Here is a 72,089-nt window from a genome sequence, read left to right on the forward strand (position 1 = left end):
TAAGGGATCTATTGTATTTAGGTCTCCTCCCAGCAGTACTACACCCTCCTTGTATATCTCTAATAGGGACAGCATTTTCACCAACCAAGATACCTGATTAACATTGGGGGCATATACATTAGCAAAGGTGTATAGTTGGTTGCCAATAGTTCCTTTTATTAGGATGTATCTCCCCTCCACATCCTGAATGTGCGACACATATGTAGAAGAGAGTCCCCTCCGGAACCCGATGCTCACACCTCTAGATGCTGCCAAATCTGAACCACAGTGATACCATTGTGAAAATAGGGATCGGGAAAGGGTAGGATATTTATTAAATTTAAAATGTGTTTCCTGAAGCATCAGGACTGAACATTTTTCATTCTTCATGTGGGTAAAGATTTGGCTACGTTTGGCCGGGGCATGGAATCCCTTTACATTAAAGGAGGCTACACATAGTTCAGCCATCTATCAATGGAATGTCTGATTGCAGTATGCTTTGAGAAATCCTGTGTGGAAGAAATTTGAGGGTACTTAGCCTCCCTTGGCGGAGCATCCGAGTTCCAGAGAAGACACCCTCCACCACTGGAATGTATCCTAGATACTTGAGAATACCTGTCATCATAACAGAGAACATAGAACATAAATTAAAAACATGGTAACAAATGGTTGAGTTAACCTTGAAAATTAGAGCAATCATGCTCAAATGGTGTGAAGTGGGGGGGGGGGGGGAGTACACAACATATTGTGACATAGAATATCACCCTCAAAAGGATCTAAATCTTGGATCCCTGTTAGGTACAAGTACAGGTGGAGAGAACAGCATTACGTTTATGATATTAAGGAAAGATATTAAATCAGAAACAGTGTCCCAGGTTGGAATACTTAGTGGATAAATGAAAGTGCAAAAGGCACTAATACTTATGTTATGGATGTTCCTAGACGTATATATTAAGGAGTCCCTTAATCTTCAGTGAGAGGAAGGCGTCTTGGCGTGGAGGAATTGCGGCCTCTTCTTGATCTTTGAGTCTTGGCTGGGCAAGGTGTCTCCCATGGTACAATTGAAGGAAGATTGGCTGATGAAATATTTCCTTGGATAATGTCCCAGTTTTCAATGTTGAGGTGATTAATTTGCAGGATATCAAATACTTTGGTCAGGTCTTGGAATGTTGAAATGGAGAATCTCTGACCATTGAAGACGAAGGACAAACCAAAGGGGAATAGCCACTTATACATCACTTTATTATTACGTAGCCACTCAGTTAGTGGTTTTAGGTCATATTTTTTTGACGTACTGGAAACACGGATCACGGATGCGGATGACAAACGGTGCATTAGCCGAGTTTTTAACGGACCCATTGAAAGTCAATGGGTCCGCAGAAAATCACGGAAAACGGAACAACGGACACGGAACACAACAACGGTCGTGTGCATGAGGCCTTATGCTGTGTTAATCTCTTTTTTACCTCCTGTGTAGTAGCCCCTACATATATAAGTCCACAGGGACATTGGAGTATATAGATTACATAGGATGAATTACATGTATAAAACTGTCTAATCTCGTATCTTTTTCCTGTATGGGGATGCACAAAGGTTTTTCCTTTAATCATGCTATTACAGTGGCAACAGCCCAGGCATGGATAGCAACCCGTTTTTCTTTTTTGTTGCTGTATATCAGGGGGTCTATCAGCATGTAACAATCTATCCCTAACATTAGGGCCTCTCTTGTATGAAAACAGGGGAGGGTTTTGAAATTCTGGAGTATTAGGGAAAGCTTGGGCAAGGAGTTTCCAGTTTTTTCTAATAACTGTGGCAACCTGTTTACTCAACATTGTATATCGGGAGACAAATGAGATTCTACATTTCACTTTTGAGCTGTCCTTACTTTCCTTAAGCAATGATTGTCTTTTTGTCCTAAGGGCCCTATCCTGATGTTTCTTAGTCAGTCGTGGGGGGTAACCTCTATTGGTAAATTTTTTATTCATTTCTTGGAGTCTGGTTTCTACCCTCTCCTCATCACTAACAATTCTACATACCCGTAGAAACTGACTATATGGGAGTGATTTGATCATACCCTGTGGATGTGAACTGTTGTATTGTAAAATATTATTTTTGTCAGTTTTCTTTATATGAATGTCTGTGTCCAGTGTGTTGCCCTGTACATACACTAGTGTGTCCAGGAATTGTAATTGAGTCGTATAACTGACTCTAGTGAATTTAAGGGATGAGTGGATATTGTTTAAATACTCATTGAACTCCTGTAATTCTAGTTCAGAACCTGTCCATATAAAAAATATGTCATCTATGTATCTCATCCAGCCCCTTACAGTGTTGAAGAAGCTGGATGGATACACAAACAGGCTTTCAAAATATGACATATAGATATTGGCGTAGGACGTCGCGACGTTAGATCCCATCGCGGTCCCCCTGCTTTGTATAAAGAATTTGTCCTTAAACATAAAATAATTGCAGGTCAGTATGATCTCCAGTAACGCCAAAATAAAGTTCACTGTTTCCGGTGCAAACTCGGAATTGTGCAAGGTGTATCTAACTGCCTCTAAGCCCTTGTCGTAATCTATGCTAGTGTAGAGGCTGACAACATCAAAGGATACTAGTGTGTTTCCTGTCTGAAATGTTAGATCTTTCAATTTGAGTAAAAAGTGGGTGGTATCCCTCACATAGGAAGTGGCATTTGTTGAGTATTTCTGGAGGACGCCGTCCTGAAAGATTGCTGATCGTGAAAGGACAGAATTAATGCCGGACACAATAGGCGTCCAGGCGGATTATTACTGTCCTTGTGGATCTTGGGTAAGATGTATAATACCGGAGTGACGGGATGTGTCACAATTAAGTAATCATGTAGTGAATTATCAATGATATCTTCAGCATATGCATTGTCGACCAAAAGTTTAATTTTCCGAGAGATCTCAAATTTTGGATCATGGTTGATGTGGCGATATACTGAAGTATCATCAAGTTGCCTTCTAATCTTTGGTTCATATTTTACTGTGTCCATGATGACAATAGCTCCCCCTTTATCGGCAGGTTTGATTGTGATTTCACTCCTATTGCTTAATTTGGTTAATGTTTCCTTCCCTGTTCTAGTGAGGTTAGACTTAAACTTAATCTGGGAGTGCTCTTTAAGTCTGGACACAGTAAAATATGAACAGGAGATTAGGAGGCAACTTGATGATACTTCCGTATATCGCCACATTGACCATGATCCAAAGTTTGATCCCCATGCGACACACTCAGCTGTATGCAGCTCCACGTCCATATACTTAGCACGCTTCCCAAGAATTATATGGACGTGGAGTGAGGTTTCAGTGACACGATCTCCGCTTGTGAGGTATTTCTAAAATGATATCAGACCATATACTGCATTGAATGATTCACATATGTTTTAATACATTACACTGTTTTGGATTAGGTATAACCCCCTTTATGTATATGTGAAGATCTATGGGTGTATAGGTCCTGGTGTATCATCCCACCTGGGGGAGGGACATCCCCACCCACTTTTGCATTATTTAAGGCACTTGTTTGATAACTTGTTTCATTGCTTGAGAAAGACCGATGAAGGTCGAAACGTCGCTTGTACCATGCTGATTTGTGAATAAATCACCAGTTTGATTTTTCCACACTGGCGAGTGCTGCGGATTGTTTGTATTTTTTTTATAACAACTCTGAGCATGCTTCCACTAAGATGTCTCCATTCAGGTGTGGGGCCGGGTACTCCACTAACTCACTGGTGGTGGATCAATGGTTCGAGGATAGACGTCCTATCTGGTCATTGGCGCAACGGAATCTCTGCAGTACGTTGGCACAACAGAAGAAATTTGCTGAATGTCATCGCACTGTAGAGCAAAAGTTTAAGGTGGAAGATCAAGTTTGGGTCTCCACCCGGAACATTCCGCTGTGCCAGCCATCTTCCAAGTTGGGTCCTCGATTCATTAGTCCATACTCGGTGAGGCAGAAGATCAACCAAGTTACGTACAAGGTTGCTCTTCCACCGTCGATTTGAGGAGTGAACACCTTTCATGTATCACTTCTCAAATCGGCGGCTGAGTCTGCCCCCTTTGTTCAGGCTCCACCCCTGCTGGAAGTCCACGGGGTGCCGGAGTTCGAGGAAAACAGGATACTGGACTCTCGTTTTGTCAAGAGATCTCTCCAGTATTTGGTGGACTGGAAGGGCTTTGGTCCAGAGGAGAGGTGTTGGGTACCTGCTCACTATGTGCATGCGGAGGAGTTGGTGGCAGCTTTCTTCTGAGCCACCTCCTCGAGGAGGGGGTAATGTAAGATCCTCACCTGTCTCGCACTCCAGTGTGACCAAAAAGGTTCCTCGTGGAGTGGCGAGACAGGTTACGCGTGTCTCCACTGATACACCAGATCCGATCCCTTTGCGAACCGACGTGGGGATGCGTTCGCATGTGCGCCGGAGGGAAAGACCGCCGGGGTCTTGGGGACAGGTTGGATAGGCTAGTGACAGTACGCCACGGCTGGGCTTGTCTCAGGTACCTCTTGCGGATTCCACTTCGGTGTCCATGTCGACGTGCTCCCGTACTCTCGCTGAGCCTGTCGGGCCGCGCTTCTTATGCACTTCGCCGACCAGTGATGGGAATAGCACGTGGCCACAAATTCAAAGTAGATTAGGGGGCCGGCATTGGTCTAATTGGCCAATTAAAGGCCAAGGCCTTGTACACAGGTGTAGGGCAGTTTCATGACCTATGGGGAGTGGACACTTGGTGCCCTGGGATTTGTTAGAAGACATGTAAGGATCAGCCCCTAAAATACTGTTCTTTGCACAGATATCTACAAAATGGTGCTATATAGACTGTAATGACTTATTTCTGCCAATAGAGGCCACTGTGGCTCTGAGAATGAGGAAGCTGAACTGTTTCTGAGATGCACAAGAGGTAGGAGGAGCCAGAAGTTCCTGGGGTTTGAGTCCTGGCTAGGTGTGGGAGTGCCCTGAGAGCTGTGAGAGGATGGCTGCCAAGTTAGGAGCCAAGTAAAGGCTAGTGATGGGACATGGAGCCTGACTGATGGAGTCCTGAGAAGCTGGCTGTGCTGGAGACAGGCCAAGATAGACTCTGAACTGAAGTGCTGCAGCTGTGACCCAGAGAAAGAGACTGCACAGTGTGTTACAGAGGAGTGGGCTGCATCTGCTGTAACCAGAGAGAGAAAGACAGACAAGCAAGCAACCGGACCTGGAGCCAGACTGCATCTTATGGGATACAAGAGAATCTTCAGCACTGTTAGTGGCACCGGTGCTTATCTGTGATAGGTTATAGAGTCAGGGACTTAGTCAGTGCGCTGTAGAAGCGTCCCCTGGGTAGCAGGGCTAGATAGGAGTATATTAGCTGAGTGTAGCCTGGACTCTGATGTGTATACTGTGGAACGCATTTATTCTAACTCGTGTTCATGTAATCTGTGTAAACCTGTTTATACTGTTAATCCGATTTTCCGGCAGTTACATCTGGTTCTTTAATAAAGCCGGTTTTTGCTTCAGTCTCCTTGTCCACTGTACTGTACTTGAATCCTGCTTTGCGGTCTCTCCCTCCTCTGACCACTACAGACACATAAAATTTGGTCGGTCACTGCCCACTGTTATCCTTCCCTTTCCTTATACAGGTTATAATTACTTGTGCTAGCGACTGAAGGTTACCTGGACTCCATCCTTTCCAGTGGGACCCAGGATTCAGAATCCCTCATGATGCATCCCTACGTCTGGCAAGTGTGCACAGTGATTTAAGGCACGGATTGGAACTACACCTGGCTTCCCCTCGTTTTCGTATTCCTGTTTTTGTTACCAGTGAAGTTTGCCTGTTTATTTCTTTTTGAATAAACCCCTTGCTTCATCTACACTGGTCTGTTTCGTTGGTGCCTTGCATTACATATTTATATTTCTTTTATCATTATATTAATAGCTATGGATACCATTGAGGGCATTATTTTTACAAACCGGATTCCAAAAAGGTTTGGACACTATACAAATCGTGAATAAAAACTGAATGCAATGATGTGGAGGTGCCAACTTCTAATATTTTATTCAGAATAGAACATAAATCACGGAACAAAAGTTTAAACTGAAAAAATGTACCATTTTAAGGGAAAAATATGTTGAATCAGAATTTCATGGTGTCAACAAATCCCCAAAAAGGCCATTTTCACCACTGTGTGGCATCTCCCCTTCTTCTTACAACACTCAACAGACGTCTGGGGACCGAGGAGACCAGTTTCTCAAGTTTAGAAATAGGAATGCTCTCCCATTCTTGTCTAATACAGGCCTCTAACTGTTCAATCGTCTTGGGCCTTCTTTGTTGCACCTTCCTCTTTATGATGCGCCAAATGTTCTCTATAGGTGAAAGATCTGGACTGCAGACTGGCCATTTCCGTACCTGGATCCTTCTCCGCCATGATGTTGTGATTGATGCAGAATGTGGTCTGCATTATCTTGTTGAAAAATGCAGGCTCTTCCCTGAAAGAGATGACGTCTGGATGGGAGCATATGTTGTTCTAGAACCTGAATATATTTTTCTGCATTGATGGTGCCTTCCCAGACATGCAAGCTGCCCATGCCACACGCACTCATGCAACCCCATACCATCAGAGATGCAGGCTTCTGAACTGAGCGTTGATAACAACTTGGGTTGTCCTTGTCCTTTTTGGTTCGGATGACATGGCGTCCCAGATTTCCAAAAAGAACTTCGAATCGTGACTCGTCTGACCACAGAACAGTCTTCCATTTTGCCACACTCCATTTTAAATGATCCCTGGCCCAGTGAAAACGCCTGAGCTTGTGGATCTTGCTTAGAAATGGCTTCTTCTTTGCACTGTAGAGCTTCAGCTGGCAACGGCGGATGGCACGGTGGATTGTGTTCACTGACAATGGTTTCTGGAAGTATTCCGGAGCCCATTCTGTGATTTCCTTTACAGTAGCATTCCTGTTTGTGGTGCAGTGTCGTTTAAGGGCCCGGAGATCACGGGCATCCAGTATGGTTTTACGGCCTTGACCCTTACGCACAGAGATTATTCCAGATTCTCTGAATCTTCGGATGATGTTATGCACAGTTGATGATGATAGATTCAAAGTCTTTGCAATTTTTCGCTGGGTAACACCTTTCTGATATTGCTCCACTATCTTTCTGCACAACATTGTGGGAATTGGTGATCCTCTACCCATTTTGGCTTCTGAGAGACACTGCCACTCTGAGAAGCTCTTTTTATACCCAATCATGTTGCCAATTGACCTATTTAGTGTTAATTGGTCTTCCAGCTCTTCGTTATGCTCAAATTTACTTTTTCCAGCCTCTTATTGCTAGTTGCCCCAACTTTTTTGGGATTTGTTGACACAGTGAAATTTTGAATCAACGTATTTATCCTTTAAAATTATACATTTACTCGGATTAAACGTTTGATCTGACATCTACGTTCTATTACAAACAAAATATTGACATTTGCCATCTCCACATCATTGCATTCAGTTTTTATTCACAATTTGTTTAGTGTCCCAACTTTTTTGGAATCCGGTTTGTAATTATTGCATACTACTCATTTTGGTCTGAAAATATATATTTTTTTCAATTTATTATTGGATAGATAGGTATGTCCTATTAGCCGTCCTGCGTTGATTTTATTTTGTTTAACTTTTTATGGGGGTGTATTAATAGAAAAAAAAAAGAAAAAATATTTGTCATTCAGCGGTGAAGTTACATTGTACAACAGCTATTTACAGAATGTATTAACCCTTTAAGGACCAAGCCATTTTTCACCTTTCTGCACAGGCAATTTTTAGCAAATCTGACATGTGTCACTTTATGTGGTAATAACTTTAAAACACTTAAAAATTATTTTTATTTATAAAAAATACCAAATTTACCAAAAATCTGGAAAAATTTGCAAATATGCAAATTTCAATTTCTCTACTTTTATAATAGATAGTAAGAACTCCAAAAATAGTTACTACTTTACATTCCTCATATCGTTACTTCATATTAGGATCATTTTGTGAATGCCATTTTATTCCAAAACCCACTTTTTGAGGACCAGTTCAGGTCTGAAGTCACATTGTGAGGCTTACATAATAGAAACCACCCAAAAATGACCCATTTTAAACTACACCCCTCAAGATATTCAAAACGGATTTTTCAAACGTTGTTAACCCTTTAGTTGTTCCACAAGAATTAATGGAAAAAGCTGATTAAATTTCAGAATTTCACTTTTTTGGCAGATTTTTTATTTTAATATTTTTTTTTGCTACTAACAAAGCAAGGGTTAACAGCCAAACAAAACTCAATATTTATTGCACTGATTCTGTAGTTTACAGAAACACCCCATATGTGGTTGTAAACTGCTGTACGGGCACACAGCATTAAGCAGAAGGAAAGGAACGCCATATGGTTTTTGAAAAGCTTATTTCACTTAGATAATTTTAAGCCGCCATGTCACAATTGAAGACCCCCGGATGCACCCCTAGAGTAGAAACTCCCAAAAAGTTACCCCATTTTAGAAACTACACCCCTCAAGGTATCCAAAACTGATTTTACAAACTATGTTAACCCTTTAGGTGTTCCACAAGAGTTAATGGAAAATGGAGATGAAATTTTAGAATTTTACTTTTTTGGCAGGTTTTTCATTTTATTCATTTTTTTTCCCACTAACAAAGCAAGGGTTAACAGCCAAAAAAACCTCAGTATTTACTGCCCTGATTCTGTAGTTTGCAGAAACACCCTATATGTAATTGTAAACTGCTGTACGGGCACACGGCAGGGCACAGAAGGAAAGGAACGCCATGTGTTTTTTTGGAAGGCAGATTTCACAGGAATAATTTTAAGCTGCCATGTCACATTTGAAGCTGATGCACCCCTAGAGTAGAAACTCCAAAAAAATGAACACATTTTGGAAACTACGGGATAAGGTGGCAGTTTTGTTGGTACTATTTTAGGGTACATTTTTTGGTTGCTCTATATTACACTGTTTGTGAGGCAAGATAACAAAAGATAGCTGTTTTGGCACCGATTTTATTATTTTTATTTACAATGTTCATCTGACAGGTTAGATCATGCGGTATTTTTTTTAGAGCATGTTGTTACGGACGCGGTGATACCTAATATGTATACTTTTTTATTTATTTATGTTTTACACAATAACGGCATTTTTGAATAAAAAATAAAAATCAAGTTTCACCGTCTCCATATTCTGAGAGAGTTTTTATATTTTTTGGGCGATTGTCTTAGTCAGGATTTTATTTTTTTACGAGATGAGATGACGGTTTGATTGGTAAAATTTTGGGGTACATATGACTTTTTAACCCCTTAAGGACCGGGCTCATTTTCACCTTAAGGACCAGGCCATTTTTTGCAAATCTGACCAGTGTCACTTTAAGTGCTCATAACTTTAAAACGCTTTGACTTATCCAGGCCGTTCTGAGATTGTTTTTTCGTCACATATTGTACTTCATGACACTGGTAAAATGAAGTCAAAAAAATTATTTTTTTTGCACAAAAAAATACCTAATTTACCAAAAATTTGAAAAAATTTGAAAAATTTCAAAGTTTCAGTTTCTCTACTTCTGTAATACATAGTAATACCCCCAAAAATTGTGATGACTTTACATTCCCCATATGTCTACTTCATGTTTGAATTGTTTTGGGAATGATATTTTATTTTTTGGGGAAGTTATAAGGCTTAGAAGTTTAGAAGCAAATCTTGAAATTTTTCAGAAATTTACAAAAACTCAATTTTTAGGGACCACTACAGCTCTGAAGTCACTTTGCGAGGCTTACATAATAGAAACCACCCAAAAATTACCCCATCTAAGAAACTACACCCCTCAAGGTATTCAAAACTGATTTTGCATACATTGTTAACCCTTTAGGTGTTGCACAAGAGTTATTGGCAAATGGGGAGGAAATTTGAGAATTTCATTTTTTTGTCTAATTTTTCATTTTAACCCATTTTTTCCACTAACAAAGCAAGGGTTAACAGCCAAACAAGATTGTATCTTTATTGCCCTGACTCTGCCGTCTACAGAAACACCCAATATGTGGCCGTAAACTACTGTATGGCCACACAGCGGGGCGTAGAGTGAAAGGTGCGCCGTATGGTTTTTGGAAGGCTGATTTTTATGGACTGGTTTTTTGACACCATGTCCCATTTGAAGCCCCCTGATGCACCCCTAGAGGAGAAACTCCCTAAAAGTGACCCCATCTAAGAAACTACACCCCTCAAGGTATTCAAAACTGATTTTACATACGTCGTTAACCCTTTAGGTGTTGCACAAGAGTTATTGGCAAATGGGGATGAAATTTGAGAATTTCATTCTTTTGCCTAATTTTCAATTTTAACCCATTTTTTACACTAACAAAGCAAGGGTTAACAGCCAAACAAGACTGTATCTTTATTGCCCTGACTCTGCTGTTTACAGAAACACCCCATATGTGGCCGTAAACTACTGTACGGGCACACAGTAGGGCGTAGAGTGAAAGGTGCGCCGTTTGGTTTTTGGAAGGCTGATTTTGCTGGACTGTTTTTTTGACACCATGTCCCATTTGAAGCCCCCCTCATGCACCCCTAGAGTAGAAACTCCATAAAAGTGACCCCATCTAAGAAACTACACCCCTCAAGGTATTCAAAACTGATTTTACAAACGTTGTTAACCCTTTAGGTGTTGCACAAGATTTTATGGAAAATAGAGACACAATTTCAAAATTTCAAATTTTTGGCAGATTTTCCATTTTAATATTTTTTTTCCAGTTACAAAGCAAGGGTTAACAGCCAAACAAAACTCATTATTTATGGCCCTGATTCTGTAGTTTACAGAAACACCCCATATGTGGTCGTAAACCGCTGTACGGGCACACGGCAGGGCGCAGAAGGAAAGGAATGCCATATGGTTTTTGGAAGGCAGATTTTGCTGGACTGGTTTTTTTGACACCATGTCCCATTTGAAGCCCCCCTGATGCACCCCTAGAGTAGAAACTCCAAAAAAGTGACTCCATTTTAGAAACTACAGGATAGGGTGGCAGTATTGTTGGTACTAGTTTAGGGTACATATGATTTTTGGTTGCTCTATATTACACTTTTTGTGCAGCAAGGTAACAAGAAATAGCTTTTTTGGCACGTTTTTTTTTTTTGTTATTTACAACATTCATCTGACAGGTTAGATCATGTGGTAATTTTATAGAGCAGGTTGTCACGGACGCGGCGATACCTAATATGTATACATTTTTTTTTATTTATGTAAGTTTTATACAATAACTTCATTTTTAAAACCAAAAAAATGTTTTAGTGTCTCCATAGTCTAAGAGCCATAGTTTTTTCAGTTTTTGGGCGATTATCTTGAGTAGGGTCTCATTTTTTGCGGGATGAGATGACGGTTTGATTGGCACTATTTTGGGGTGCATATGACTTTTTGATCGCTTGCTATTACACTTTTTGTGACGTAAGATGGCAAAAATGGCTTTTTTTACACTGTTTTTATTTTTATTTTTTTTACGGTGGTCATCTGAGGGGTTAGGTCATGTGATATTTTTATAGAGCCGGTCGATACGGACGCGGTGATACCTAATATGTATACTTTTTTTATTTATGTAAGTTTTACACAATCATTTCATTTTTGAAACAAAAAAAAATCATGTTTTAGTGTTTCCATAGTCTAAGAGCCATAGTTTTTTCAGCTTTTGGGCGATTATCTTGAGTAGGGTCTCATTTTTTGCGGGATGAGATGACGGTTTGATTGGTACTATTTTGGCGTACATGCGACTTTTTTGATCACTTTTATTACCTTTTTTGGGAAGTAAGGTGGGCAAAATTTCAATTTTCTCATAGTTTTTATTTTTTTATTTTTATGGCGTTCACCGTGCGGGGAAAGTAACATGACCGTTTTATAGATCAGGTCGTTACGGACGCGGCGATACCTAATATGTGTAGTTTATTTTATTTTTTTAATTTTTATTCAGTGATAAATGGTTTTTTTTTTTATCTTAACTTTTTTCACTTCTTTTTACATTTTTTTGACCCAGACCCACTTGGTTCTTGAAGATCCAGTGGGTCTGATGTTTGTATAATACAGTACAGAACAATATATATTGTTCTGTACTGTATTTTACTTACACTGAACAGATCTGTGCTTTTAGCACAGATCTGTTCAGCACCATGGACAGCAGGACGCCTGAGCAGGCGTCCTGTTGCCATGGGAACCCTCCCCGTCTGCTCAGAACTTCGCAGACGGGGAAGGGTAAGCACGGGGCTGAGGGGGGCTCTCTGGGAGCTCTCTCCCTCTCCATCGGGGGGCTGCAAAGGCACAGCAGCCCCCCGATGGAGAGGGAGGGAGCTCCCTGACGATGACAGTTAACTTTTTCCATACAGCGGTCCGTACGGACCGCGGTATGGAAAGGGTTAAACGGCTGACATCTGCACAGATGTCAGCCGTTTGTACCAGGGTGCCAGCAATGTGCTGGCACCCTGGTATAACCACTAGACACCAACGATCATTCATGGGGAGGCGGGCGGGGGATCGCGATCCCGCCTGCCGCACCGCCCGCCTCCCGCAACGCCCCCACCGCATGCGACACCCCCCCTGCACCACCCGCCGGCATCAAATCATGCAGGGGTGCAGGGGGGGGTGAATAATAATGATTTTAGCCACTCTAAAGTTTCTGATCCCCGCGGTCAGGGACCGCAGGCATCAGAAACTGCAAAAAGCGCAGCAAACCGCAGGTCTGAATTGACCTGCGGTTTGCTGCGATCGCCGACACGGGGGGGTCACATGACCCCCCCTGGCGTTGTCACAGGATGCCGGCTGAAGGATTTCAGCCGAAATCCCGTTCCGTTTAACCCCTCGGGCGCCGGAATACAGATTTTAAGTCAGGACGTACCGGTACGTCCTGTGTCCTTAAGGACTCGGGAAATAGGGCGTACCGGTACGTCCTATGTCCTTAAGGGGTTAATCACTTGGTATTACACTTTGTGTGATTTAAGGTGACAGAAAATGGCTTTTTTGACACAGTTTTTATTTTCATTTTTTTTACGGTGTTCAACAGAGGGGTTAGATCATGATATATTTTTTATAGAGGAGGTTGTTAAGGATGTGGCAATACCTAATCATGTTTTTAGTGTCTCCATAGTCTGAGAACCATAGTTTTTTTCAGTTTTTGGGCGATTGTCTTAGGTAGGGTATCATTTTTGCGGGATGAGATGATGGTTTGAATGGCACTATTTTGGGGTGCATATGACTTTTTGATTGCTTGCTATTACACTTTTTGTGATGTAAGGTGACAAAAAATTGCTTTTTTGACACAGTTTTTATTTTTTTACGGTGTTCATCTGAGGAGTTAGATCATGTGATATTTTTATATAGCAGGTTGTTACAGACGTGGCAATACCTAATATGTATACTTATTTTTATTTATGTAAGTTTTACACAATGATATGATTTTTGAAACAAAAAAAAAATCATGTTTTAGTGTCTCCATAGTCTGAGAGCCATAATTTTTTCAGCTTTTGGGCAATTGTCTTAAATAGGGTATCATTTTTGTGGCATGAGATGCTAGTTTGATTGGCACTATTTTGGGGTGCATATGACTTTTTCATTGCTTGCTATTGCACTTTTTGTGATGTAAGGTGACAAAAAATAGCTTTTTTGACACAGTTTTTATTTTTTTACGGTGTTCACCTGAGGGGTTAGGTCATGTGATATTGTTATAGAGCCGGTTGATACGGATTCGGTAATACCTAATATGTCTACATTACTTTTTTTTTCCTATTTAAAAAAAAATTATATTTCACTTTATTTTGAGAAAAAGAAGCATTTTTTTTACTTGAAACTTTTTTTATTTATTTTTTATTTATTTTTAAACTTTTTTTCACTTGATTTTTTTGTCTTACTCTAGGACGAGCATCGCGATGTTCGGCACATTGCTTATTCAGCCGAATACCGCGTGTGCTCAAGCGCGATGCTTGAGTCTCCTCCCTGCACGTTTATTGGCTGCGTAGCAATACTGCCATTCACTGTAATACCGTAGCCATGTTGGCTGCTGGCATTATAGTGATTGGCTGTGCGGAACGCGTCATCGGGTGCTATATAGCACCCGATGACACATGTTTGGCTCAGTATTAGTCAGAGACTACAGGCTATCACCAAGGTAAGAGAGACTGTGCTTCATGAGATTCTTTTTGCTGACAATTGTGCCCTTAAAGGGGTATTTTCATCTTATCAATAAGGGTTATTTTAAATCTTTTCCCCCCATTGAACACTTCTTGCCATACATGTCATTAAAAATATCCTACCATTGCCATGAAAATTCATCCTTTCTCTTTCCAGTGTTTATTCGCGCTTCCCATGGAAACGGCCACATCTCGCCTGCCGCATCCATGGGCCGCGCCTGTGCACCACAGCGTCTGCGATCCTGCGGCCGGCCTGTGGAAGAAATCGTGAACGTGCACGTCGGCAGCTCTATCTATCGCGTCTGAGATAGAGCCGCGCATGCGCGGCTGTCCGAACAGTTCGGGCGAGGGGGCGGAGGGAGCGGAGAGACTATTTCCTAATAGGTAAGTATAATTTCTACATGCACCACCAAATCCACCAACGATTTCTGAATATGTGACAATAAAGGGGTTCCTTCTGAATTCAGGAGAAACTCCAGTAAGGAATGGGGACAGACAACACTACTTTGTTGAACAAAGGGGACACATTTATCTAATGCAGGGACACAGAGGGGCGGACAATTTGAATAGAAGGGGCACAGGGGTGATGCCAGAGTGATGAGTCATACAATCCTCATGAACGAGCACGCAAGGACTGAGCTCTCTGTGTGATGTCATAAGGAGGCGTGGCTGGCCTTCACTTGAACTGCCTAAGCCCGCCCAGCCTTAGAAGCTGGGAAGCAGGAAGTGAAATGCAGAACTGCTGAAGGTGAGGATGAAATAGCAAGATGAGAATACCCCTTTAATACGGAATTAGAGCAGGAAATGCAAGCCAGTTTAGACAAATTTGCAGCAGCATGTGACAACTTTGGCATCTTCATTAACGTAAGGAAAACCAAAGTGATGTACCAGCCAGCTCCAATAGCCCAATATTAGTGTTGAGCGAGCATGCTTGGCCGAATACCTGTTCGGCTCGAGCATCGCTATGCTTGGCACATGGCGGTACTCAGCCGAGTACCGCATGTGCTCGAGCGCCATGCACAAGTCTCCTCACACGTTTTGCGGCTGATAAGCAGCCAATAAACGTGCAGGTAAGTAATGCCATCACAGTAATGCCAGTAGCCATGTTGGCTACTGGCATTACAGTGATTGACTGGCCGGAACGCATCATCGGGTGCTATATAGCATCCGATGACGCGGGTTCAGCTCATTGTGAGTCAGGGAGAGCTGCGCTAAGGAAAAGACAGATAGTGTAGGGAGGTTGTGATCGCAATTTATTCAATTTTAAAATGTTTCAAAGACCCAAAACTCCTTTTAAGGACTATTGTGTGTGGTGGCAGCAATTTAATCTTGCAAAGTAGTCTTCGATTTTTTTCCCATACTTTGTGATTATTTTTCTATAGAGGGTGTCTGGAGTGACTTGTGACATCTGTTCAGCAATACCTTCTGTGTGTCAGGGGAAGAGATAGGAAGAATATTATTGAAAACAATTATATTTTATCCATTATTTATCCACATTTTTCCTATAAACGGTCCCTGAAGTGAATTGTCACATCTGTGCTGTAATAGCGTCTGTGTGTCAGGCCCAAATATTTGGGAAAATATTAGTGATAACAAATATATATTTTTTCCATAATTTATCCATAATTTTCCTATAAACGGTCCCTACAGTGAATTGTCTCATCTGTGCTGCAATAGCGTGTGTGTGTCAGGCCCAGATATTGGGAAAAATATTAGAAAAACAATTATATGTTTTTTCATAATTTATCCACATTTTTCCTATAAACGGTCCCTGTAGTGAATTGTCACATCTGTGCTGCAATAGCGTCAGTGTGTCAGGCCCAGATATTGGAAAAAATATTAGTGACAACAAATATATTTTTTCCATAATTTATCCACACTTTGCCTATAAATGGTGTCTGCAGTGAATTGTCACATCTGCGCTGCAATAGCATGTGTGTTAGGACAAGAGATAGTAAAAATATAAGTAAAATCTATTTTCCTTTTTCCATACCTTTTGGTACTTTTTCCATACACTGTGCTTGCTGTGAACTGTGACATCCGTGCCACATCTTGTGTGTCAAGCGTGCATATAAAATTTAATATGTAAAAGGCGAGCATTTAGGGACGGGGAAGTGGCCGTGATGCTGATGGTGCACGCAGAGGCCTTGGCCCTGGGTGCGTTGAAACTGTGCCAGCTGCCAGAGCACAAGAAAAACAATCATCCAAGATACCTAGCTTCATGTCCCAGTTTACAGGGCGGAGCAGGAAACCACTCTTAAAGTCAGACCAGTGCAAGCAGGTGGTCGGTTGGATTGCAGCAGATAATGCTTCCAGTTGGTTAAGCATGACCCTGTCTTCCACCAAGTCCAGTCTCAGTAGCCAGGAGTCTGGTCCACACAATCCTCACCCTGATCCTCCTTCCTCCCACTAATTACAGTCTGGCCAAACAAGTGATCCCACACTCGGATATTCCAAAGACCACTTTTTATCGCCATTAATTGATTTGGCCCTCTCGCCAAGCACGCTTGAAGAGGGACAAGAGATCTTGTGCCCCGATTCCCAACCTCTTGTACATCCAGAGTCACAAGAATATGACGCTGGGGAATGGCAATTAGTGTTTAATGGGGTAGATGATGATGAGACACAGTTGCCAATGACTGAGGTTGTGGTTAGGTCAACAAATCAGGAGGATGATTAGAGTGAGGAAGAGGAGGTGCTAGACGACTAGGTCACTGACCCTACCTGGGAAGGTGGCAACAAGCTGAGCGAGGAAAGCAGTACAAAGGGGGAGGGATCTGCAGCACTGCAAAAGGCTGGAAAAGACAGTGGGGTGGCAAAAGGTAGAAGCCGGGCACCACCGAACAGGCCCGCAACTGTTCACGGAGCACCCCCTTGCGTAAATCTCCCTTGCCAAGGGGTAAGTGTTCGGCAGTATGGCGCTTTTTTGAGGAAAGTGCGGACGACAAAAGAATAGTAGTTTGGAACCTGTCCCACACCGAAATAAGCCGGGGAGTGAGCACTAGCAACCTCACCACCACCAGCATGATCCGCCACATGGCATCAAAGCACCCTATTAGGTCGGCCGAACGCCTGGGTCCACAATCTGTGTCTGTTGGTCACACCACTGCCTTCTCTTCTCTTGTGTTACATGCTGGCCAATCACCTGTCCAAGACACAGGCCCGGATGCCTCCGGCCCTGGACCTTTGCAAGCACCATCAGCGACCACATCCACTTCCCTGTCCCAGCCCAGCATCCAAATGTCATTACCCCAGGCATTTGAACGTAAGTGCAAATACCCAGCCACCCACCCACAGGCCATAGCACTAAATGTGCAGTTTTCCAAATTACTGGCCCTGGAAATGTTGTAATTTAGTCTTGTGAACACTGAGGCCTTCCGCAGCCTTATGTCGGCGGCCGTCCCACGTTATGCAGTCCCCAGCCGCCACTATTTTTCAAGTTGTGCGTTCCAGCCTTACACCAACATGTGTCTCTTAACATCACACGTGCCCTGACCAACGCAATTACTGGGAAGGTCCACTTAACCACGGACACATGGACAAGTTCTTTCGGCCAGGGACGCTACATTTCCCTGACGGCACACTGGGTGTATGTTGTGGAGTCCAACCCCAACTTCTCCTCCTCCTCCTCCACTTCCACCTCCGAATTATCCGCGTGCAGCACCAGTCAGTCATCAGTCGGTAGCTGGAAGCAGTGTAGCACTGCAGTGGGGAAGCGGCAACAGGCCGTCTGAAGCTGATCTGCCTAGGTGACAGACAGCATACCGCCACAGACCTTTGGCAGGGGATAAAAGACCAGACTGAGCTGTGGCTCTCGCCATACAACCTAGAACCAGGCATGGTTGTGTCTGATAATGACCGTAACTTGGTGGCAGCTTTGGAGCTCGGCAACCTTAGACACATCTCATGCCTTGTCCATGTATTCAACCTTGTAATTCAGCGGTTTCTAAAAACATATTTGCCTGAGTGAAGGTGCGCCGCGTGTGTGCACATTTCTGCAAGTCACCAACAGCTTCAGCCGGTCTTTCAACGCTGCTGCAGCGCTTAAAATTTCCAGCTCACCGGCTGTTGTGCGATGTGAGCACGCGCTGGAACTCCACGTTCCACATGCTGGCAAGGCTTTGGGAGCAGCAGAGGGCAGTTGTGGAATACCAGCTGCAACATGGTCGTCGCCTTTCCAGTCAGCTTCTGCTATTCACAAGCGAAGAGTGGGCATGGATATCTGACCTCTGTGAGGTTTTACGCAACTTTGAGGAATCAACACAGACGGTGAGCGGCGATAACGCTATTATCAGGGTAACCATCCCACTTCTGTGTCTACTCAAACGTTCGCTGCTCACAATTAAGGCGGACGCTTTACATGTGGAAGAGGTGGAAATGGGGGAATTCAGTACACAGGGTGATAGCCAGACCACCCTCAGATCGTCTTCTCAGCGCAAATTGGATGATGAGGAAGAGGAGGAGGAGCAGTAGGCGGTTTCCTTCGCTACAGAGGGTAGTACCCATGGAAGTTTTATTCCATCTGTTCAGCGTGGATGGTTAGAAGCAGGGCCGTCCTTATTATTGATTGGACCCTGGGCAAGAATTTTCCAGGGCCCCCTGGATCACACCTTCCCACACCTTATCATGCAATCACACCCTCCACCGTGAATTACTGTAAATACTTAGGCCTCTTTCACATTGGCGTCGCGGGTGAGGGTCGGATGCAATGTTGGTACATTGTGGGAAACCCGCACGAGTTTGCACGCAATTTCAGTAAGTTTTGTCTGCAATTGCGTTGCGTTGTTCAGTGGTGAGCGCGATGATGTCATCAAAGGTCCTTTTGCAGGTCCTGCAAGAAGAAAGAAGAGGATCCCGGTTGCGCGATCAAGTGGATGAGGTGAGTATTTTTTTTTATTTTAACCCTCAATGGACTTTTACTTAGCATTCTGTATTATAGAATGCTTTTATTTTCCATTATAACCATGTTATAATGGAAAATAATAAAGTAAATGGTTAATCCTTATTTATGCAGCATAAAAAACACCAATCTAAATCTTTCAACCACTTGCTGTCTCTTTCTGTTCTCCTGCTACTAGCTGCAGGGGAAATTTCACCACATCCTGACCCTCCCTCTGTTGCTAACTTCTCCACCACACACAGAAACTCCAACAATCTTTTTAATGTTCACTGCATATCCTTTACAGTCTCTTTTAACTGCGCACTCTGGAACGCACGGTCGGTCCGTAACAAACTACCCACAATCCACAATTTCTTCCTCTCACGCTCTCCAAACTTGCTAGCCCTTACAGAAACCTGGCTTCAACTCTCTGACACTGCTTCCCTTGCTGCCCTATCCTATGGTGGACTCCACTTCTCCCATACCCCCAGACCTGATGACAGGCACGGTAAAGGAGTAGGCATATTACTTTCTGAACAGGGCACATTTCAGGTCATCCCCCCTGTATTCTCTCTCACATTTCCATCTTTTGAGGTTCACACCATTAGACTCTTCCATCCATTCTCCCTGAGAGTTGCAGTTGTCTATCGTCCCCCAGGCTCTCCCCACCAATTTCTGGATCACTTTGCAGCTTGGCTTCCTCACTTTCTATCTTCTAAATCACCAACTCTTATTATGGGTGATTTTAATATCCCTATTGATGATCCTATCTTCCCATCAGCCGCTCACTTTCTTTCTTTAACCTCCTCTCTTGGCCTATCACAATTTACTTCGTCTGCCACGCATGAACAGGGCAATATACTTGATCTAGTCTTCTGTCATTGCTCAGTCTCGAACTTTAGTAACTTATCCTTCCCACTTTCTGACCACAATCTTCTTTCATTTACCATAAAGACATCTCACTTTTCTCATGGCAATCCTACTTTTCACACTTACAGAAACCTACACACCATTAAAGGGGTTGTCCGGGTTCAGAGCTGAACCCGGACATACCCTTATTTTCGCCCTGGCAGCATCCCTGAGGCTAGCATTGGAGCATCTCATGCTCCGATGTGCTCCCTTACCCTGCGCTAGATCGTGCAGGGCACGGGCTCTTCTGTTTATCATAACACACTGCCAGGTGGAAATTTCAACCCGACAGTATGTTCGGTGACGTCACCGGCTCTGATGGACGGGCTTTAGCGCTGCCCTAGCCGTTTTACTGGCTAGGGCAGCGCTAAAGCCCGCCCATCAGTGTTGGTGATGTCCCGGGGCTTCCTGGCAGCCCCATGGAGAGCCCCGGTACGTCACCGGAACTACTAGAAATGCCTTTGCCCTACGCGATTTAGCGCAGGGCAAAGGAGAGCATCGGAGCATTAACTGCTCTGATGCTCAAGTCAGGGGGGCTGCCTGGGTAAAAATGGAGGTATGTCCGGGTTCAGCTCTGAACCCGGACAACCCCTTTACTTATCAAAACCCTACAAATAGCTCTTACCCCAATCACTTCCTTCCCCTGTCCAGTCTTGTATGCAGAACGCTTATGGGGAAAATCGCGAATATCAGCAGACTTCATCCATTATAAATTGATGCTCAAAACATATAATTCGGCTCTTAACATTGCCAACCAAAAAGTACTTCACCTCTCTCATCTCCTCACTCTCAAGTAACCCAAAATTACTCTTTGACACTTTTCATTCCCTTCTAAGCCCTAAAGTTTCAGAACCTATCACTGACCTCTGCGCTGATGGCATAGCCACTTACCGTATTTTTCGCCCTATAAGACGCACCTAGGTTTTTGGGGAGGAAAATAAGCAAAAAAATATTTTTAACCAAAAGGTGTGCTTTTGGTGGGTTTGGAACTAATGGTGGTCTGTGGATGGCACTATTATGGGGGATCTGTGAAGGACACTGTTATGGGGGGATCTGGGGATGGCACTGTTATGGGGGATCTGTGGATGACGCACTGTTATGGGGGGATCTGTGGATGACACACTGTTATGGGGGGATCTGTGGATGATGCACTGCTATGGGGGGATCTGTGGATGATGCACTGTTATGGGGGGATCTGTGACGGACACTGTTACAGGGGGATCTGTGGCTGACACTGTTACAGGGGGGATCTGTGGCTGACACTGTTACAGGGGGGATCTGTGGCTGACACTGTTATGGGAGATCTGTGGATGGCACTGTTATGGGGGATCTGTGGGTGGCACTGTTATGGGGGATCTGTGGGTGGCACTGTTATATATGTGCCATCCACAGACCCCCCACCCCAAAACAGTGCCATCCAAAGACCCCCCATCCCAAAACAGTGACATCCACAGACCCCCAGCCCTTAACAGTGCCTTCCACAGATGTTCCCCATAAAACTGTCATCCACAGATTCCCCTTCTTCCCCCCGCTCCAGTGCTGCAGTATACAAATATAAAATGTCTCATTCAATTAAAAGTGATTAAACATGCCCCCTCACTCCTAATATTACCGTACATCCTAACAGCTTCTGTGCAACGCAGGCAGGCCGGGCGGCTGGCCGGCGTGTCACTCACTGACGTCATGTGCCTGCGCCGCCTGCTTCATTCATAAAGTTGGCGGCGCAGGCACGTGACATCAGGGAGTTATGCTGCTGCCCGCCCGGCCTGCCTACCTGCATTCTACAGAAGCTGTTAGGGTGTACGGTAATATTAAAAGTGGTGGGGCATGTTTAATCACTTTTAATTGAATGAGACATTTTATATTTGTATAGTGTAGCACTGGAGCGGCGGGGCCGGAGTACAGTGACTGCACCGCCCCAGCGCAATTGCCGGCCCCCAGCTCCTCCTTCCAGTCCCTCCCCGCTCGCTCATACATTGCAGCCTGCGATGTAAAAAATGTCAGCATTCGCCCCATAAGACGCAGGGGCATTTTTCCCCCATTTCTCTCTTCTTCTTGACCCACAACCTGAAGGAGTGATCCTATTCCATCACACCTCCTCCAGTCCCTCTGCCCGGCTGTCATCACTCACCTAACTACAATTTTTAACATGTCTCTCTCTTCTGGTATCTTTCCCTCCTCTTTCAAACACTCTATTATAACCCCACTACTAAGAAAACCATCTCTTGACCCGACCTGTCCTGCTAACTGCAGACCTTTTTCTAACCTCCCCTTCATCTCTAAACTCCTTGAACGTCACTCTTGCTTAATAAGCTATCTCTCTGCAAACTCTCATCTTGACCCCTTACAATCTGCCTTTTGCACTCTTCACTCTACAGAAACTGCCCTTACTAAAGTGTCTACCGATCTCCTAACAGAAAAAAATAAATAAAAATGGTGACTATTTGCTACTGATTCTGCTGGATCTCTCTGCAGCGTTTGATACCGTAGACTATTAACTCCTCCTCACCATGCTTCACTCAATTGGCCTTAAGAACACTAGGTCCTCTACTCTTCTCCCTCTATACAGCCCCTAATAGACAGGCTATCAGTAGATTTGGCTTTCGATACCATCTCTATGCTGATGACACCCAACTATACACTTCATCCCCTAACATCATCCCTGCTTTACTCCAAAACACCAGTAATTGTCTGGCAGCTGTCTCTAACATCATGTCCTCTCTGTATCTAAAATTTAACCTCACCCATAATGTATAAGAGTGTCACCAGCAGGCCCTCACCCATAATATTTTTGAGGGTCACCAGCAGGTCCTCAACCATAATGTTTTAGAGGGTCAGCTCAGCAGCAGAACCTCACCCCTAATGTTTTAGATGGTCATATCAGCCTCATGCCCTCGCCCCTAATGTTTTAGAGGGTCACCAGCAGGCCATCAATCATAATTTTTCAAGGGTTTGTATGATGCCCTCCTTTATGTGGTATACAGGTTGAACCAGAGTGCCTCTTCCTTGTAATTTTTGCCAGCACTTGCACTTTATATACAAGTAAATATATAGGAAAGAATGTTTCCTAACAATTTATTTTCGGTTTTGTGCGTATTATTGTCAGTCTGTAAAAGTGGCTTACTACTCTGACAAAATTGTTCCCAGCAGCGACCTGGGAGTCCAAGATGCATCCAGACATCCTCCTCATGCTGTTCCCGAACCATTTCAGTGGTGTTTCCATCAATTTCTGACCTTTTCCTATGAACCAGACACCCTCCCCTCTTTAGAGCAGGGGGTGCCTGCTTTAATGCTCGGGTTCTCCCATTGACTTCCTTTGTGCTCGAGTGCTCGGTAGAGCACCCAAGCATCCCAAGTTGTTCTACTCAAGCACCCGAGTATTGCGATGCATTGGCTGTAAGTGTATTACAGACTGTAATATACTTACAGCCTTCTTGCCTGTGAGATCCAGGGGGCTAGATCTCATATGCTTTCCCGGAAGGCAGCCCCGATGCCTAAGGAAGGCATCGGGCTGCCTTCCTTGCCATCGGGTCCCCATCACAGCAGCATGGGGACCCGATGGCTGCTTCCTCCCTGCACGGACATCGCACGTGCCACGGTCAGTGCTGACCGCGGCAGTGCAGAGGTTAATGCACCGGCATCGGTGATGACCATACAGCAGGGGCCCGGCTGGCTATCAGTGACTGCCGGACCCCTGCCGCAGATTGGGCTGGCACAGCTCCTGCACCTGCCTGATCAGCTTGCCATACATGTACGGCGCTGGGCGTTAAGTCACGTCCAGTTGCAACGTACATGTACGGCGCTGGGCGCTAAAGGGTTAATAGGAAAGATACATACGTCTCAATAGCCGTCCTTCTTTGATTTGACATTGTTTAATTTTTTTTGGGGGGTATATTAATAGGAAAAAAAAGGAAAAATATATGTCATAATTGCCATTCAGCGGTGAAGCCACATTGTACTACAGCCCTTTACAGGTATTAACAGCATAGATATGTACGTCCTTTTAGCCGTTCTGCATTGATTTTACATTGTTTTACTTTTTTGGGTGGCTATATTAATAGGGAAAAAATATAAAAAATTTATAAGTTACATTGTATATTTTTTTTTGTGGTGTAGAAATAGGAAAAAAAAAGAGAAAATATATATCATATTTGGCATTCAGCGGTGAAGTTACATTGTACTACAGCCATTTATGTGGTGACTGATACCTTTTAACAATGAGATCCCTCTGATGCTTTGAAAGCTCTCTGTGGACTATGGCTTTTGCTGTGGGATGTGACTAAGAAAATTTCAGGAAAGACCAGCTAGAGTAGCTGAACTTTATTTGGGGTTAATCAGAGGCACTTTAACCACCTCCGGACCGCTGTACGCACAGACGCGTCCTGGAGGTGGTTGATTCATTCCGCCTGGACGCATATACGCGTCCTCTCGCGAGACGCGAGATTTCCTGTGAACGCGCGCACACAGGCGCGCGCGCTCACAGGAACGGAAGGTAAGAGAGTTGATCTCCAGCCTGCCAGCGGCGATCGTTCGCTGGCAGGCTGGAGATGTGTTTTTTTTAACCCCTAACAGGTATATTAGACGCTGTTTTGATAACAGCGTCTAATATACCTGCTACCTGGTCCTCTGGTGGTCCCCTTTGTTTGGATCGACCACCAGAGGACACAGGTAGCTCAGTAAAGTAGCACCAAGCACCACTACACTACACTACACCCCCCCCCCCCCCGTCACTTATTAACCCCTTATTAGCCCCTGATCACCCCATATAGACTCCCTGATCACCCCCCTGTCATTGATTACCCCCCTGTCATTGATCAACCCCCTGTAAAGCTCCATTCAGACGTCCGCATGATTTTTACGGATCCACTGATAGATGGATCGGATCCGCAAAACGCATCCGGACGTCTGAATGAAGCCTTACAGGGGCGTGATCAATGACTGTGGTGATCACCCCATATAGACTCCCTGATCACCCCCCTGTAAAGCTCCATTCAGATGTCCGCATGATTTTTACGGATGCACTGATAGATGGATCGGATCCGCAAAACGCATCCGGACGTCTGAATGAAGCCTTACAGGGGCATGATCAATGACTGTGGTTATCACCCCATATAGACTCCCTGATCACCCCCCTGTCATTGATTACACCCCTGTCATTGATCACCCCCCTGTAAAGCTCCATTCAGATGTCTGCATGATTTTTACGGATGCACTGATAGATGGATCGGATCCGCAAAACGCATCCGGACGTCTGAATGAAGCATTACAGAGGCGTGATCAATGACTGTGGTGATCACCCCATATAGACTCCCTGATCACCCCCCTGTCATTGATTACCCCCCCCTGTCATTGATTACCCCCCTGTAAAGCTCCATTCAGACGTCCGCATGATTTTTACGGATCCACTGATAGATGGATCGGATCCGCAAAACGCATACGGACGTCTGAATGAAGCCTTACAGGGGCGTGATCAATGACTGTGGTGATCACCCCATATAGACTCCCTGATCACCCCCCTGTCATTGATTACCCCCCTGTAAAGCTCCATTCAGACGTCCGCATGATTTTTACGGATCCACTGATAGATGGATCGGATCCGCAAACTGCATCCGGACGTCTGAATGAAGCCTTACAGGGGCATGATCAATGACTGTGGTGATCACCCCATATAGACTCCCTGATCACCCCCCTGTCATTGATTACCCCCCTGTAAAGCTCCATTCAGACGTCCGCATGATTTTTACGGATGCACTGATAGATGGATCGGATCCGCAAAACGCATCCGGACGTCTGAATGAAGCCTTACACGGGCGTGATCAATGACTGTGGTGATCACCCCATATAGACTCTCTGATCACCCCCCTGTCATTGATCACCCCCCCTGTCATTGATCACCCCCCCTGTCATTGATCACCCCTCTGTAAGGCTCCAGACATTTTTTTGGCCCAAGTTAGCGGAATTATTATTTTTTTTTTCTTACAAAGTCTCATATTCCACTAACTTGTGTCAAAAAATAAAATCTCACATGAACTCACCATACCCCTCACGGAATCCAAATGCGTAAAATTTTTTAGACATTTATATTCCAGACGACTTCTCACGCTTTAGGGCCCCTAGAATGCCAGGGCAGTATAAATACCCCACATGTGACCCCATTTCGGAAATAAGACACCCCCAGGTATTCCGTGAGGGGCATATTGAGTCCATGAAAGATTGAAATTTTTGTCCCAAGTTAGCGGAACGGGAGACTTTGTGAGAAAAAAATTAAAAATATCAATTTCCGCTAACTTGTGCCAAAAAAAAAAAATTTCTATGAACTCGCCATGCCCCTCATTGAATACCTTGGGGTGTCTTCTTTCCAAAATGGGGTCACATGTGGGGTATTTATACTGCCCTGGCATTCTAGGGGCCCCAAAGCGTGAGAAGAAGTCTAGTATCCAAATGTCTAAAAATGCCCTCCTAAAAGGAATTTGGGCACCTTTGCGCATCTAGGCTGCAAAAAAGTGTCACACATCTGGTATCGCCGTACTCAGGAGAAGTTGGGGAATGTGTTTTGGGGTGTCATTTTACATATACCCATGCTGGGTGAGAGAAATATCTTGGTCAAATGCCAACTTTGTATAAAAAAATGGGAAAAGTTGTCTTTTGTCAAGATATTTCTCTCACCCAGCAAGGGTATATGTAAAATGACACCCCAAAACACATTCCCCAACTTCTCCTGAATACGGCGATACCACATGTGTGACACTTTTTTGCAGCCTAGGTGGGCAAAGGGGCCCATATTCCAAAGAGCACCTTTAGGATTTCACAGATCATTTACCTACTTACCACACATTAGGGCCCCTGGAAAATGCCAGGGCAGTATAACTACCCCACAAGTGACCCCATTTTGGAAAGAAGACACCCCAAGGTATTCCGTGAGGGGCATGGCGAGTTCCTAGAATTTTTTATTTTTTGTCACAAGTTAGTGGAAAATGCTGATTTTTTTTTTTTTTTTTTTTTTCATACAAAGTCTCATATTCACAAACTAAGAAGACAGGTTGGCATTAGCAGGAGGTGCTTCAAACCCACATGCAGTTGTGCATATATATAGGGGAGCAGATCCTGCATTTGTGGCCCGTTGCTAATGGCAATCCCCAGCAAAATGCATACAATGGAGGATGCCCGCAGCGAACCACAAGTACCACAATAGACATCCTACACAAGGTAACAAGTGCGGATGTAATAATTAATATAACAATATAACAAAACAATAACGAACACAGGTGCACTCTGCAGTAATACTAAATCCTCAAACTGATTTTAAAATTGAGAGATTAGTCAACATGTCCCACGGTGTAGAACATGTCTTAAGCCCGGACACCGCGACAAGGTTTCTCAAGTAGCCCGGGTTACTTGAGAAACCTTGTCGCGGTGTCCGGGCTTAAGACATGTTCTACACCGTGGGACATGTTGACTAATCTCTCAATTTTAAAATCAGTTTGAGGATTTAGTATTACTGCAGAGTGCACCTGTGTTCGTTATTGTTTTGTTATATTGTTATATTAATTATTACATCCGCACTTGTTACCTTGTGTAGGATGTCTATTGTGGTACTTGTGGTTCGCTGCGGGCATCCTCCATTGTATGCATTTTGCTGGGGATTGCCATTAGCAACGGGCCACAAATGCAGGATCTGCTCCCCTATACATATGCACAACTGCATGTGGGTTTGAAGCACCTCCTGCTAATGCCAACCTGTCTTCTTAGTTTGTATATATAGATTTCTGGAGGTGTATAAACTCCTATTTAAATGTGCCTGTTTTCCATCTACAGGTCACATTAAGGTGCACCTGTGAGGCCTGGGACATATCAGCAAGTCTTGAGTGGGACTCACAGACTCCTCCCTCCTCCCATTGCAGGCATGGCCACATGCTGGAGGTAACTGGTGAGTTGTTTGTGAGTCGGCCCAATGCTCCTGTAATTTGCCCACTGGCTCCTGGTATTGCCCATATGGCTCAGGTTGGAGAGTGTAGGGTCCCGGGCTACTTGAGAAACCTTGTCGCGGTGTCCGGGCTTAAGACATGTTCTACACCGTGGGACATGTTGACTAATCTCTCAATTTTAAAATCAGTTTGAGGATTTAGTATTACTGCAGAGTGCACCTGTGTTCGTTATTGTTTTGTTATATTGTTATATTAATTATTACATCCGCACTTGTTACCTTGTGTAGGATGTCTATTGTGGTACTTGTGGTTCGCTGCGGGCATCCTCCATTGTATGCATTTTGCTGGGGATTGCCATTAGCAACGGGCCACAAATGCAGGATCTGCTCCCCTATATATATGCACAACTGCATGTGGGTTTGAAGCACCTCCTGCTAATGCCAACCTGTCTTCTTAGTTTGTATATATAGATTTCTGGAGGTGTATAAACTCCTATTTAAATGTGCCTGTTTTCCATCTACAGGTCACATTAAGGTGCACCTGTGAGGCCTGGGACATATCAGCAAGTCTTGAGTGGGACTCGCAGACTCCTCCCTCCTCCCATTGCAGGCATGGCCACATGCTGGAGGTAACTGGTGAGTTGTTTGTGAGTCGGCCCAATGCTCCTGTAATTTGCCCACTGGCTCCTGGTATTGCCCATATGGCTCAGGTTGGAGAGTGTAGGGTCCCGGGCTACTTGAGAAACCTTGTCGCGGTGTCCGGGCTTAAGACATGTTCTACACCGTGGGACATGTTGACTAATCTCTCAATTTTAAAATCAGTTTGAGGATTTAGTATTACTGCAGAGTGCACCTGTGTTCGTTATTGTTTTGTTATAAAGTCTCATATTCCACTGACTTGTGACAAAAAATAAAAACTTCCATGAACTCACTATGCCCATCAGCGAATACCTTGGGGTCTCTTCTTTCCAAAATGGGGTCACTTGTGGGGTAGTTATACTGCCCTGGCATTCTAGGGGCCCAAATGTGTGGTAAGGAGTTTGAAATCAAATTCTGTAAAAAATGACCTGTGAAATCCAAAAGGTGCTCTTTGGAATATGGGCCCCTTTGCCCACCTAGGCTGCAAAAAAGTGTCACACATCTGGTATCTCCGTACTCAGGAGAAGTTGGGGAATGTGTTTTGGGGTGTCATTTTACATATACCCATGCTGGGTGAGAGAAATATCTTGGCAAAAGACAACTTTTCCCATTTTTTTATACAAAGTTGGCATTTGACCAAGATATTTCTCTCACCCAGCATGGGTATATATAAAATGACACCCCAAAACACATTCCCCAACTTCTCCTGAGTACCGAGATACCAGATGTGTGACACTTTTTTGCAGCCTAGGTGGGCAAAGGGGCCCATATTCCAAAGAGCACCTTTTGGATTTCACTCGTCATTTTTTACAGAATTTGATTTCAAACTCCTTACCACACATTTGGGCCCCTAGAATGCCAGGGCAGTATAACCACCCCACAAGTGACCCCATTTTGGAAAGAAGAGACCCCAAGGTATTTCGTGATGGGCATAGTGAGTTCATAGAAGTTTTTATTTTTTGTCACAAGTTAGTGGAATATGAGACTTTGTAAAAAAAAAAAAAAAAAAAAAAAACATCATTTTCCGCTAACTTGTGACAAAAAATAAAAAGTTCTATGAACTCACTATGCCCATCAGCGAATACCTTAGGGTGTGTACTTTCCGAAATGGGGTCATTTGTGGGGTGTTTGTACTTTCTGGGCATTGTAGAACCTCAGGAAACATGACAGGTGCTCAGAAAGTCAGAGCTGCTTCAAAAAGCGGAAATTCACATTTTTGTACCATAGTTTGTAAACGCTATAACTTTTACCCAAACCATTTTTTTTTTTTACCCAAACATTTTTTTTTTATCAAAGACATGTAGAACAATAAATTTAGAGCAAAATTTATATATGGATGTCGTTTTTTTTTGCAAAATTTTACAACTGAAAGTGAAAAATGTCATTTTTTTGCAAAAAAATCGTTAAATTTCGATTAATAACAAAAAAAGTAAAAATGTCAGCAGCAATGAAATACCACCAAATGAAAGCTCTATTAGTGAGAAGAAAAGGAGGTAAAATTCATTTGGGTGGTAAGTTGCATGACCGAGCAATAAATGGTGAAAGTAGTGTAGGTCAGAAGTGTAAAAAGTGGCCTGGTCTTTCAGGGTGTTTAAGCACTGGGGGCTGAGGTGGTTAAATGATGGCAGGTGTATGCTGACTTCTATTTAACATTATTTTTAATGTGATTGCTTAATTCTGAACACAGCTACATCCCCAGTTATAAGAGGGTGTGCACACTTATGCAACCACAATATTTTATTTGTATACTTTTTCTTCCCGCTAACTAAAACATTTCAGTTTGTTTTTCAATTGAGTTGTACAGTATATCGGTCACATTAAAGGTGGAAAAAGTTCTGAAATTATTTATCTTTGTCTAATTTTTTTTACATCACAGAAACCTGACATTTTAAAAGCGGTGTGTAGACCTTTTATATCCACTGTATGTACAACAGAATGTGGGTCAGTACTTGAGCCTGTTGGTGTCTGCCAAAGTGCACTACAGCGCTGATGTGTGGAGCTTTAACTATAATCAAGGACAATATATGTCCTTTACCGCCCACTGGGTAAATGTGGTTCCTGACCAGCAACACCAGCACCACGCCATTGGTCCTGCGACAATGTCCGCCTCTGCCTCCTCATCCTCCACCGTGTCCTCAGCCTCCACTGCAGGGACAAATCACTTTGCCCCACCAGCAAACCACATGTGCAGGGCATGGCAGTGTCATGCTGTTCTGCTCCTAGTTTCCCTGGGCGAACAGAGTCACAGAGGGGAGGAACTGCTCTGTGTCCTTCATCAACAAATCAAATCTTGGCTTTCTCCTCGAAAACTCAAAATTGAAACCATGGTGACCGACAATTGAAAGAACATGGTGTCGGCGCTGCGTTAAGGAGGGCTGAGCCATGAGCCCTGCATGGCGCACGTATTCAATCTGGTTGTCAAGCGGTTCCTGAAGTCTTCTGCCCATCTGCAAGACATCCTGAAAATGCCCAGTAAACTTTGCATGCACTTCCGCCACTTGTACACCGCAAAGCACACATTCCTTGAGCTGCAGTGGCAGAACGGCATCCCCCAACATAGGCTGATATACGACATTTCCACCCATTGGAATTCCACCCTCCATATGTTGGACGGAATATATGAACAGAGAAAGGCCATAAACGATTTCTTGATGATATAGGTGGAAAGGAGTACTCCCCTGTGTAACTTCAATGTCAGCCAGTGGCAGCTCATGCGTGACACCTGCTGTTTGCTTGGGCCCTTTGAGGATGCCACTTTATTTGTCAGTCGCCAGGACTACAATGTCCTTCCACTGATTCATGTCCTGGAACAGATGCTGCTAAATCTGGCTGGCCAGGGGACAGGAGACGTGGTGACTACATCTCACAGCCACATGAGCCCTGTGGGGGCTGAACTAGAGGAGGAGGATATTCAAGCACAATGCAATGTGTAGAGAAATGGGTGGTTTTTCTACACAGGTAACAGGAGAGGAAGAGCAGGATCAGCCAGAGGAGCTACAGGGTGATGAGGAAGATGAGACAGAGGACCCAGACACACTGTGGCAGTATGCAATGGGAAAAGAGGCAGGGATTCCCTCCAAGTCATTTGTGCAAATGGCCTGATTCATGCTCACTTGCTTGCATAGTGACAGCCAAATTGTCACCATTCACCAGAAGGATGACTACTGGCTCTCCCCCATGTTAGACCCTCGCGACCAGTCCAAAATGGGGGCCTTTTCACACCTGCTAAGAGGGAGGACAAACTGAACTACTATGGAGAAATACTATCTAGTCAGGTGACCGCTGCCTATGTGCGTCATCACCCATCCTCACGCAGGTCTGACTGGGGGGGCCCTCTGCGCTTATGTTCCACTGCCATGGCTTCCGGGCAGGGGGCAAGAGCAGTACCAGCTCCATCAGCAGCAACTTAAGTTTATAGTCGCTGATGAGCAGTTTTCTTCACCCGCCTACTGAAGTAACTACTCACCAGCAGCAGCAGCAGCTAGACATAGAGCAGAACCTTAGCCAGCAGGTTGTGGCATACTTGGAGTGCACCCTGCCACCCCACATCAAAGATCCCCTGGACTACTGGGCAGCCAAACTCGATTCGTGGCTGCAACTGGCCAAGTTTGTCCTGGACAAGCTTTCCTGCCCGGCCAGCAGTGTGGCATCAGAACTGGTGTTCAGTGCAGCGGGGGCCATAGTTACATCAAGGAGAACTCACCTGTCCAACTAAAATCTAGAGAAACTGACCTTTGTGAAAATGAATCAGGCAATGATCAGCCAGGATTTTCAAACACCAAACATCAAGCAAAGATCATCCATGGTGCCACACCAACACTTTGACAAAATACACCTCTTTCTTCTGGCTACCTGCTTCAGCTACTATTCTGATACGGCCACCTGCCTGATACAACACCTCCTGCCAGGTGCCCCTACTGTCAGCCACCATCTTCAGCTGGTACTGGTATTGCCTCACCCAGACACCCACCCACTCTTTCACTGGGCCACTCTGTGGTCTCCTTATGCTGCTGCCACCTCACCACTCTGTGGTCTTCTCATACTGCTGCCACCTCTACACTATGTCTCTGGGCCACTCTGTGGTCTCCTCATGCTGCTGCCACATCACCATTATGTCACTGGGCCACTCTGTGGTCTCCACATGCTGCTGCCACCTTACCACTATGTCACTGGGCCACGTTGTGGTCTCCTCATGCTACTGCCACTTCACCACTCTGTGGTTTCCCAATGCTGCTGCCACCTCCACACTATGTCACCTTGCCACTCTGTGGTCTCCTCATGCTATATAGTTAAATAGTTAATACGGTTGAAAAAAGACAAACGTCCATCAAGTTCAACCAAGAGATAGGTGGGGACGCAAATCCCAGAAGGAAGTGAGACTCAGATTTCTACACGTTTTCATAAGCATTTGTGTTTTTTTTACTTTTAAGAATTTGTCTAAACCCTTTTTGAAACTGTCCACTGTTCCTGCTGTGACCACGTCCTAAGGAAGTCTATTCCACAGATTCACAGTTCTTACAGTAAAGAAGCTTTAAAGCTTCTGGAGAATGAACTTTTTCTTCTTCAGTTGGAGGAAGTGCCCCCTTAACTGCCACCTCACCACTCTATGGTTTCCTCATGCTGCTTCTACCTCACCACTATGTCACTGGGCCTCTTTGTGATCTCCTCATGCTGCTGCCACTTCACCACTCTGTGGTTTCCATATGCTGCTGCAACATCACCACCATGTCACTGGGCCACTCTGTGGTCTCCTCATGCTGCTGCCACCTCACCACTCTGTAGTCTCCTGATGCTACTGCCACCTCACCACTCTGTGGTTTCCTCATGCTGCTGCCACCTCACCACTACCGTATGTCACTGTGCCACTCGGTGGTCTCCTTATGATGCTGCCACTTCACCACTCTATGGTCTACTTATGCTGATTCCACCTCCACACTATGTCACTGTGCCACTCGGTGGTCTCCTCATGCTGCTGCCACTTCAGCACTCTGTGATCTCCTCATGCCGCTGCCACCTCCACACTCTGTCACCTTGGCACTCTGTGGTCTCCTCATGCTGCTGCCACTTCACCACTATGTCATTGGGCCACTCAGTGGACTTCTCATGCTGTTCCCACCCTCCCCACTTCATGACTGGGACACTATTTTGCCTTTTTGGTCTGGTTGACATTGGTTGATATCATTATTTATTTGACCCTTCTTCTGATCTGAAGGAAGGAAACATTAGACGCAAAATGGGTCCTGTCTATGTAGCAGCTGTAAGACATGTATGGTCCCATCAAAATTGGCTTATGATTTGGTAGGCAAAAGCAGGAGTGGGTACAAAACACAAAAGACATGCAAATATTCTATTCACGTGTCATATCAGTTTTTTTTTGGGCTTTAGCAGTACTGATGGATTGCTGACTAAATGCTGACCGAGTGAAGGCGGATGCTCAACAGGCAAGATCAGTTTTTTGGGGATAACTGTTCTGACGGATCAGAGGATGGGCAAAATAATCAGTGACGTCAACACAAACTTACTGCTGACACCCTCTCCACTCTGTCGGGGGGCTCTACTTGTATCAGCGTTTAATAGAACAGGTTCTGTAGATATCTATGTGGAATCAGCTGACGACGGTGTAAAAGGAGTGTACTTCTTCTTGACGCTAACATCGACCTGTTAGGCTGAGTTCACACTTGAGTTATTTGGTCAGTTTTGGCACCGTAACTGCCCAAATAAGTGAAGTGTGCAGTGATTCTAAGAGCGACGCCTGTCATGTACGTGTCATACTGACTCACAGTATTGTTTCACTACCACAGCAGACTCCCTATGCGTGTTACTGCGAGGCACAGTGTTCTACACCACTATACAGGCTCTCTGCTGCTTTTTAACACAATTTGCCATGAAAAAATTCGGATCAAATGTAATCTTTTCGGAAAATTTGGCGAACCTACAGTACCTACAGTACAGTCATTATATTATCACTTGCCCAAAAAATACTTTGTACCTCCACTTTTATGGATGCCATGGCAACTTGAGTATTGCTCAGTTAGTGCGGAATTTAGCAGACAGAGTCCAGCAGCAAGAACCCTATCAGACTACTCCACCTACTTCCACCACCCCTTCACCAGTAGAACTCAAGATTAAGCTCCCTGACCGCTTTTCATGTGGACCTAAGGGTTTTGCAATTTTTAGGGAAATTAGCAAACTGTATTTTCATTTTACCTAACTCCTCAGGGACTGAAGCACAGACAGTCGGTATTTTGATATCTCTGTTGCAAAATGACCCTCAGGAGTGGGAATTTGCACCTTCGCCTAATTCCCCAGAGCTGTACTCTGTAGATAGTTATTTTTTTCCCCTTCCCTTGGTCTTCCATTAGGAAGCCTAACAGGGCCGCTTATGCTTTGTGTCTAGGCAGGCGACCAGTAGGGGACTATTTTTCCGCGTTCCTCAGGTTGTGTACCATGGCTGGCTGAAATGAGCTGGCCCTTAGAGCACAGTTCAGACAGGGTCTTTCAAATACCCTAAAGGATCTGCTGGTTAGTCACCCAACTCCAGGATCGTTAGATAAGGCTATGTCTTTGCTATATGACTGATTCAACATCTTAGGGAAAGAAAACGTGAACGTTCTGTCTCTGTTGGTTCTTCTTCCTTCCCTTTTGTCTCTCAGTCTTCCATGGGTAAAGCACCAGTGGAGTCTGAATAGCCCATGCAAGTTGATTCATTGACTTCCCAGCACAAGAGGGATCTTCGCTTGCAAAATGGCCTTTGCTTCTACTGTGACAGTCCTGATTATCTACTGCAATCCTGTCTTACTAGGCTAAGAGCAGAAAACTTCAGCACCTGAGTAGATGTCTGGGAGGTCACTCGGATGTACAGGTATTTTCTTTTGCCTGTTAATCTCTCTTCACAAGGGATATCTGTTTCTGGCTTAGCTTTTATGGTTTCTGGGGCTGCAGCTAATTTTGTTAATTTTGATTTTGTGATTGCTTTGGGATTCAATTTAGGTATCTGAGGTGGACTCAACTCCTTTGGCTGGAGGATTTGTTGAGTATAGGACTCCTGATTTGGAAATGAAAGTCGGTTCCGATCATCCTGAAATGTGTGTCTAATATGTCATGACATCATCCTGGGATAACCCTGGTTGAGGGTCCATAGTTCTATCTTTAATTGGAGTTCTGGGGAATTGATAAGATGGTGTCCCCAGTGCTCAAATCATTGCATTTCTATCCAGCTTTCTAGTCTGGTTTTAAAGGTCCGTTACCTGAATTTATTAAGGATTTTCAGGATGTTTTTTTATAAAAAGGCATCCGAGTCCTTGCATTGTGATTATGACTGTGCTATCGAACTAATAGACAATGCTAATTTCACTAAGGGCAAGATTTATAATCTTTCTGGACCCAAAAGATAGGCCATGAAAGATTATATACATGAAAGTCTGAGGAAAGGACATATTCAGATATTCAGCTGTCTGTATCAAGAAAGACAGTGGCTTACGCCCTTGTATCTACAATAGGGCATTAAATAATATCACGGCCAGGAACCAATATCCCTTTCCCCTTATCCCTGATCTTTTTAATAAAATTGTGGGGGCTCAGTGATTTTTAAAGATTGACTTCAGTGGAGCTTATAACTTGTAAAAAATCAGGGAAGGGGACAAATGGAGGACAGCATTCAATAACCCTGAAGGGCATTTGAATACCTAGCAATGCATTTTGAACCGTGTAATGTCCCTGCAGTCTTCAAAATCCTTTTTTAATTATGTTTTTCTTGAATTCCTGAGTCTTTTTGTTGTGGTCTATCTTGAACATATTTATTTATTTTCTTCTGATTGGGCTTCACATGTTGTGCATGTAAGGAAGGTTTTACAAAAATTTAGAGAAAACCAACTGTTTGCAAAATTCTGTAAATTTATCTTCGGTGTTAAAGAAGTCTTGATCCTGGGCTATAATTTTTATATGGATCTCACCAAAGTACAAGACATTGTTGATTGGGCTAGACCCTCTTCCCTCAAGGCCCTTCAAAGGTTTCTAGGGTTTGCAAATTATTATTATGACCCAGCTTGTCTTTTGACCACTCTCTGTCTCACATTTTGGTATTGCATAGCACATTGGGTTATGATCCATTTCTGATTATTCTGGTATTGTGTTTGTGTCTCTTTGTTTGTTAGTCTGTCTCTGCAGTTATACAGGGTAGCGACCGTCAATCAGTTGCGGTCTAGCTATCTAGGGCTTCTACTGCAAGTATGTACAGAAAGCAGGCTGGGTACTAGCCTTAGGGCTCATTGTCCTTGTCTGTCTCTATCTACAGTCATTACAACCTGTCTTGGCATCTCAAACAGAACATGGATTTGCCATTATACACTGCTCAAAAAAATAAAGGGAACACAAAAATAACACATCCTAGATCTGAGTTAATTAAATATTCTTCTGAATTACTTTGTTCTTTACATAGTTGAATGTACTGACAACAAAATCACACAAAAATAAAAAAATGGAAATCAAATTTTTCAACCCATGGAGGTCTGGATTTGGAGTCACACTCAAAATTAAAGTGGAAAAACACACTACAAGCTGATCCAACTTTGATGTAATGTCCTTAAAACAAGTCAAAATGAGGCTCAGTAGTGTGTGTGGCCTCCACGTGCCTGTATGACCTCCCTACAACGCCTGTGCATGCTTCTGATGAGGTGGCAGACGGTCTCCTGAGGGATCTCCTCCCAGACCTGGACTAAAGCATCTGCCAACTCCTGGACAGTCTGTGGTGCAACGTTACGTTGGTGGATAGAGCGAGACATGATGTCCCAGATGTGCTCAATTAGATTCAGGTCTGGGGAACGGGCGGGCCAGTCCATAGCATCAATGCCTTCGTCTTGCAGGAACTGCTGACACACTCCAGCCACATGAGGTCTAGAATTGTCTTGCATTAGGAGGAACCCAGGGCCAACCGCACCAGCATATGGTCTCACAAGGGGTCTGAGGATCTCATCTCGGTACCTAATGGCAGTCAGGCTACCTCTGGCGAGCACATGGAGGGCTGTGCGGCCCTCCAAAGAAATGCCACCCCACACCATTACTGACCCAATGCCAAACCGGTCATGCTGGAGGATGCTGCAGGCAGCAGAACGTTCTCCACGGCGTCTCAAGACTCTGTCACGTCAGTCACATGTGCTCAGTGTGAACCTGCTTTCATCTGTGAAGAGCACAGGGCGCCAGTGGCGAATTTGCCAATCTTGGTGTTCTCTGGCAAATGCCAAACGTCCTGCACGGTGTTGGGCTGTAAGCACAACCCCCACCTGTGGACGTCGGGCCCTCATATCACCCTCATGGAGTCTGTTTCTGACCGTTTGAGCAGACACATGCACATTTGTGGCCTGCTGGAGGTCATTTTGCAGGGCTCTGGCAGTGCTCCTCCTGTTCCTCCTTGCACAAAGGCGGAGGTAGCGGTCCTGCTCCTGGGTTGTTGCCCTCCTACGGCCTCCTCCACGTCTCCTGATGTACTGGCCTGTCTCCTGGTAGCGCCTCCATGCTCTGGACACTACGCTGACAGACACAGCAAACTTTCTTGCCACAGCTCGCATTGATGTGCCATCCTGGATAAGCTGCACTACCTGAGCCACTTGTGTGGGTTGTAGACTCCGTCTCATGCTACCACTAGAGTGAAAGCACCTCCAGCATTCAAAAGTGACCAAAACATCAGCCAGGAAGCATAGGAACTCAGAAGTGGTCTTTGGTCACCACCTGCAGAACCACTCCTTTATTGGGGGTGTCTTGCTAATTGCCTATAATTTCCACCTGTTGTCTATCCCATTTGCACAACAGCATGTGAAATTGATTGTCACTCAATGTTGCTTCCTAAGTGGACAGTTTGATTTCACAGAAGTGTGATTGACTTGGAGTTACATTGTGTTGTTTAAGTGTTCCCTTTATTTTTTTGAGCAGTGTAGATGATACATTTCAAGTCCCTATCAGTCCAGGTTTCTCATTCACAACAGCACTGCAAACAATGGCGAGTGGCTGGTTGACAGTGGCAGTACATGTAATTGGTCCTGTAAAAAAAAAAAATCTTTCTGCTAAGTGCATCAAAGTGATATGGGGAGAGACAGGCATGTGTCTGGATGTGAACAATAAAACTGTGGGAGCACAACAGCTAGTACTTGCTGGTCAGTTCGTCAAAAATTACCATCCTGTGTCTCACAGTCCAATGATGTGCCCTCCCTCAAAGTCAGCCATCTGGCCAAAATGTCTTTGAGCACACCGTTGTGGTTGTCTAGCAGTCAACAGTTTCCACCAAGAGGTATTAGTCTTTTTATAGGGCAGCTGGGGAAGCACTTTTGTGCCCTCTTGTGACAAGACCCAGTGTCTCTTCAGACCAAACTTGTAATCATTTATACATTTCGATGAGACATAATGCATGGCTTTGAATCAATCTGACATTTTTATTTGGGTGCATTATTTTTATATATTTTTTGTCACTGAGTGTATACAGGTGAAACGCCAAAAATTTGAATATCGTGCAAAAGCCCAATTATTTCAGTAATGCAAATTAAAAGGAATTGCAGTAGTGTAGCTTAAAATTAGAATTTTGTGAAAAGGTTCAATATTCTAGGCTCAAAGTGTCACACTCTAGTCAGCTAATTAATCCATACCCCCTGAGCAAAGGGTACCTCAAAATTGAGACTTTGGGGTTTCATAAGCTGTAAACCATAATCATCCAAATTATAACAAATAAAGGCTTGAAATATCTTGCTTTGCATGTAATGAGTCTATCTCATATATTAGTTTCACCTTTTAAGTTGCATTACTGAAATAAATAAACTTTGCACGATATTCAAATTTTTCGAGTTTAACCTGTATAGCTGAGTAATGGCTGGGTAAAACTAACCTTAGTGTAAAGACACAAGAAAAAATGAATACAAAAAGTTCTGTCCTATGAATTTTAATGTTTTGTGCTAACTATAATACAATTTTACCCTGTTGCTAGACACCATTCTTTCAAGCATACATTAGCAAATATTTTTTTTCCAGATGTACTGTAAGGTACATACGTTTCTTCACAGTGGGAAATCACATCAGGAAATTTTTCCTGGGTAGAAATTAGTGAATCAATTCTTAAAGATTGATTTATCTCATCAACAAGAGTTTTTCACCTCTGAGGGGCTCTCCCTGCTAAATAAGCTCCCCCTGCTGCTTGATTTACAGGTCCAAACATCTAGCCAGGCCCTGATAATCTTGCGCATGTGCTGCTGGTCAGAGTAGCAATGCTAGTATAGAGGCTCTGCTTCTGTTTCTGGAGCAGGGACTGTTCATACACTACTACCTGCTGTGGAAATGGAAACATAGCCTTTGCACTTGTGCCACTACTCAGAGCAGTGACACAGGCACGAGATTGTCAGAGCCGGGTGAGTGCCTTAGCCTGTCAATCAAGCATCAGAGGAGAGCTTCTTCAGCAGCTGGGACAGCCCCTCACAGGTGAATAACTCTTGTTGATGAGACAAATAAATTCGCAAGAATTAATTTGTTCATTACTATGCCTGGGTGTACATCATACATGGTGTATAGCCATGGTACCAACAAACCCAAATGTAATTACACTAGAGAAACTCAAAGATCATCCCCAAGACCACTCAGCTAACAAGGGAAATTTTCTCTTGAGACAGTACCCTTGTCTTTTTGGAAGAACTGGCTTGCACATCTCACTCAAAGAAGAATTACGGATCTCTCTTTCTATCTCATTTTTTAAGGTAAGTCAAACACGTGGCACTGCAAAACACCCAACAAAAGTAATATTTGGATACTTTTATTAGCTCCAGAAAAGTATCCACATATTTCCTTTGTTGAGTGTTCTGCAGTGCCACATATTTTCGAATTTGACTTGTGATAATGAGGCCAGGTCCCGAACCTGAGTGGATGAAGTGCAGCAGCGGACCCAATCAGTTGTTTATACAAGCCTGGAAAGGTGTTGTGCCCTGAATGCAACATTGGAAGGTGAGCAGCCTCTGTCTGTTTTGCTCTTCCTCTTCTAACCACCCTATACATGATGTGATTCCTCTCTTTACTTTTATGTGCTGTCTCTCTTGTTTTCAAGAGAAAATATATCCTAGAGCAGTGATGGCGAACCTTTTAAAGACCGAGTGCCCAAATCGCAACCCAAAACCCACTTACTTATCGCAAAGTGCCAATGGCAATTTAACCTTAATGTTGAGGTTTTATTTTAGAAAAACTCATACATTCACATCTTTTGCTTTAAAATAAAAATACAATAACAGACCTTTCAATGATACAAATGTAGGACCCCAGCTTTAATGTACCCCATGTAGGACCCCAGCTTTAATAATGGCCCCCATAGTGTAGGATTTTTTTTTTTACTGTCCCCAGCTTTAATAATGTCCCCCATAGTATGTGTGTGTGTGTGTGTTTTTTAGCACCCTCAGCTTTAATAATGCCCCCAATGTAGGTCCCCATCTTAAATAATGGCCCCCCGTAGGGTATGAATAATTTTTTTTAATGCCCCATATTAATTTCCTCCATGCTTTAAACAATGCCCCCATAATGGTCCACACCTTATCCACTTGCTCGCTCTGCAGCAGTCTCTTCTATCTTCACTGAACAGGACCTGCGATGTGCATGATGACGTCACTGCGCGCTCCCACGTGGTTACGTCACCACACAAATCGCAGGTAATTCGGCAGGTCCTGCTCAATGAAGAGAGAAGAGACTGCCGCACCGCGAGCAAGTGGATGAGGTGAGTTTTTTGTTTTTTTTTGCTGCGGGTCACCATGGGGGCACTATTTAAACCATGGGGGACACTTTTTTAAACCCCTAATGAAAGTGTACTCGTCAATTGGCTGTTAAAAACAGTCTTATTGATTTCAGTGGGGTCCGCATGGCTGTGGAAACTGACAAAAATAGGACATGTCCTATTTTAGGACAGATGCTATTCACTGGCTGTTTATAGAACGGCCATGTGAATAGCCCCATAGACTTTCATTGGCGCTAAAACGGCAGTCACACGGCCATTATTCACTGTCGTGTGCATGAGGCCTAAAGGATCATTCAGAAATGGATCAAATAAATGCTAAATGTGCAACTGATGCACGGGATTATTTTTTTTTTTTACAGGATTCTTATATTTTTTTTCTTTATTCAGAATGGAAAAATAATGGTAACTTGAACACTTCCCAACTTAGGCTACTTTCACACTAGCGGCAGCCTTCTCCGGCAGACTTTTCCGGGGGGGGGGGGGAACAGCCTGCCGGATCTTTAACTACCATGTGCACTGCCGGAAGTTCACCTGGCCCTGTTCGCTATAATTGGGGACCGGCGGAGATCCGTTTTTTTCATTGAAATAACGTGAGCGGACCAGATATCCCGGACTGGCATTGATTGTGTACAGGGGAGCACACTACATCATAGGTTACTGTGATGCTGTGCATGTTGGGCTGCCGGCGGGACTAATGTCCCACAATCTTAAGATCTTATGATGTTGTGTGCTCCCCTGCACATGATCAATACCAGTCCAGGACATATGGCCCACTCAGGCTAGTTTCACACTAGCGACAGGATGGATCCCTGTTGGATCCGTCCTGCCGCTAGTTCACGTGTGGCCCCGGACTGCTGCTCATCCCCATTGACTATAATGGGGGTGGAGTTCCAGCGGCAGCACTTGGTGAGAGGCTGCCGTACTAAATGTCGGACATGTCGTAGTTTTAGTCCAAGGGCCTCTCGCCGAGCGCTGCTGCCGGAACTCCGCCCCCATTATAGTCAATGGGGATGAGCAGCAGTTCGGGGCCACATGTGAACTAGCGGCAGGACGGATCCAACAGGCTGTCGGATCCGTCCTGACGCTAGCGTGAAACTAGCCTTAGACTGGTCGTGTGCATGGGCCCTTAGGGAGGAGGACCCCTCTACCACCTCCCATAAACTGGGCTGGAGTCTGGAGGTGTATGAGTGGGGAACAGGGGTGCTCCCTGAGTCCCCTCAGTCAGTGTGAACTTTTATATTAAAAAATAATTATACCAGGGCAGATGTGATTCTCTCACTGCTTGTTCTGCTCCCAGGAACAGCTCATGGGTCCAGGCTGCACCACTCACAGAGCAAGACGATGTTGTACTGACACAGCAGAGGAAGAAGCATAACGCTGATTGGCAGAAGCTTCTTCCTGAAACCCACAAGCAGTCACTGACGGAATACTGAAGGGTAGTGACAGGGGCGGACTGACAACTCACGGGGCCCCCGGGCAATAGAAGATTATGGGGCCCCTGTGTCCCTGCCCACCCTCAAGCCACACCCACACACAGCCCCACCCACATATCGCGTCACACACAGGGACAGACACACAGCTAGGCCACACCACACTCCAGCCAGGCTCCTTTCCGTACAGGAACAAACAGGGTCACTAGTGGGTGGGAGCAGGGTTACTAGTGAGATGACAGGAGGAAGGGGGCGATCAGGGTCACTAGTGAGATGACAGGAGGAAGGGGGCGATCAGGGTCACTAGTGGGGTGACAGGAGGAGGGGGGAGCAGGGTCACTAGTGGGGTGACAGGAGGAGGGGGGAGCAGGGTCACTAGTGGGGTGACAGGAGGAGGGGAAGCAGGGGGAGCAAGGTCACTAGTGGGATGACAGGAGGGGAAGCAGGGTCACTAGTGGGGTGACAGGAGGAGGGGAAGCAGGGGGAGCAAGGTCACTAGTGGGATGACAGGAGGGGAAGCAGGGTCACTAGTGGGGTGACAGGAGGAGGGGGGAGCAGGGTCTCTACTCTCCCATCGCCTTATCAAAGAGGCTGAAAAGACGCTTTTTATGGCGCATCACTGCAGTATTTGTTAATCACACCCAGATGTAGCAGAGCTTTGTTTGCAATTTGTGCAGGGTATACAAGATAGTAAGCGGGTTCCCTGCACAATCCAACCTTATGTACTGTATCATACAAGAGACAGCCCTATGGCCTGATGACAGTGACAGTGTGTCCCTCAGTGATTAACCCTTCCAGTGCTGGCAGCCCAGCAACAATTCCTTTATGTCAATGCAGAGAACAGAGCAGTAATTCATGATCATCCAGAATGCTGCTGCCTGCTTACATAAGGGCAGCCTGTACTCAGCACTTTCCTCTTTATCTGCAATCAATGGAAATGGAGGGTAAACAGTGATCTGCAGATAGAGGTAAGTGGTCTAATCACATCCACAAACCCTACTAGTTTGGGGGGTAGTGAGAACACAAATAGGGACTGGGAATGAGAGACATCAGCAGGGATCCCATATGGATGGTGGAGACACAGGGGCTGAGAACTGTGCACAGACATAAAGGCCATTGTGTGGGAGGGAAGAAGTCAGGATACATGCAGGAGGACATCTGTGGACACTGGCACACTTCTCAGGAGATGTGATGGAAGGGCGGTGCATTGATCTGTCTATAGCAGGCACTGGGAGCATTCTGTCCATACTAGGGATCTCCTTATCTGATGATGATAGGATCAGAAGATCATTACTGACTGTCTCCTCAAACACATAGACATAGCCCCACTAGCCAGCAGCTACCTGTGTGTATCCCACTAGACAGGAGGATTGAAGCAAGCTCCTGTAGTGAAATAAACAGGAGGGGGGGTGCTGGGGAAGAAAATAAAGGAAACGGAAGCCAAGCAAAAGAGTAATAGTAGCAGCAGCAGAGGGAGGGACTCTCTTGTGGTCAGACCTGCTCTCATATACTCCACGGAACCCCTGACTTTATACAGACCAGCAGACTCAGAGGGACCCTCCTGACAGCCTGTGCGTGCCTAGGGATCCAGCAGAGAGAAGGGCAGGCACAGCACTTATGAGGAGGCGGGCCCACCATGGTGGAAGGCGGATCCACGACCCAAACAGCACAACGAGCAGGGGAACGGAGGCACTGCGCAGCGCTGCAGCCTGCAGCAGCCATATCAAGTGAAGTGGCGAGGTGATCAAGTAATCCTCGCCACTTGCTAAAGTTAAGTGTGTCAGTGTGTGACACTGTAATCCTAGGGGCCCACCGAGGATTCCTCCTGGTGGGGCCCCTAGTGGCCACGGGCCCTCGGTCCAGGCCCGAAGTGCCCAAATGGTCAGTCCGCCCCTGGTCCCTCCCCTCTCACTCCCCTCTGTGTTCGCAGCACTGATGCCAGTCCCTCCCCTCTGTGTTCGGCGCACATGAATAAGTCAGCTGGAGTCCGGGACCGCGATCCTCCTCTTTATACATATGGGATAGGGCGCGCGTGCCGACAGAGAAGGCTCTGCGTGCCCTCTCTGGCACGCGTGCCATAGGTTCGCCATCACGGTCCTAGAGGAACTTAAATTGTTATATACCAATTTTCAGGGCAATTGGAGCAAATTTGATTAGGGTAACATACATACCCTAGTAACATAGTATCAGTGATGGCCAATTCGCAGTGTTCGCCAGCGAGCACATGCGGGCTGCCATCTTAAATCCCCTGTCCGGCGATGCACAGGTAAGCCCTTACCTGTGCCTGTGCTGGGAGCCAGTCTGAAATCAAATGCGGTCACCGGGAGCAGGCAGTTCCGAGAACAGCCGCCAGTGGCCTTTATCGGGCTGTTCTCGGAACTGCCTGCTCCCGCCGCATTTGATTTCAGACCGGCTCCTGGCACAGGCACAGGTAAGGGCTTACCTGTGCATCGCCGGACGGGGGAGTCAAGATGGCAGCCCGCATGTGTTCACTGGCGAACACTGCAAACTGGCCATCACTGATACTATGTTACTACGGTATGTATGTTACCCTAATCAAATTTGCTCCAATTGCCCTGAAAATTGGTATATAACAATTTAAGTTCTTCTAGGATATATTTTCTCTTGAAAACAAGAGAGACAGCACATAAAAGTAAAGAGAGGCGAACACTGCGAACTGGCCATCACTGCATAGTATTTAAGGAAGAAATAAGACATTTGTCCATCCAGTTCGGCCTGTTATCCTGCAAGTTGATCCAGAGGAAGGCAAAAAAAAAACCTGTGAGATAGAAGCCAATTTTCCCCACTTAATTAAGGGGAAAAAAACTGACTCCATTCAGGCAATTAGATAACTCCCTGGATCAACGACCCCTCTCTAGTAGCTATAGCCTAAAATATTATTACACTCCAGAAATACATCCAGGCCCCTCTTGAACTCTTTTAGTGAACTTACCATCACCACCTCCTCAGGCAGAGAGTTCCATAGTCTCACTGTTCTTACCATAAAGAATCCTCTTCTATGTTTGTGTACAAACCTTCTTTCCTTGAGGCGCAGAGGGTGTCCCCTCGTCACAGTCACAGTCCTGGGAATAAATAGATGATGGGATAGATCTCTGTACTGACCCCTGATATATTTATACATAGCAATTAGATCTCCCCTCAGTGGTCTTTTTTCTAAAGTGAATAACCCTAATTTTGATAATTTTTCAGGGTACTGTAGTTGCCCCATTCCGATTATTACTTTAGTTGCCCTCCTCTGAACCATCTCCAGCTCTGCTATGTCTGCCTTGTTCACAGGAGCCCAGAACTGTACACAGTACTGCATGTGTGGTCTGACTAGCGATTTGTAAAGTGGCAGAACTATGTTCTTATCACGGGCATCTATGTCCTTTTTTATGCAACCCATTATATTATTGGCCCTGGCAGCAGCTGCCTGACACTGAATTTACAGCTTAGTTTGCTGTTCACTAAAATTCCTGGGTCCTTTTCCATGTCAGTGTTACCCAGTGTTTTACCATTTAGTATGTACGGGTGACTTGCATTATTCCTACCCATGTGCATAACCTTACATTTGTCGCTGTTAAACCTCATCTGCCACTTCTCTGTCCAAGCCTCCAATTTATCCAGATTAATCTATGGCAGTAAACTGTCCTCTTCTGTGTCAATTACTTTACACAGTTAAGTGTCATCTGCAAAAATTTATATTTTACTGTGCACGCCTTCTACTAGATCATTAATAAATATATTGAAGAGGATAGGGCCAAGTGCTGACCCCTGAGGTACTCCACTAGTGACAGTGACCCAATCTGAGTGTGTACCGTTAATAACCACCCTCTGTTTTCTATCACTCAGCCAGTTACTTACCCACATACAGACATTTTCTCCCAGTCCGAGCATCCTCATTTTACATGCTAACCTTTTATGCGGTACAGTGTCAAATGCTTTAGAGAAGTCCAGATATACGACATTCATTGATTCACCGTTGTCAAGTCTAGAACTTACCTCCTCAGAGAAACTGATTAAATAAGTTTGACATGACCGATCCCTCATGAAGCCATGCCGATATGGCGTTATTTGCTTATTTTCATTGAGGTGCTCCAAGATAGCATCTCTTAGAAAACCTTCAAACTGTTTACCCACAACAAATGTTAAACTTACCGGCCTATAGTTTCCCGGTTCTGTTTTTGGACCCTTTTTGAATATTAGCACCACATTTGCTAAGTGCCAACCCTGTGGAACACTCCCTGTCAGTATAGAGTCCTTAAATATCAGAAATAAGGGTCTGGCTATGAAATTACTTAATTCTCTTAGGATACGGGAGTGTGTGCCATCCGGTCCTGGCAATTTGTCTATTTTAATCTTTTTAAGTCGCTGATGTACTTCTTCCTGGGTCAGACAGGGCACTTTTAATGGGGAATTTATTTTTACATTCTGCATTTCATCTGACAGTTTATTTTCTTCAGTGAATACAGTGGAGAAAAAATAGCTATTTAATAGCTTTGCTTTCTCCTCATCGCTCTCTGCAACTCCCCTCCTCATCACTCTGTAAAGGGCCGACACCTTTAGATTTATACTTTTTTTTTCATTTATATAATTGAAGAACATTTTTGGGTTAGTTTTGCTCTCTTTAGCAATTAATCTCTCGGTCTCTAATTTGGCCGTTTCTATTTGTTTTTTACATATTCTATATTTTTTCAGTGTTTCAGTGCTTCCTCATTACCCTCCTGTTTTAGTGATTTAAATGCTTTCTTTTTGTCATTTATTGCTTTCTTTACATTACTATTTTTCCACATTGGTTTCTTCTTGTTCCTTAACCTTTTATTCCCATTATGTATGTACCTTTCACAATTAGATTTTAGGATGCTTTTAAAAATATCCCATTTTGTGGCTGTATCTTTATTTTTGAGGACTTTGTCCCAGTTAGTTAGGCCTATGGCCTCTCTTAGTTGTCTAAATTTTGCTTTTTTGAAGTTTGATATTTTTGTTCCTCCCTGAAGAAACACTCTTTTGAATGATAATTGGAAGGTTATTACTTTATGGCCACTATTTTCCAGGTGTCCCTCAACCTGCACATCTGTTGCTCTGTTAGTCTATTGGTTAATACTAAGTCTAGTATGGCCGTCCCTGTAGTCGGGTCCTGAACCAGTTGGGAAAGGTAATTGTCTTTGGTTATTGCCAAGAACCTGTTTCCTTTATGAGATCTATAGGTTTCAGTTTCCCAGTCTATATCTGGGTATTTGAAGTCCCCCATAATAACGACCTCATTATGATTTGCCGCCTCGTCTATCTCGTTTCCTAGTAGATTTTCAGTGGACTCTGGTATATTAGGTGGTTTATAATAAACTTCTATTAGTAATTTATTATTGTTTTTGCCTCCATGTATTTCTACCCACAGTGACTCCACATGTTCATGTCCCGCACTTATATCTTCACGGAGTGTGGGCTTTAGACAAGACTTTACATAAAGGCAGACCCCTCCCCCTCTCCGGTTTTGACGATCCTTTCTGAACAGACTGTATTCCTGTACATTAACTGCCCAGTCATAGCTATCGCCCAGCCATGTCTAAGTTATTCCCACTATGTCATAGTCCTCCTCACACATCACTAATTCCAGTTTCCCAGTTTTATTAGTTAGGCTTCTGGCATTAGTTTACATAAATTTAAGAGGTCTATGTATATTCTACCCTACACCTTTCATTCTGAACTGTTTTAGTCCCTCATTCCATTCCTCCCCCAGTTCCATTACCTTGCCCCAGGTCTCTATCTGCACTATCTTCCCCTCCTATTATGTAATTACCCTCCTCCCCAATCCCTAGTTTAAAAACTTATCTTCTTCTGTACCCCTAATAATTGAGTCTCCCAATACAAGCACCTGTCTCGCCTGCCATGCTCTCCTGGTCCCCTGTTTACTGGAGCCAGCATTCCCCTGACTGGCAGAGGAAGTGTGTGCAGCGGTGCTCTCTCTGAACTGACATCCCCCTCTTCTGCCAACCTTGAAAACTTGTTGGGGTGTGTCAGAGCACTCTTCCCTCTACCCTGCTTTCTAACTGTTATACAGCTAGCTACCTCACTTTCCTCAGCCTCCTCGCTACCACCCTCCCCCACATCTACCCCAAAGAGTGCTTGCTCAGTGAGCAGCAAACTCTTTTCCAAATTGTCAATGCATCTGTGTTGAAACTCGCCCGGTTAGATACTCGATGTGCGATTCCAACCAGGCAATTTGCTCACATTTTGAACAAAGATATGCACCCTCAAACGACTCTTCCAGGACTGCATACATTAGACAAGATTTGCACTGGACTGCGCTGTCAATAATGGAACACATACTAAATGGGAATTACGCAAGAAAAGAGAAAAATACGATATAAGGGCTCGTTCGCAGTCCGCAATGCACGGGCACCATCCGTGGGGCAGGCGCTTGGGGATCGCAGAACCATTCACTTGAATGGGTCCGCGATCCTTCCGTTCCGCAAAAAGATAGAGCAAGTTCTATCTTTTTGCGGTACAGAAGCACGGAATGGAACCCCAGAAAGCGCTCCGTAGTGCTTCCGTAGTGTTCTGCTACGTTCTTCCCCTCCTATTATGTAATTACCCTCCTCCCCAATCCCTAGTTTAAAAACTTATCTTCTTCTGTACCCCTAATAATTAAGTCTCCCAATACAAGCACCTGTCTCGCCTGCCATGCTCTCCTGGTCCCCTGTTTACTGGAGCCAGCATTCCCCTGACTGGCAGAGGAAGTGTGTGCAGCGGTGCTCTCTCTGAACTGACATCCCCCTCTTCTGCCAACCTTGAAAACTTGTTGGGGTGTGTCAGAGCACTCTTCCCTCTACCCTGCTTTCTAACTGTTATACAGCTAGCTACCTCACTTTCCTCAGCCTCCTCGCTACCACCCTCCCCCACATCTACCCCAAAGAGTGCTTGCTCAGTGAGCAGCAAACTGTTTTCCAAATTGTCAATGCCTCTGTGTTGAAACTCGCTTAGATACTCGATGTGCGATTCCGGTTAGATACTCGATGTGCGATTCCAAACAGGCAATTTGCTCACATTTTGAACAAAGATATGCACCCTCAAACGACTGTTCCAGGACTGCATACATTAGACAAGATTTGCACTGGACTGCGCTGTCAATAATGGAACACATACTAAATGGGAATTACGCAAGAAAAGAGAAAAATACGATATAAGGGCTCGTTCGCAGTCCGCAATGCACGGGCACCATCCGTGGGGCAGGCGCTTGGGGATCGCAGAACCATTCACTTGAATGGGTCCGCGATCCTTTTGTTCCGCAAAAAGATAGAGCAAGTTCTATCTTTTTGCGGTACAGAAGCACGGAATGGAACCCCAGAAAGCGCTCCGTAGTGCTTCCGTAGTGTTCTGCTACGTTCTTCCATTCCACACCATTCCGCATCCGTGTTGCGGAATGGACACGGAATGGTGCCCGTGTATTGCGGGTCCGCAATACAGCAACGGCATCCCATGTTCATGTGAACGAGTCCTAATGCAGTTATAAGAAACTGATTTACTGTAGTCCCCCACTAAAGTCCCTGAATCTGAAGTCACTTAATCTAAAGTCACACACTTAATACAAACACACACTTAAAATCAAACACGCGAACGCTAGCAAACTCTCGTTATTTGCCTACTTGTATAAATGGAGCGCTCAAAACAGCCTGCTTTTATTTCCTCTGGATTCAGACCAGAATTGATTTTTATTTTTTATTAATTCAGCAAATTGGAAATGAAATACATTTCAAGAAATTCACTCATCTTTAAATGTCACAGGAAAAATGAACCAAGAAATGTTATTTGTAATTTCACTTCTTACACCATACATTAATTATCTAGAGCAATACAGATTTTTATTTTTTTTCTTGGATATAGCATATAAACATAGTCAGACATGTATTTCTTTAGAAAAGAAAGAAGACATATTGGATGCTGCCATAAATGTGTTATTCCATCAAGAAGATCATTTTCATCAGAAATTAAATTAAATGTGACTCCAGTATATGCTGCCTCGGTTTCCTGATTGTAGACTATGATTTTGACAGAAAGCAATCAGTCTATGAATAAAGGCACATAAAGATACAAGCATGTTCTTCAGTTAAATGGAAATGACTTTAATGCCGGCAATGTATTTATAGCATGCAAATGTAAATGCTTTCTTTGTGCTTCATTGCATTTCTATCACTGCTCTTTTATTCCTTTTGGACAGAAAAAGGGTTATTTTCAAAATAGAGCTAATCATACATATATACCTTTTATGTATTGATCAAATCTTCTTAAAATCATAACCTTTTATGTCCTTCAGTGGAAATTAAATTTGTCTCTGTAGCCTAGCCAAGTCAATTAGGCTGTGTTAGTCAGTAGACTGGCTAATTGAGTTGATTGTGTCTATGTATTACCACAAAACCTTCAGGGGACAAGCTATAGATTCTTGTTACTGCAAAACTGAAACCTATTTTTCTAATGTAGTTCTTAAGATGCACACTGTTTTCTATGTCAAAAGTTTTCAGGGAATAAAGATGAATTGTGTTATTATCTACATCTCTGTTTTTAGTTCAGTGGCTGATGCTGTTTCCATTATCAACTGGATACAATATCCAAACACTAAATAGACAATGAGAAGAAAAGAATTTTAACACCACAATTCTTTATTTTCTCTAGGAAATATTTCTATACGGTATCAATGCCGTGCTGCCTTCTGTGCAAATCAGCCTATTAAAAAACAACTTGCTGTGTTCAGTATCCAGATATTCTTCCCTTACACAATATCTCCTCTGATGTATTGAAATTCCGTATAAAAGGCTAAAGGCAGACACATCTAAATGATATACCCAGCACCATATAAAAGGCAGAATCAAATGAAAAATGTTTCATGCAGTAAATATTTTGTATGACTCCTCTTACAGAGGGATAAAAGGGTAGCACATAAGGCTGATCTTATGTTTAAAATAATTGTTTACATTTCCCTTAATAGTTGAGGTTCCAGTTCATTCTGATGTTACTCTCTATGGTTGATATTGAATCAAACCTCGACAAACTAAACCCAATCAGCCTTTCAAACATAGTGAACTGCTATGTATTATATACTGGACAAATTATACTGTGTGCAAAATGTATTGCCTTGGATTATTTAAGGATATCTGTCATGAAGACACCAAATATTTATAAATGCTTTTGTTTGCTTGGTTTTCAAGAGACTGTACAAGGATTCATTTATACTTTTTAATATGGTATTCCCCTATCCAGTAACATATTCTACTTCAAATAGATGTATAATATAATTATACTTCATGGGGCAGTTCTAGGTAAATATATAAAACTATAGTGGCTTTATCCAAAGATTAAGTATTCCTATCTGGATAATTGTGGAATATCCACACAATTGTCTAATAGGTATGGGTCCGACCTCTGAACCCGCATCTGAAGAACAGGGCCCTGTCTCATGACACCCCCAGGAATAGAGATCTGACTATGCATCCATGGCTCTCACTGTCCACTATAGGAGTTTCAAAAATAGCCAAGTAAGCTAATTTGGCTGTTTATAGAACTGCCATAGAAGTGCATGGAGAAAGACCTTCATGTGTGGCCACCTTTCCATTCCAAGTGACACAAGATAGGTACAGGGCCTCTATTCGACATTTCAGAGATGGGAGCGGGTTCCAGATTGGAGACCCCCCACCTATTGGACATACATGGTATATACTATAGATATTCCAGTAATGTCCAAATAGGAGTAATCCTATTATAAAATACAAATGTTATGTAGACATCTGCAACTCTTTTGTAGTCTGCCAATGCACCATTTCTAAAGAAAGATAATTAATTTGATGTTTAATTGAAACTATCCTAGCATTTCACGTTTACAGCTCCTGCGAAAAATGTTGTGCTTTCATTATTACAAAACATCTCTCCCCATGCTAACTTGATAACATTCTAATTGTAATGGACCTATATGAGGAAGCATGACAGCAGGGCCGCCATCAGGGTGGTACTAAAGTCATGGTCCCAAAGCGGCTGGAGAACATGGACACAGTAACTTTGAGTCTGTGACATTGTAAGCCTTTATTAATATTCACTTAAATTAATACTAATGAAGCTGTGTGGAACTTTTTTTTTTTATGTGAGTTGGGATAAGGGGCCCTGTTCCAACAAGGTTTGCCTGTATGGGGACTAAAAACCAAACAAGTGGAATAGTGTATAAAAAAATGTCATTTATTATAAAATATAAAAGATATGGAGAACAACAGGATGGTATACAGTACACGGAGAAGCACAAGACCAGTCACACCAAAAACACCACCAATGAAACTGTGCAATGTAAGGCACAGATAGGTACTACCAAAAAGTAAAGCTAAGGCTCTGGGATAACCAGATATGTATAGCATATAATGGTCTCCCCAATTAGGGTATAGTACACAAGGTACCACAGACCAGATATGGTAGACCCAAAGCCGTAGCTAACATACACGGAAATGTATAGGCACCACAACCGGCCAATGAAAATAACACAATAAATATGAATCGCTGGCTGAAATCAAAATTGCTGACATGCGCCTAAGTACAAAGGACCCAATGTGGATACATGCGAGGGTTCCCTGTACATAGTGTGGAACCGTGCTAATAACGGGACGTACCTGAAGACATGGTGGTGGGATGGATGACAGGCCCTGAGCGCGAGACCTCGACGCGCGTTTCACCTCAGCGGCTTCGTCAGGAGGTACTATGTGATACATGAGCAGGGTATATATGGAGTATGGTGGGGGTGAGACGATGGAAGAGAATTACCTGGATGCGGCACATCTGCGGACCACACGATCGGGCGCGGGAAGCCCCATGATATGCGGCGCCATCTCTCAGCGCGTCCACGCACTGCGCATGCGCGGCGCTTACAGACATCACGGAGCGCGTCGAGATGGCGTCGCCCAGCGCATGCGCACCCCGCGACCCCCGTGGAACGCAGGTGAACCGCAATCCGCGGCTCTAAAAGAGAACCTGGGGATAGACATAGTCGCACAGTTACTATGACAATGCTGCACAGTTACTATGACATTGCCACAGACGCACACCCGCTGTATCCACACAGGGTCCTGCACACACAGACAATATCCTATCAAAAAGAAAACCGCCAGTGAACATAACGTGAAAATATAATATGAGCAAAAATAAAGGATTAAAAATGAGGGCATGATCATAGGTATAGCTATCTATAGCATAACTCCATGACCTGCCCCCACAGTGACATATCGAATAGAAAAAAAGTGATGTATTAAGGGTCCATATAAATGGAACCACAGTACCATTACAAGGATCATACAAATGATCTAATTACATAGTGAATAAGAAAAGGTTTTTACTATAAAAGCATCATATATGTGACGAAGGTGCTATCAATAATATACATATAGTCATTATCATCCATAATCCCGAAGGCATACAATCGGGAGTGCTCATGATGGTCAATAATGCAATATAGCCCGTAATTAGGGACACTCTCCGTCTTAGTCTAAGGTATACATGGTGATACAATTTCTCAAATTACAAAACAAATTCATGTATACAAGATGGAAAGACACTAAAGTCATGTAGGCCTAGAGAATGGACATGATTAAACAACAATTCATACAAGTGAAAGGAATCATCCCATTATATTGATAAACAAAGATAATGCTGTATAAAAAGCCACATAATAAGGACCCTGAGAGGTAATTACACTTCATGACAAGGGCAGAGGGTGGGGGCGACACAGGTGGCACCTCGGGCAGCAAGAGGCAGCCCGCGGGGTCACCCAAGGCACACCCAACCCACAAACCAACATAGATAACAAAATAATTCACAAAGTCCTGGAAAGAAAGGGGTGACCGGGGCGACACCACCGGCGGCAAAAGGCAGCCGGCGGGGTCGACCGAGACACCCCCAACCACCAAAACCGGAAAGCAGCAGGAGTAGCAATGTAAACAATGACACAAATATAGGGTGGGAGTGACCGGGGCGGCACCACCGACGGCAAAAGGGCCGTGGGTGGGAGTGACCGGGGCGGCACCACCGACGGCAAAAGGGCCGTATGCGGGATCGACCGGGGCACTCACAACCCCACAGGAAGGGCTACGATTGAAACAACCCCACCCATGTGACACAGGACACATCGGATATCTAAAGAATCTCCACAGAATATAACAATGTCATAACAAGGAGTCTCACTGACTGGAATATATCAGAGAGATCTACAACACATGTAATATCGGTGCCCAATATATTGCACCACCCAGTATATACACTCAGAGTAATATAAGTGTGTTGCTAGGAGATCTTGACGAGTATCCTCTCCTGTGGCGACCATGTCATCCCAGTTGGTTACTCTGTCCATCATCACCAATTCCACAAAGAAATGGATGGTTTGATCTCAAAAAGAAGAAAACAACAATATTATAGAAAATAGAATATAATAAAACAAAAGAAAAAAATATACCCTACAAATAAAATTTGCGCAATATTCATAGAAAGGAAGAAAAACTATTAGATTTGTTAAGGCCGTACGGAGTGACGGTATCCAGGTTGACAATCCACCTAGTCTCTCTACGGAGTAGAGCCACTTTAATGTTACCGCCTCTAGACCCTAGATGGATTCTGTCAATACCCTTCACCGTCAATCCCCCTGGATCGGACCCGTGGAACCTGCAAAAATGTTGTGGAACCGCCTGCAGTGACTCCCAGTCCCTCTCAGGAATTTCCGCAGCTGCTCGGATCTTACAAACATGTTCCAAAACCCGTCTTCAGGGCTCTCTTTGTCATACCGACATAAAAAAGATTACATGGGCATGTGATCAAATATATCACAGCCTCAGTGTTACAATTTATGTTGTGTACAATCTTAAAGTCTTTTCGACCTGAGGAGACACTGAAGGCGGTGGAACGAATCATGTATCTGCAGGCGGCACACGATCCACAGGAGAAAGACCCCCACTTGGGGCCCTTGCTACCGAAGATACCTCCCCTAGGTATAGGGACATAATGACTCTTCGTGAGGATGTCACGCAAATTGCGTGACCGCCTCCAAGTGATCTGGGGATATGCGGGGAGGCATACCGCCAGATCACCATCTGTGTGCAACACCGGCCAGTGTCTCCTCAGAATATTCTGAATATACCTCCATTTCGTATTGAAAGGGGTAATAAATCTAACACATGTATCTCGGTTATCCCTTTTCTGAACTCTACTCACCAACAAGGAGTCTCTAGATTTTTTTTGGCTCTTTCGTAGCCCCGCTGTATGGTGTTGTATTGATAACCTCTTTCGAGGAATCGCTGTGTCAGAGCGCCTGCTTGTTGTTCGAACTGCTTATCACTGGAGCAGATCCTGCGGGTTCTTAAAAATTGCCCTGTAGGTATTGCCTGTATCGTATTCGGATGGTGAGCAGAGGAGGCGTGGAGAAGGGCATTGACGGCAGTGGACTTCCTAAAGAGATCAGTGGACAAATATCCGTCAGGTCCCTTAGTGATCATTATATCCAAGAATTCGACATTCGTGAGACTGTGTTTCCAGGTGAGTCTGATGTTACGTGTATTATGGTTGAGACAGGCCAAAAAGTTTTCCAAGGCCGGAATGGTGTCCTGCCATAGAAAAAACACATCGTCTATATACCTAGACCATAGGAGTGCGGCATCGTATCCAGGCGTATTGCCTGTATGGGGCCCTGAAATCCAGATCACAGCCCTGAACACATGGTTTGTAGTGTGTAACCATAGAAATACAAAGTCTACAAAGAAACAGTAGACATATAATGGTAGGACATTTTTAATTCTTTCTACCCGGGAGTTTCTTTTTTGTTTCTGTGTTTTCATTTTGCCCTCCCTGCTTTCCCAGAGCCATAACCTTTTTATTTGTGTGTTCACATAGCCATATAAGGGCTTGTTTTTTGAAGGACAAGTTGTACTTTCCAACTCCACCATTTAATATTGCATATGATGTAGTGGGAAGCGGTAAAAAAAATTCAAAATGGGATGAAATTGCAAAAAAAAATCAATTCCACCACAGTTTTGTGGGGTTTTTATTTATGACGTTCGATATGTAATAAAACTGACCAGTTACTTTTATTCTACAGGTCAGTATGAATCCGGCGATACCTTATATGTATAGTTTTTCTTGTGTTTTGATAGTGATAAAATAATAAAAAAGTGGGGGAAAAAATCTGTTTTATTTTTTTGTCGCCATCTTTTGACCCCTATAACTTTTTTGCAATTATGTGTCCGGAGCTGTGTGGTGGCTCATTTCATTGATAACATTTTGGGGTGTGTATAACTTTTTGATCACTTTTTATTTATTTATTTTTTGTTGAAAATAAAGCGATCAAAAATGGTGAATCGGCCATTTTAAAGCTTTTTTCCGTTTTGCTGTTTGCCATATGGGGAATATATTTATATATTTTTATACTATGGGCATTTTCGCATATGGCAACAACCATGAGGTGTATTTTTTTTTAGTTCTTTTATTTTTATTTTGGGAAAAGGGGGGAGATTAGAATTTTTATGTTTTTTTAATAATTATATTTTTTTTTACAATTTTTATAGTTACCATAGGGAACTATAACAAGCAATCATTAGATTGCTATTCTCATAGACCTCAATGCACTAGCATTGAAGTCTATAAGAAAATTACTAGTTTCCTATGGAGCCCTATTACTGGCAAGGGCTCCATAGGATATACTATGCAGCAGCCTCCTGTCATTCACAAAGACAGGGGCTGCTGCACACAAGCTCCAGCTCCGATCGCCGCACGGGGGAGCCAGAGCATCACCGGAAGGGCGCACTTCCAGTATTTCACACCCTCAGATGCCGTGGTCAGGATTGACCACGGCATCTGAGGGGTTAAATGTCCATTATCGGCATTACTGCCAGTTGCATACATTAGCCGCGAGTGTCTGCTATAAGAAACAGCAGGCCACCCGCGACTATAGCACCCTCTCCGCTAAGGAGTGGGCACCATCTGTAAAGACCCGGCCATCGCCGTACTATTACTGTGCTGGTCAGAAAAGGGTTAATCCCTTGGCAAATTATTTTGTAGTTTTAGGTTTCTTTAGCTGTGCAGTGTCATAAATGTATGGCATGAAGATGATATTAGGCTATTTTCGGAACTCCATGCACAGTCACCTCTCCATTCATAGCAGCCGTGAGATGGGAAACCTCATCATTTGTACATTTATGGCTTATCCTGTGGATAGTCCATATGTGTTTAGATGGAAATAACCCTTTAAAGTTACTTAATTTTGAGATTAATTGGAGCTATAAAAATGTTGCAGATGTATACAACTTTCTTAATAAATATACAGAGAAATATATATCAAATAAATACCTTAATAATCATTTCATAATCACAAACTCAAATACATGTGTATAAGTGTTAATAAATATTGAGTAGACTATATAATAAAAGTCAGCAGCAAATGAAATTATTCAAGAAGTCAGCACAAAAATCAATATTAAGAAATGATGATCATTTTATCTAATAAACATGCCTAGCTTGTCCATCGGTGCTATTATTATTCAGTTGCAGTAAGCAGTGTCAGTAGTGTTTTACTGTTTTTCAAGGACTGTCAACTACAATTAAAGTGTCTGTTCAGCAAATCTTTAATGAATTGTTGATAACATGACATGAATGATGCTGATGAGAAACTCACCTTAGACAACATGTAAGGTCGTTGACAAATTTGACAAAAGCCACTAATTTATATCTAGTTATAAAATATTGTAATAATGCCAAACCATACCAATTGTACCCAATAATAGTATGTGGATTGCTATGACATATTACCTGTATGAACTATTAGTGCAAAAAGTGCTGTTTATTGTAAGATTTTTCTATGACCAGGAAATTCATTGTTAAACCAGGCACACAGCCTTGTAGGGCTACCTCCGCTGAACACAACCCCTTTCACATAATTTATCACAAAGTAGCATACATTCCATGTTATTTGATAAACCTGGCTCATCTATATTTGTCTGGAGATGTTACTTGCTTTTTATACCTTTTCTCTACTAGAGTAAGAGTGCACCAAATCTAATGCATACCTAATTACTATACCAGGGGTGGCCAATAGTGTTGATCACAAATATTCTAATCGCTAATTTTTATAGCGAATATTGTCACTTTGAGAATTCGCAAAGACTATAGTGCTATATCTTCATAATCGCAAATATTCTATATTTTTTTTCATCAGTACCCATGATCCCTCACTGCTTCTTGCTTGTGGGCCAATGAGAAGGCTGCAATATATTTGACTTTAGGTGTAGTGTTGATCGCAAATTTTTATTGCAAATTTTATGATTGCCGATTTTCGCAATCAAGAAAATAATGACTGGAGATCACGAATTCTCGAATTTGCGAATATATGATGAATATTTGCCCAAATATTCGTGAAATATTGAAAATTCTAATATTGCCCCTGCCGCTTATCACTGGTGGAAAACTTTACAGACACAAAGAGCCAAAAAAAACAAAAAACATATGACTACCATATTACACATGAGTCACCGTATTTTTTGCCCTACATAGAAAATATTAGAAAAAATGTTTTTTCATCTGATCTGAGGTCTGATAAAAATATTGTTTCTTATTTTTCATTAGCAGAGAAAAAAATAAAAAAATATATTATCAGACCTCAGATCAGACTTCTAAATCAGATCCTTAATCCTCATCTGACCTAAAATAAGATGCCCAAACCTCATCAGACCTCCAAATCAGACCCCCCAAAAAAGATCCCCAATGCTGGGATCAGACAACACAAATCAGACTCCCAGTGTCAGATCTTCAGTGCTCAGATATCCCCCCAATGCTCAGATCTCCCCCCACATGCTCAGATATCCCCCCTTCTCAGATCCGACCCCCCATGCTCGGACCTGACCAACCCATGCTCAGACAAGACCCCCCATGCTCACATCCCCCCATGCTCAGATATGCCCCCATGCTCAAATATAAACCCCCATGCTCAGATCAGACCCCCATACTCAGATCAGACTTCCATGCTCAGATGAGACCCCCATTTCTCAGATCAGGACCCTCAATGCTCAGATAAGACCCCCATTGCCCAGATCAGGACACCCCCCCATTCTCAGATCAGAACCCATAATGATTAGATCAGACCCCCATGCTCAGTTCTAGAATAAAATAAAATAAATCTCTTCCCTCTCCTAATCAGGCACTGGGCTCCTGCTCGGGCACCTGCTGCTCTGCAGGTCTGACGCGCTCCACGTCCTGCCTCTTCTCCTTCTACTCCAATTTGTCCTCCACTCCACCTTGCCGTCGTCCCGTTTATTTGGCACAAGGCAGGCTTCCGTGGCCCAAATGATGATGCCGGATAATCCTCTTGCCCAACGGCTGACTGCTGGCTTTTTGGAACTGCTAGCCCGCCAACTACTGCCATATAAACTAATGGACTCGGAGGCCTTTAGAAAATTTGTGGCCATTGGCACACTGCAATGGAAGGTCCCCAGAAGGAAATATTTCTCCCAGAAGGGCATCCCGGAGCTATATGGCCACGTTCAGCGGCAAGTGAATGTTTCTCTTGCACACAGTGTCGGTGCCAAGATATATCTGACCACAGACACGTGGTATAGCAAACACTTGGCAGGGAAGGTACATAACTTTTACTGTCCACTGGGTGAACCTTCTGACGGCCATCAAGCATGTAACCCGTGGCACCCGTATGGATTTGGTGTTACCGCCACGGATTGCATGCAGGCCGGCCTCTTCTTCTCCTTCTCCGACTCCATCCTCCATTTCCTCCTCGGCTGACACATCCTTTTCCACTGCTACTGCCTCTTCCGCTGCACCCCCCCGAGCTCCCCAGATCCTATTTGACTTGCCATGTGAGTCGTTGCCATGCTGTGCTGCGGCTGTTGTGCCTTAAAGCCAAGAGCCACACCGGTATTGCACTGCTTTCAGCTCTGCAGTCACAGTCCGATCAGTGGCTAACCCTGCCCAATTTGACAGTGGGTAAAGTGGTGTGTGACAACGGTGCCAATCTGCTGAGCGTGCTGAAACAGGGCAAAATGACACACTTAGTTGTGCAGCGATTCATTGCCAAATACTATGGGGTCCAGGGGTCCATGACATTCAGCGGCAACACCACTTACCCGTCAGACGTCTGATTTGTGACTGCCAAACACGCTGGAACTCCACCTTGTATATGCTCTATATGCTTTTTGGGGCCTGTACTGGCCGACAGTTACATATTTATCCTATGACCCCCTAATGTACCTCCAGCCACAGAATACAAAGTTCTTTGCTGTCAGGTGAATGCCCATTGCCTAATTTTTGGGGCCTATACTGGCCGACAGTTACATCTGTATCATATGACCTCCTAATGTACCTCCAGCCACAGAATCCAAAGTTCTTTGCTGTCAGTTGAATACCTATTGCATAATTTTTTGGGCCTGTACTGGCTGACAGTTGCATTTTTTATCTCTAGCCACATAATCACACCCTTGTATCACTGCTCTGCCTCTCATTATAGCTGTGCCCCCTTATACCCTGCGTTGTGCCCTCTTACCACAACCTGTGCAGTGCCCCTAGTCATTTCCTGTACTGTGCCCTCTTATACCCTTTTATCCGGTTGCGGTATGGCTGTGTTATCCGGTCACTGTACAGAGGTGTTATCCGGTCAATGTATGGTGGTGGTATCCAATAACTGGATGGCCATAACTGTATCCCTTTCCCTGCCCACGCCATCATTTTTTAGACCTGGCATGAATGTTAAAAATATGCAGATTGCAGTGCTAAGGACCTTTGCACCACAATCTGTGTCAGAAATACGCTTAACATAGACGTATTTCTATATAATAAATGACCACCTAATTGTATCATTATTCGTGGGTAGGGCTAATATCTTTATATTGTATAGATTCTAGTGTATTATACTGTATTTCCCAGTAGAAAATTATCTTTGGGAAACAATCCTCATCCCTGACCAACAGGACCAAGTAGCGCTCTCTCAGTACATGGCGGCCTCCCCTCTCCACCACGCTGCTCCGCTGTGTACTGGTGCTTATTCTGACACTAGGGCTGGGTTCACGTCCTATTTTTGCCATCCATTTAATGCATACCAAAAATGTATGCGTTAACAGATGCCTCAGACTGATGCCGTACAGTGGCGTCCGTTCACCATACAGTTCCATGGTAGAAAATAAGTTTATGTTAACGTATGCATTTTTTGAATGGACTTTGCAGGATACAAAAATGTGGAGTGCTGCACATTTGTATACATCAAACTGATAGGAAATAACACTTTTCTAGGCTCCAGCAGGGCACATTTTTGAGAGTTTCCCTTTAAGAAGCATAAAAATGGCCCCTGATTAAAATACATATTTTTTTGTGGGAACTTTTGCCAATGATCCCCCTCTGGTACATCACTGTCCATGTTGTGGGACTATTTGTGTACTTCTAGTAAGTGTTTGCTGGCTGTAAATATGACCTGAAGGTTTTTCAGGTTCGCCTGCCATTAAAATGAATTGGGCCCGCCGCAAATGTGCGGTTAGCGAACACTTGATTGCGAACGCGCGGTAGCCTTCGTTAATCGTCCCGGCCGATGGTTGTCCATCACTATGTACCAAGTTTTGTTGAAATCGATGATCGCGTTTTTGAGTGATCGCAAAACATACATACATACATTCCTCTTTATATATATAGATTGTACTCCTTTGAATTAAAAATTTTGGTCTTTATATAAAACTTTGAACCACAGGCAGTATTTTCCGGAATACTTACCTGTACCATGAGCCACACCAGAAAGTCATTAAGAGATTAGAGAGATTTACAAATTTAAGTTGGAGGTCAGGAATTTAAAAATGTTTTAAACAGCAGGCATTTGGGACTAATGTGTCATTGATGATAATGTTGATCGCATACATTTAACCCCTCAGATCCCAACTTCAAATGTGACCATGGCATCTGGGAGGTTAAAGACCTGGAGTGAGCGCTTGTGGCCATGTACGGGCTCCCCCCAGCGAGGATCCAGGGACCAGGATATAGTGTGCGGCAGCCTCTGTACTCAGGAGTGGTACAGGGCTGCCACATAATAGTTCCTATGGAGCCCTTGCCTGTGACAGGGCTCCATAGGAACATTGTGTGGTTTTCATAAACTCCAATGAATAAAGCATTTGAGTCTATGAGAAAAGTAATCTAATGGTTGCTCGTTATAGTTCCCTAGGGGAAGCACCTACTTTTCCCCAAAATTTCAATGAAAATACATAAATAATTAAAAAAAATAACACCATGGGCATCATCAGGTGCAAAAATGCCCATATTATTAAAATATAAAAATATTTATCCCATAGAGCAAACTGTGAAATGGGGAAAAAAATGTCAAAATGGCTGATTCACAATTCTTTGGTCACTTCACCTCCCACAAAAAATGTATTAAAAAGTGATTGAAAAGTTATACGCACCCAAGAATGTGGAAGTTATGGAGGAAGGGGGAGGTCAGAATATGGCAATGCAAAGGAAAAAAAATAGTTTTTTCCAAAATTTTTATTTTATTATTTTCACTATTTGGCCTCCGTTGCCCCGTGTGGCAGCCGCAGTGGATCGCGGACCAATTCACATGTTCTATCTTTTTGCAGAACGAAAGTACGGGACGAAACCCCACGGAAACACTCCATAGTGTTTCCGTAGGTTTTCGTTCCGTGCTTCCGTTCCGCACCATTCCACATCTCTGGATTTGCGGACCCATTGAGTGAATGGGTCCGTATCCGTCATGCGGAATGCCCACGGAACGGCGCCGGTGTATTGCAGATCCGCAAATGTGGTCCGCAATACGGCCACGGGGCGCACGCGTTAAAGTGCAGGAGGCCTTAGAGTGGAAGAACTATGCATATGTGGTTTTGTTGTAATCATACTAACCCAGAGAATAACAGTAACAGGTCATATTTATCGCATAGCAGATGGTGTAGAAAAAAAAATAATGAAAAAATGACATAATGGTGTTTTTTTTTATTTATTTTTTATAACTCCACACGATTTGGAATTTCCACCACATTGTATGCAACCAAAAATGGTGCGATTAGAAAGTACATCTTATCCCACACAAAAAAAAAAAACACGTATAGATTTGTTAATAAAAAAAGAAAAAGTTATGGCTTTTGGAGGGCTTGGAGTAAAAAACAAAAATCAAAAAATTGCAAATCACCCAGCCTTGAAAGGGTTAAGGTTAGTGTAGAGCAGACACGTGGAAGTTCGGGTTCGCCAGATTCGGCCAAACTTCAGGTCAAAATTCGGGTTCGGGACCCGAACTTGACCTGAACTCAAACCAAAACCCTATTGAAGTTAATGGGGACCTAAACTTTGGTGCACTAAAATGGCTGTAAAATAGTAGTAAAGGCTAGGAGGCTGCAAAAGGAGGAAGCAAAATGTAGGTGAGAGCAGGACAATTGGTTTGCAAACAAATGTGAATAGGGAAATGACTTATATGTAGAGTAGAAGGTTGAGGTGGCAGTGGACGTGGCGGTGTAGGTGCAAGTGGTGGTGGAGAAGATAGCCAACACTTTTTTTTTTTCCTTTATTTTATTTTTTTTAAATAAATTTGGGAAGGCCCCAAAACATTAGGAAATGGAAAAGTGAACACACAAAGTGTGCTGGAGTATAACAATGGATGGGTGTGGCCAATATCTTGTCTACTCAGCAAAAGGTACGGACAAGATCTGTGGGATCCATGCCTGGTTCATTTTAATGAACGTGAGCTTGTCCATGTTGGCTGATTCACCTGTACTTGATCACCCCCCTGCCATGCTAAACACACTTTCGGACAATACACTGGCCGCAGGGCAGGCCAGCACCTCCAAGGTGTAAAGGCCAAACTCAGGCCATGTGCCCAAATTGGAGATCCAGAAGTTGCAGTTGTCAGTATGTGCAGGTGTGTGCACACGTACTGTTCCACCATGTTGCTGAAATGCTGCCTCTTGCTAAGACGTTCCGTATCAGCTGGTGGTGCTGGATGTTGTGGCGTGCTGACAAAGCTTTTCCACATTTTGTCAACAAAATGACTGGCTCATAATTTTCTGCAAGTATTTTTACTCATCCATATAATTAAAAACATTTAATCACACAATATACCAATAATGCATAAATCCCCAATTCAAATTTATTCACAATAAATTAATATAGCAATAAATAAATAAACTGGACCCTTCATAATGCGGAGCTCACGCATAAAATTCTAAAATAAAAACTAAATCAAAAAGTGAGGATGTTCACTTATGTTTGGGCATGTGGTTCAAGATTTGATGATTTACTTTCAAATAGTTCAGTCAACTAATGTAGACATGCAACACAACATCCATATATCTTATTGCAGTCTATTTACATCAATGCGATTTATCGCTGTTAGTGCACATTCATATGTTAAGATTGTTCTGTTGGTCACAATCTGGTTTTCAAACAATTGAAATAATCCAATTTTGCAGATTATAGTATATGGCCGTTGATGTTCGCATTCATATTTTTAACAATGTTGTGTGTTACTCACGACCTCCTGCAGCTTATCAGCCGACTTTCACTCTGGTCTCTCAGCGCAAGTGTCCGCTTTATCGCTCACAGCCTCCTACGGATTACTGACTGCTTTGGTTCTTCTCTCAGCGCAGGTCTCCGATGTATCTCTCTCGGCTGTGTCTTTCCTAGCGCATGCACTCTGAGGGTCCTGGAACGTCGACTTCAATTTGGTAATGATGTTCGTGTTCGCCTTGTTTATGATATGTTATCATACACACTGCCCCTTCACAGCCACTACCAGACGCGTTTCGGTATACATGTGTACCTTCCTCAGTAGTATAAAATTCCAAATAAGAAAAAAAACTAAATCGGGACCATTTTAAACCAACTCATGTATGATATAAAACATGGACCAGATTTTTCCCATGATTAGGACCTACATATACGGTAACTGCATTGCGTGAACCTTGATTAAGTTCACGCGAATGAGGAGTCTTTCACCTAAAATCACTATTATAGAACACTAACATCAGAATCTCCATTACATTCCCCATATTAGAATGCTGCCTTCCATATTGCTGTCCATCGCCGATTTTCTCAGAAAAACACTTTTATTCAATATGTTAATTCGCTTCTGAAGGTGCCCAGGGGCGGCGTTCATGCGGCCGTTGCCCAGGCTCATCGTCGCTTTTCACACGAAACCCCTCCACTTTCAACCCTCTGGCCCGCCCTAGGTTCTTCTGATTACATCCTCCTCTTAGTGAGAAATCCAGCGACGTTCAACAGATTTGCCGCGCCTGCACGCTACATTCCCCATTATGGGCAGAGGCACAAGGCCGGCTAGATCGGGATGTACGGGCCGGCACATGCGCATTAAACGCTCTTGTGCCTCTGCCCATAATGGGGAATGAAGTGCGCAGGCACGGTGAATCTGTTGAACGGCGCTGTAAGTTTTTTACGGCCGAACCATGAGAGCGTTGGGGCAGAGATTTTTTTTAGTTTATCGATTGCTTTAAATATTGACTCCTTAAGAGGGGTATGGTTAAGAGAAAAAAGGTCTGGGATGTAGGGGCTAATTTTAACTCCTAAGTATGTGATGGTTGGGGAGGACCAGTTGAAAGGGGAGTCTTTCATCAGTAAGTGTTTTATATGGAGAGGTATCCCAGTACTAAGTATTAAGGATTTACTAGCATTAATCTTGAAATTAGAAAGGGTGCTATATTGGTGTAGGTGTTTTTGTATATTAGTGAGAGATTCCTTTGGATTTGTAGTCATTATCATTACGTCATCAGCAAATGCTGCTATCTTATGTTCTTTGCCTCCCAGGATCATGCCCCTAATACCTTGGTCTGCACGTAGAGTAGCTAGTAGAGGTTCCATTGCTAGGATAAAGAGGAGAGGGGATAGGGGGCATCCTTGGTGAGTGCCAATGTGTATGTGGAATGGTACTGACAGACCTCCATTGACCATGACTAAGGCTGTGGCTTGGGCATACATAGCGAAGACAGCTTGAACAAAGGGATCAGGTAGGCAAAAGTTTACTAGTACTTGTTTCAGAAAGATCCAATTAATTCTATAAAATGCTTGCTCAGCATCGGTACTAAGGAGGAGAAGTGGAGAAGAGGTATGTTTTGCAAGGCACAACACATTGATTACTCTGGTTGTGTTGTCCCTGACCTCTCTGTTGCAAACAAATCCTACCTGATCCCCATGTATCAAGAGAGGGAGAAAATTTGCTAAGCGGTTAGCCAACATTTTGGCTAGTAGTTTAAGGTCTATATTTAGGAGGGAGATAGGCCTGTAATTTGAACATAGTTTAGAGTCTTTTCCCTCCTTGGGTATCAGCACTATGTGTGCCGTTGTCATGTCTCTGGAGAGTGTACTGCCCTGTAGGGATAGATTACAGACATTGAGGAGATGACGTAAGAGTTGTTTTTTAAATGTTCTATAGTAAGAAGCTGGAAGGCCATCGGGGCCAGGGCTTTTGCCCAAAGGCATCTGAGAGAGGGCAGAAGAGAGTTCCTCAATAGTGAAAGTGACTGACAGCGAGCTTTTTTGGGGATTAGTAAGTCAGGGGAGGGTGATCGATTCAAGGAAAGAAGCAATAAGAGTGAGGTGAGAATCAGGGGAGGGAGGTGGGGGAAGGTTATATAATTTTTCGTAGAAGTCCTTGAATTGATTGGCTATTTGGGTAGTGGAAAAGAGGGGATCTCCACTAGATGAAGAGATCTGGTGTATGTAGTTGTTCGCTCTTCTGGCTTTGATTCTACTCATCAGGAACTTAGTTGTTTTATCCCCATGCGCAAAAAATTTGTGTTGCGAGTTGAGGTAATATTTGGCGTATTTAACTTGCAGCAAAGCTTTTAGTTCCACTCTTAGATTAGAGAGATCCTGAAGTTGTGAATCAGCCAAGGAGCGTTTGTGTGTTGTCTCAAGATTTTTTATTTTTGAGAGAAGGGTTTCAACATTTTTCTCTCTAAGTTTTTTCAGGTGGGAACATAAACTAATAAATTGACCCCTTATGAAGGGTTTGTGTGCATCCCATAGTCTCTGGGGTGAAAGGGAGGGGTGGTTATTTAACTCAAAGTAATTCGTCCAGTAAAGAGGCGACTTTGTCAATGGTGTTAGGGTCTCCTGGAATAGATTCATTGAGGCGCCAGTTAAAACATGTGGGGTTGCGTGAAGGGGCTAGAATCGAGAGGAATACAGGGGCATGGTCAGAAATATGAATGGAGCCAATCTTGGCTTCCAGACATAGCTGGAGGTGCTCTTTGGAAATAAAAATGTAGTCTATGCGGTGGTACGTATTATGTACAGGGGAAAAGAAGGTATAGTCTATGGCATCTGGGTGTACGCCAAGAGTCTGCTATGTCTGTCAAGTGAAGGCTCCAAAATGTCTCTCTCATTCTTAGGGCACGTAATGAATGAATCGACTTGTGGGAAAATGAGTCAACTTGAGGATTGAGAGCGACATTCAGATCTCCTCCCGCAATCACTATGCCCTCTTTAAATGATGAGGGAGATATCAGCAAGCCAGGAGGCTTGTTTAGCATTTGGAACATATAGATTTATAAAGGTGTAAATTTGGGGGCCTATATTCCCTTTGACCATAAGGAATCTCCCTTCTGGATCTTGGATATGGCTCGTGTTTAAAAGGTATCTTTCTCTTAAACCCTATGCTTACTCCCCCAGATGCCGACGAGCCTCTCTCACAGTGGAACCATAGGGGGTATTGTGAGAATTCCAATTTGGGGTAATGATTAAACCTGAAGTGTGTCTCCTGGAGGAGCAGCACATCCGAGCCCTCTTTTCGCAGCATTGCAAAAATATGACTTCTCTTGGATGGGGAGTTGAAACCCTTTACATTGTAAGTGGCAACATGAAGATCAGCCATGGATCTGTGTCAGGTTGAAGATATAACGCTGCAGTGTGCTGGTCCCCCAGAAGAGAACACTTACAGATTGGATGGTAATCTTCAGATCCGGAGGAGAAGCCAGGGTCCAGAGATCACTGTGTCACCTTCCATGGTTAAGGAGTAGAAGCATCCTGTACCTTAAACCAAACAAGGGAAAAGGGGAAAACATGAGAACAAAAAACAAAACCAAATAATAAAAAACATGTGTGCATAGGGTCAAACCTACAACAAGCATGAGGGGGTTTTGGTCACTAGACCTGATTGTGAGCCGTCAAGCACATTATATAACAGCTAGTATGGTGAAATAGACATACTACAATGAGGGAGAACATTTGTGGCTCAAGGAGGGGGACATTAAGTAAGGCAGGAGTAGAGGGGTAGGTTAAAATGGTAAAATCAAGCAAACAAGGAAGACATATAGACATATAGGCTTGAAGACTGGGAGACAAGGAAAAGAAAGTGGAAACAATGGGAAGTCTGGAAATATTCAGTGTGGAACATGTAAGTAACGCAGCAGAGAGACAGAGAAAGAGTTTTAAGCGCCATGTAGCTTTCTTCACTTGTCTGTTGTTAAAGTCTCTTCTTGATCTTTCTGCATTGGTGGAATATGCTGGTGTGTTGGTGATCAACGGATCCGGAGTATTAATGGTATCCTGAAGAAAAGTTCACAGGAAGCGAATTACAGTGAGATAATTCCAGTTTGAAAGGGACCTATGGTTCTTGAGCAAGTCTCTTTGGAGTTAACTGGCATCCCCTTTTACCAGTTTTTTTGGGCTTTAGGAGTGTGCTGCAGTGTGAAAGGTACTATATTTGGAACATCTGGAAGAGCAGCAAGGTCTTGGAATAAGTCCCAGTTGTCTATCTTCAGAGGTGGTATTTGTAAAAAGTCATACATATCCTCCAGGTCAGAATGGGCCGAGATGTTGAAGTGGCGCCCAGCCTGAGAAAAAGAGAGGCCGAACGGAAAGTTCCATTTATATTGGATCCTGTTGGCCCATAGCCATTCTGTCAGGGGTTTCAGGGTTCTACGTTTCCTGAGTGTGGAAGGGGCCAGGTCTTGGTATATAGAGACCTGTGCACCCTCGTATAGTATGTCGGGCCGGTTCCTAGCAGCTTCTTGGACTGCCACCTTTACTTGAAAGTTGAGAAATTTGCAAATCACGTCCCTGGGAGGGTCTTCCGGCCTAGGTTTAGGGTGCAGTGCTCTGTGAGCCCTCTCAATAACAATGTCAAGGGCATAATCTGGGCCCAAAAGTGAGGTACAGAGTGATTTTACTGCCGCCGGGATATCCCCAGGTGCAACAGATTCTAGGATCCCTCTAAGGCGCAAGTTGTTGCGGCGACCTCTGTTTTCCTGATCTTCCAAGGCGTTATGAAGCTCATTAAGGTACGTGGTGCATTTCTGGAATGAGCTGGTAGTGGCCCTCTGATGGTCCAGGATCGACGTCTGGTGGGTTTCAAGGGTTTCTACCCGGTCTCCCACCTGCCTCATGTCCTGGCGTAAGGCTGCAATTTCGCCCAGCACCGGCTCCATGGCCTTACAGAGGGCTTGTTTCAAATTGTGCCTGGTTATGGGAAGGGCCCCTTTACCTTGCGGGTCTTCAGCGTCGCTGTCTTCCTCCGATCTGTCTGGTGCGCTGGCTTTGTGCTGATGAGCGGGCGCCATCTTGGAGTCTCGGGCAATGAACGAGGAGGCCGTTTTCTTAATGAATTTGTCCATTTCACCCCCAGTAATCTGGGTCTTGTTAGAGCTCGGGTGTTCTCCTGACTTGGGGTTCCCGATTTTCACCATATTTGAGCAGATAGCTGCAGTTATCAGGTGCTATTGACGGTCTGTGTGTAACGGAGCTTAGAAACGTGCAGCCATGTCTGACCGGCGCAAGCTCCGCTCCCCCCCCCCATCATATTCCCTCTTAACATCTGTTTCTTTACTACATTTTTTTTTTTTGTATATAAAGATTGGCCCACTGGAATACTCTTCCTTCGGGATAAGTGAAGGAAGCTGTTTCAATGAAGGAAATATTTGTAGAGGTGGGTTCCCTATGAATATCATATGGGTGCGGCCATGAACCTACAGAGAAATCAAGGAAATTAATTTCCCTCTCATGTATTTCAGAGGATAACTTCATCCCAATTTGATTATTTAAAACATCAACAAAATCCTGAAAATGTGTTTTAGTGCCTTCCCAGAAAATTAACATGTCGTAAATGCAAATGCCCCAACATAAAATATGTGCTTTATAGAATTCCAGATCTTACATAAACACATGTTCGTCTTCTCACTACTCTAAAAATAGATTTCCATAGTTTGGCATGCATGAAGTCCCAATGGCTGTACCTTTGATCTGTAAATAATAAATGCCATTGACCACATAATTATTATTTGTTAAAATAAATTGGAGAGTGACGACAACATCATTGTCTGTATGAAATAAAAATTGTACTTTTGATGTACAGAAAGAACTGTATTAATTCTACATTAATTTGTGTAGTATATTGTTACACAGGGGCTTGATATCTAAACTGGCTAATACTGTGTAACTGTAACCCCATGAATTCTCATGACTATATCCGTTGTGTCCTGCAAGTAAGAGGGTAATGTTTTCACAAAATGAGACAGAATTTTATCCACACAAATACTCAGATTGTGAGTAGCGATGAGTGGCAGGGGCTATAGTCGAAGTTGCGATATTTCAGAAATATTTGGGAGAATATTCATCATATATTCACAAATTCGTGAATTCGAGATTATTTCTTGATTGCGAAAAATCGGCAATGTAATATTTGCGTAATGCACGCGAAATACAGGCGTGGGTCACTTTTGCTACATTTTCTATGCTGCTAAAAGTTTCCTGAGACTGGAGAAAATGGTTGGCACGGCAGAACATTAAAAATGGCTTTATATTCATAATTGCGCTAATTGGCACTAATGATGCAAATATTTTGCCACAATACATGAAACTTCACATTTTAGCACGTCTGCATGTATGTATGGACAGCAGAACCTATCACATTAGCTAACACCCTGCATTGCAACAGCTACACTATATCAAGATTAGTGTTGACCGAGCATGCTCGGCCAAATACATGTTCGGCTCGAGCATCGCTATGCTCGAGTCTCCTCCCACATGTTTTGCGGCTACTAAGCAGCCAATAAACGTGCAGGTAAGTACTGCCATCACTGTAATGCCAGTAGCCATGTTGGCTACTGGCATTACAGTGATTTACTGTCCAGAATGCGATGACGCGGGTTCGGCTCGTTGTGAGTCAGGGAGAGCTGCACTTAGGAAGGGACAGATAGTGAAGGGAGTGTGATCGCAATATATTCAATTGAAAAACGTTTTAAAGACCCAAAAGTCCTTTAAAGGACTATTGTGTGTGGTGGCAGGCTAGCAGCAATATAATATAGCCAGCGTATATTTTTTTCCATACTTTTCAATAGTTTTTCGTTAGAGGGTGTCTGCAGTGACTTGTGACATTTGTGCTGCAATACATTCTGTGTGTCAGGCCCAGATATTGGG

Source organism: Bufo bufo, chromosome 5 (genome assembly GCF_905171765.1).
Source record: "Bufo bufo chromosome 5, aBufBuf1.1, whole genome shotgun sequence".
NCBI lineage: Eukaryota > Metazoa > Chordata > Amphibia > Anura > Bufonidae > Bufo > Bufo bufo.